Genomic DNA, 72,089 nt, shown 5'->3' on the forward strand with positions numbered 1-72,089 from the left:
GGTCTTCTGGTTAGGAAGTCAAGGATACAAATGCAGAGGGAGGTACAGAGGCCCAGGTTCTGCAAGTTCTGAATCAGGATTGTGGGAATGATGGTATTAAATGCTGAGCTATAGTCGATGAACAGCATCCTGATGTAGGTGTTTGTGTTGTCTAGGTGTTCTAAAGCCGTGTGAAGAGCCATGGAGATTGCATCTGCCATTGACTTATTGTGGCAATAGGCAAATTCCAGGACTTGCTGAGGCAGGAGTTCAGTCTAGTCATAACCAACTTCTCAAAACATTTCATCACTGTCGATGTGAGTGCTACCAGGCGATAGTCATTAAAGCAGTCCACATTATTCTTCTTAGGCACTGGTATAACTGTTGCCTTTTGGAAGCAAGTGGGAACTTCTGCCCATAGCAGTGAGAGGTTGAAAATGTCCTTGAATATTCCCGCTAGCTGGTCAGCACGGGTTTTCAAAGCCTTACCACGTACCCCATCGGGACTTTCTGCCTTGCGAGGGTTCACTCTTTTTAAAGACAGTCTAACATCAGCCACTGAGTCAGAGGTCAGAGGGTCATAGAAACATAGAAAATAGGTGCAGGAGTAGGCCATTCGGCCCTTCGAGCCTGCACGGCCATTCAGTATGATCATGTCTGATCATCCAACTCAGAACCCTGTACCAGCCTTCCCCCCATACCCCCTGATCCCTTTAGCCACAAGGGACATATCTAACTCCCTCTTAAGTATAGCCAATGAACTGGCCTCAACTGTTTCCTGTGGCAGAGAATTCCACAGATTCACCACTCTCTGTGTGAAGAAGTTTTTCCTAATCTCGGTCCTAAAAGGCTTCCCCTTTATCCTCAAACTGTGATCCCTCGTTCCGGACTTCCCCAACATCGAGAACAATCTTCCTGCATCTAGCCTGTCCAATCCCTTTAGGATTTTATACTTTTCAATAAGATCCCCCATCAATCTTCTAAATTCCAACAAATATAAGCCTAGTTGTTTCAGTCTTTCATCATATGAAAGTCCTGCCATCCCAGGAATCAATCTGGTGAACCTTCTTTGTACTCCCTCTATGGCAAGGATGTCTTTCCTCAGATTAGGGGACCAAAACTGCACACAATACTCCAGGCCTGGTCTCACCAAGGCCTTGTACAACTGCAGTAGTACCTGTCTGCTCCTGTACTCGAATCCTCTTGCTATGAATGCCAGCGTACCATTGGCCTTTTTCACCGCCTGCTGTACCTGCATGCCCACTTTCAATGACTGGTGTATAATGACAGTCAGGTCTCATTGCACCTCCCCTTTTCCTAATCGGCCACCATTCAGATAATAATCTGTTTTCCTGTTTTTGCTACCAAAGTGGATAATTTCACACTTATCCACATTAAATTGCATCTGCCATGAATTTGCCCACTCACCTAACCTATCCAAGTCACCCTGCATCCTCTTAGCATCCTCCTCACAGCTAACACTGCCGCCCAGCTTCGTGTCATCCGCAAACTTGGAGATGCTGCATTTAATTCCCTCATCCAAGTCATTAATATATATTGTAAACAACTGGGGTCCAAGCACTGAGCCTTGCGGTACCCCACTAGTCACTGCCTGCCATTCTGAAAAGGTCCCGTTTATTCCCACTCTTTGCTTCCTGTCTGCCAACCAATTCTCTATCCACATCAATACCTTACCCCCAATACCGTGTGATTTAAGTTTGCACACTAATCTCCTGTGTGGGACCTTGTCAAAAGCCTTTTGAAAATCCAAATATACCACATCCACTGGTTCTCCCCTATCCACTCTACTAGTTACATCCTCAAAAAATTCTATGAGATTCGTCAGACATGATTTTCCTTTCACAAATCCATGCTGACTTTGTCCGATCATTTCACCGCTTTCCAAATGTGCTGTTATCACATCTTTGATAACTGACTCTAGCAGTTTCCCCACCACCGATGTTAGGCTAACCGGTCTATAATTCCCCGGTTTCTCTCTCCCTCCTGTTTTAAAAAGTGGGGTTACATTAGCCACCCTCCAATCCTCAGGAACTAGTCCAGAATCTAACGAGTTTTGAAAAATTATCACTAATGCATCCACTATTTCTTGGGCTACTTCCTTAAGCACTCTGGGATGCAGACCATCTGGCCCTCGGGATTTATCTGCCTTTAATCCCTTCAATTTACCTAACACTGCTTCCCTACTAACATGTATTTCCCTCAGTTCCTCCATCTCACTGGACCCTCTGTCCCCTACTATTTCTGGAAGATTATTTATGTCCTCCTTAGTGAAGACAGAATCAAAGTAGTTATTCAATTGGTCTGCCATGTCCTTGCTTCCCATAATCTATTCACCTGTTTCTGTCTGTAGGGGACCTACATGTCTTATCCAATCTTTTTCTTTTCACATATCTATAAAAGCTTTTACAGTCTGTTTTTATGTTCCCTGCCAGTTTTCTCTCATAATCGTTTTTCCCCTTCCTAATTAAGCCCTTTGTCTTCCTCTGCTGGACTCTGAATTTCTCCCAGTCCTCAGGTGAGCCACTTTTTCTGGCTAATTTGTATGCTTCTTCTTTGGAATTGATACTATCCCTAATTTCCCTTGTCAGCCATGGGTGCACTACCTTCCTTGATTTATTCTTTTGCCAAACTGGGATGAACAATTGTTGTAGTTCATCCATGCGATCTTTAAATGCTTGCCATTGCACATCCACCGTCAACCCTTTAAGTGTCATTTACCAGTCTATTTTAGCTAATTCACATCTCATACCTTTAAAGTTACCCTTCTTTAAGTTCAGAACCTTTGTTTCTGAATTAACTATGTCACTCTCCATCTTAATGAAGAATTCCACCATATTATGGTCACTCTTACCCAAGGGGCCTCTCACAACAAGATCACTAATTAACCCTTCCTCATTGCTCAATACCCAGTCTAGAATAGCCTGCTCTCTAGTTGGTTCCTCGACATGTTGGTTCAAAAAACCATCCCGCATACATTCCAAGAAATCCTCTTCCTCAGCACCCTTACCAATTTGGTTCACCCAATCTACATGTAGATTGAAGTCACCCATTATAACTGCTGTTCCTTTATTGCATACATTTCTAATTTCCTGTTTAATACCATCCCCAACCTCACTACTACTGTTAGGTGGCCTGTACACAACTCCCACCAGCGTTTTCTGCCCCTTAGTGTTATGCAGCTCTACCCATATCGATTCCACATCCTCCCAGATCATCAGGTGCAGCAGGGATCTTCACAGCTGTAGTTGTGTTCTCCCTTTCAAAGCAGGTTTAGAAGGCGTTCAGTTCATCTGGTAGTGAAGCATCACTGCCTTTTATACTATTAGGTTTTGCTTTGTAGGAAATAATGTCTTGCAGACCCTGTCAGAGTTGCCATGCATCTGACATCGCCGCCAACCTTGTTCGAAATCGTCTCTTCACCCTTGAAATAGCCCGCCACAAATCATACCTGGTTTCCTGGTACAGGCCTGGGTTGCCAGACTTGAATGCCACAGATCCAGCCTTCAGCAGATGACGTACCTCCTGATCCATACACGGGTTTTGGTTTGGGAATGTACAGTAAGTCTTTGTAGGCACACACTCATTCACACAGGTTTTAATGAAGTCGGTAACAACTGTAGCATACTCATCCAGATTCAAAGATGAATCCCTGAATACAGTCCGGTCCACCGATTCAAAGCAGTCCTGTAGGTGCTCCCGTGCTTCACTTGTCCAAACCTTCTTGGTCCTCACTACTGGTGCTGCAGTCTTCAATCTCTGCCCGTACTCAGGGAGCAGAAGTACAGCCAGGTGATCAGACTTCCCGAAGTGAGGGTGCGGAATGCATTTCCCTGTATGTTTCGATGTAACTGTGATAAATAAATGAATCTGAATCTGATTCTTAATAAAGACTTCTAAATTACAGTGTTCTATATTCTTGTGCAGTTAACATTGCCTTAGTTTTTACGTCAAACCTCACAGCCAATTTACTAATTGCAAGAAAAGTCATCATTCTCCAAGGATTATGAAGTTCCATTTGTTAGTATTTGCCCCAACACTGAATTAATCCCACAACCTATGTATTCACTTCCAAGGACTTTTCATCTCATGTTCTCAATATTTATTGCTTTTTCCCCCCTCTTTTTTATTTTCACAGTTTGTTGTCTTTTGCACATTGATTGCTTGTCCACTGTTGGATGTGGTCTTTCATTGATCATATTACAATTCTTGGATTTATTGAGTACGCCACAAGAAAATAAATCTCAGGGTTGTATATGGTGACTCTGATAATAAGTTTACTTTGAAGTTTGAACTTTGAACTTTCAAATAATGAAAGGTAGCTGATTTCTTTTGCCATCCCTAGTGCTGGAGGCTTTATGAATTATTAGTTATGCAAGAAGAATCACTGTACAATGAAATAAAATTCAATGGTTTTCTAAACGGATAGTTTTCAGGCCATACAGGTATTAATTGTTTCCAAATAATTCTGAACTGCAAATAATAACTGACATTTCTATAAAGTTAAACATACCATATATTATGGAGATCAACTGCTGTATGCATACATTTAAAATATTATTCCTAATCGGAATTCACAATGTATTCAACAATGAGCATAAAATAAATATTAAGAGCATTTGCCTATTTTAGTACACTGATCTGGGCAGTACACTGAAACAGCATACATTGCTTCTATATCTCAGCTCCATCAACTTGTGCTCAGTTCTGATATTCAAGGCTATCTTTTTAAGAGAGAGTATTGTTTATGTAATATTTCAGTAACATTTAAGTAATATTGTAGACATATTGTTTGATTAAGCATTCTTTGTTGTTTATGTAATACGTTAGGTGTAAAAGTATGTGAATGACGCACGTCACCACACCACCACATCATATGTGAGTGCCTCACTACAGTAAAATACTGTATGCCATTACAGTATTTTACCTCACTACGGTAAAGTACTAAACATAAGCAGCATTCCCGCTCCTTGTTTATATATTGATTAGCTTTATGTTTTGGAGTTATGAAACATAACAGTGGTGATGAGGAAGTTTCAAATGAACCCAAGATGACTGCCTACTTGTCGAAGCGCAGCGAGGTGTTCGAGTTTTTAAAAAGCGCAACGAGACATGTAAGTTAAAAAAATTGTAACACTTTTATTTTCCTCACAAAAGGAGAAGACACTTGAGTTTAAAAAAGGCAGAAAATGGATTAAATTCATGGACTTACAAACAGTACGTACTGGATGATAATGAAATAAATTCAATGGTTTTCTAAACAGGTATTGAAAAAAGCAAAAATGGCTGGCTGATTGCACACGGAATAACTGGATATTGTACGCTGAGCAAACTGAGCAGTATTTTGAAGGAAATGAAATAGCCAAGTGCCAGTTTTGCTGAGTGCATTGGGTTTAAAAGCATACAGTTTGCTTCGACATTTAACTACTCTAACCAAACCAGCTGAAATAAGCTTTGCTGTACTAAAAAAGTAATGCAGAAACATTTAGAACCGAAACCTTTGTTGTTTGCAGAACACTTTGGGTTTTTTAAGCAGAATTAAAGGGAAGGGGAGTCTTTTCAGCGTATGTGGCTGAACTGAAGTTGTCTGAGCATTGTCAGTTCAGTAATGGACAGTGATACACTGAGTGATTGTTTAGTTTGTGGAACCTTATGAGAAAGCATTCAAAACCATCTTCTAATTGAAGCACAACTTACATTTTAAAAATAGTTGAATAGCTGGCTACATCAGAAAGATAGACATGTTCGATTATACCAAAGATAATTGGGTGATGTATACAGAACAAATTGAGCAGTATTTTGAAGCAAATGAAATAGCCAATCAGAAGTGAGTGCCAGTGTTATTGTGCAATAGGAGGGAAAGCAGACAGTTTGCTTAGAAGCTTGTCTGCTCCAGCTGAAATGAGCTTTGCTGATATCGTGAAAATGATGCAGGAACATTTAGAACCGAAACCATTGTTGATCGCAGAATGCTTTAGCTTTCATAAGTGGAGTCAAAAGGAAGGGTGTCCATTTCAGCATATGTGGCTGAATTGAAGAAATTGGCTGACCATTGCCAGTTCAGAAATGGTCTTAATGATGCAGTGAGAGATTGTCTCTTTGTAGAATCTTACAAGAAAGCAGTCAAAAATGCCTCCTAACAACTCAGATTTAAAGGAGCAGTTGAAATTGCTGTATTAATGGAAACAGCAGACAAAGGTGCAATTGATTTGCAGTGAGGAATGAAAATGAGCATGAACAAAGTTGCAATGTCTAAACAGAAATCAGCCTGGCCAATCGAATTGTGGCAGGGGCTCACATATATCAAACCAATGCAGGTTTAAAGGTGGAACTTGCAGAGAGTGTAACAAAGTCGGACACAAACAAAAGGCATCTCAGGCAGACAAAAATAGATAGACTACACAGGAAAGAGTTAGAGATAAAAAGTCAAGCTGCAAGTTGTATAGAAGTGACAAACCTGGGTGAGTTTATCAACCGCTGTGGGGTCTGTCAGTCCAGAGTAGAGCAGCTGTCATACAGGACTGAGATGCAGCCTGTCAGGATATTTTCTATAGCACATCTGATAAAGTTTGGGAGAATGTTCATGGGCAATGTAGTCCAAACTTGGAATGGGACTTTCAGATGATGGAGCTCGATTTTGTGTGCTTCCTTATTTTGTCCTTTTAGAGTTTGAAATATGCTGGTGAAGTGTCCCGAAAAAATTGCTGCCTTATATTTGTAGGTGATGCACACTTGATAATAATGCCTGGTAGTTGAGAAACTGAATGCTTAGTATGGGTGCTGAGTTCCGGTAATGTTTGCATCTTATATACAATTGTTTGTTTATGCCTTTTAAGACTAGATTAGCTTTATTTGTCACATGTACGTCGAAAGATACAGTGAAATGTGTTGTTTGCATCAATGACCAACACAGTCCGAGGATGTGCTGGGGGATGCCCACAAGTGTTGTCATGATTCCAGCACCAACATAGCACCCCCACAACTTACCAACCTCATGCCCTTGGAAAGTGGGAGGAAACTGGAGCACCCAGAGGAGAATGAAGTAGTAATGGGGAGAACGCATAAATTCCTCCTGGTGCTGCCAGGAGTTGCACCAACCGCTACACTACCTTCTTGCCCCACCAATATGCCACCCAAGTCTGCAGCAATCAAACAACTATTCTGGGTATGTATTACAACAATGATAAGGGAGAGGCTTCTGAAAGGCTCTCTGCATGTAGTCCCTGCATATAAGTGCATTTTCAGTGCACTTACTTTTTCCAAGCGCTCCCCACTATAGCACACCTACAAGGAGCATTGACGCAAGAAAGCAGCGTCCATCGTCAATGACCTCCACCATCCAGGTCATGTTCTCTTCTCACTGTCGTCATCAGAAAAGAGGTACAGGAGCCTTAGGTCCCACACCACCAGGTGCAGGAACAGTTATCACCCTACAACCATCAGGGTCCTGAACCAACATGGATAACTTCACTCATCTCAACACTGAACTGGTTCCACAACTTATGTACTCACTTTCAAGGACTCTACAACTCACGTTCTCAGTATTATTTATTTATTGATTCATTTATTATTATTATTAATTTTTTTTGTACTGTATTTTCAGAGATGATCTTCTTTGGCACATTGGTCATTTGTCAGTCTTTGTGGGTAGTTTTTCATCTGTTCTGTTGTATTTCTTTGTCCTACTGTGAATGCCTACAGGAAAATGAATCTCAGGGTATAATGTGCTGACATATGTTGATCATAAATTTACTCTGAACTTTGAAATCTTAAAGTTTTTTTTACGTGTGATAAAGGACCTTTAGATTAATTTACTGGCTACACTGCAGCACCTTGGAAAGTGGTGCTGATACATGGTGTCACAAATGCTGTTAACAAGATTACAACATTTAACTTTTATAGCTGAAAATTAAGGTAACAATATTTGTGCGCTGAGTGGTAAAGAATGATGTGAGCTATTACATAATGGTGTTTGAGGCATAAGATTTCCAGGAATGTACCCGAGCCAAAGAATGAAATCAACCCAAAGGAAGAGTTTACATTCTCCATTAGCTTTGCAAGATAAATCATTGAGGACAAGAATAAAGATGTTATTGCATCTCATCGACAACAAAGGCAGAGAACAGTACTGAACAATAAACACCTGCAAATGGGACCCTGGTGACTGTATTAGATGCATTATAAGCAGAGTATGAACCTCTTCTTGTAAACAACCGTACAGAAAATTTTATGACACTTTTTTAATGGACTAAAATCGTTAGCCAGTAACTGTAATTCCACAGAATGGAGGGACTTGCTGAATATAAATCAAATCATTTATGGAATCCAGGACTCCAGATTGACTCATAATGAAAGGAAGCAGGAAATAAAATGTAAGGTTTTGTAACCTTTGTCATGCTGTTAGGTCATTCGCTATAGGATTGGCTGACAACATAGCGTGATCCTTTGTCTACAAAATTATTCAACACACTGAAATGTCAATTAATCTGATGTGGATAAATTTGGGTATGTTCAAATTAGTTATTCACATATACATTCAATATCCACATTATTAGGAACTCTTATACACTGGTTCATTAATGCAAATACCTAATTAACCAATCACATGGCAGCAACTCAATGCATAAAAGCATGCAGACGTGGTCAAGAGGTCTAGTTGTTGTTCAGACCAAACGTCAAAATTGGGAAGAAATGTGATCTGAGTGACTTTGATCGTAGAATGATTGTTGGTGCCAGATGGGGTGGTTTGAGTGTCTCAGAAACTGCAGATCTCTTGGGATTTTCATCCACAATATTGTCTAGAGGTTTCAGAGAATGGTGCAAGAAAACCAAAAAAAAAAACTGGTGAGCGGCAGCTCTGTAGGCAAAAGATGCCTCGTTGATGAGAGAGGTCAGAAGAGAATGGCCAGACTGGTTTAAGCTGACAGGAATGCAACTGCAACTCAAAAAAATCATGTGTTACAACAGTAGTGTGCTGAAGAGCATCTCTGAATACACAGCACTTCAAACCTTGAAGTGGATTGGCTACAGCAGCAGAAGACCATGAACGTACACTCAGTGGCCACTTTATTTGGCACAGGAGGTACCTAATAAAGTGGCCACTGAGTGTAATTCTGTATAGCCTAGGTCACTTTGATATGTACTTTCCTTTATGAGCAGAGCAAAGCAGTGATATCATTGGTACCTCAGATAGTCTTGTTGTCAAGTAGTTGTCGGTGATTGCTGGGTGAAGAAAAGATATTTGTAGAGAAGTATTTAGAAAATCAAAGATTATGATAGCATTGTGATTATGTACTGGCCCAGCCTTGGACACCTGGCTATGAAACATGAGGAATGAGTTTTATTCTGAACACTGCAGCAGGGGTATTTAAGTTATTAAATCTAGGAAAAAAATAACAAGAGTCAATCCAGGTACAGTGTATAAAGAGAAGAAAAAAATCTCACAGCGTCTGTGGAGAGAGGAACAGTTGATAACCCTGAACCATTCCCATCTTCACATGTACCTCTCCGTGTGTCTTTTCACTGTTGTTGCTGTATTTGCCTCAGCTACTTCCTCTGGAAGTTCGTCCCATATATGCATCACCTTCTACATGAAGAAGCTGTCCCTCAGGTGTTTTAAAGCTTTCCCTTCTTACCTTAAACTTTTGCCCTCTAGGTTTTGTTTGCCTATCCCTGTGAAAAATACTGCATGCGTTTACCCTATCTATGTGCCTCATCATGGTACACATCACTGTAAGGTCACCCCTCATTCTAGGAATAAAGTCCTAACCTGCCCAGCCTATTTCTATAACTCAGTCCCTTGAGTTCTGGCAACATCCTTGTACATCTTTGCACTCTATCAAGCTTATTGATATTTTTTTCTATATCAGCGGTACCCAAAACTGTACATAATACATAAAACCAATGTCTGGTGCAACTGCAACATAACATCCTAATTCCTAAACTCAATACGCTGGCAGATAAGGGCCAGCATGCTAAATGCCTTCTTCACTGCTCTGTCTACCCGTGACACAAGTTGCAAGGAGTGATGTGCTCATTCTCCAGTCCACCTCTCTACTCTACTAAACTCCCCATAAGCCTACTACATTGGGTTGACTTCCCAACACCTCACCCCTTACCTGGATTAAACATCAATTAACATTCATCAGCTCCTTATCAAGCTGATCAAGATCTTCTTGTAATTTTGGTTATCTACTTCGCTGTTTGCAAAACCATCTATTTTAGGGTCATCTGCTTGTACATTCTCATCCAAATCAGTTATATAAATGATGAACAAGAACAGGCCCAGCACCAATCCTTGTGGTACATCACTAGTCACAGTCCAAAACATGTTTCAACCATCACCTTCTGCTTCCACCATCAAGCCAATTTTCTGTCCAATTAGAGGGATCTCCCTGGATTCCAGGCAACTTAAGTTTCCAGCATCAACTCCCATGTTAAATGTTGTCAAAGATTTTGCTAAAGTCCACTTAGGCAACATCCATCACAGTACCCTCATCAATCCTCTTGGTTATCTCTTCCAAAAAATCTAACAGATTTGTGAGACATGATTTCCTGTGTACAAAGCTATGGCGACTATTTCTAAACAGTCCTTCTAGAGACACAGGACACTGCAGATGTTTGAATCTGGAACAACACTATAAAAGATAGAGGAATCCACTGAGGTTGGTAGCATCTTTGGAGAGAAATGGACAGTTGATATTTCAGGTTAAGACTTTTCTAACCATTTCTCTTTACAGATACTCCCTGACCTGCTGAGTTCCTCTACTTTCTTGTGTTGCTCCAGATTCAAACATCACTATTTATGGTTCTATTACTATTTATTATTTATGGTGCAACTGTAACAAAAACCAATTTCCCCCGGGATCAATAAAGTATTACTATGACTATGACTATTTGTGGACTCTTGGGTCAGTTCCATATTTCCAGAAAAGATGGTGCCAAGCAGTGGTCTCAGTTAAGGTTCAAGGTAGAAGGCACAAGGGCCAGTGACCCCTAGCTATGTGAATTGGTGAGATCGAAGTTCAAGGCCTGGAGTTCAGTGTCCTCAGTAGTTGTCATCGGTGGGTCCAGGAATTAATATTGAAAAATGAAAACCAAAAGTTAATTGAAAATCCAGATGTTGAGACCCAGTGGCTGGAGCCCTGAGTCTGTGAATCTGCTGGGGAAGTCAAAGGCCAGTGTTGGTGAATCCAGGAGTCCACTGGAAGTTGGAGGCTCGAGATGATCTGTCCTAGAGTTGGTGCATGTGCATGGGTAGGAGGGAGGAAAGGGGCTTGTTGTTCTGTTGCTTGCTGTGTTCTGTGTTGTTCTGCCGAGCATTGTGGCCATGCTATATTAGTGTCAGAATGTGTGGTGATACTTGTGTACTGCCCCCACCACATCCTTAGGTTGTGGCAGTTGTTAACAATGCATTTCATTGTATGCTTCGATATGCATGTGATAGATAAAATGAATCTGAATCGGAATCTTTTTTCTGTATTGTTCTAATCAGTCCATGCCCATCCAATGCAAGTAGATCCTGTCCTTCAGAAACCCCTCCTTCACTGATGTCAGGTTCATTGGCCTGTAGGTTCCTGGTTTGCCATTACTGTCCTTCTTCAATAAAGATGTAATATTAGTCACCCTCTAGTCTTCTGAAACTTCACCAGAGGCTAAAGACGATGCTAATATCTCAGCAGGGGTCTACACAATTTCTTCCCTAGTGTCCCACAAAGTCTGAGGATGCACTTGGACAGGCCCTAGTTATGGTTTACCCATTTTAATTTGCTTTAGGACCACCAGTACATTGTCTTTAGCGATTTTTATTTATAGAGGTGATTAATTGGAAGCACAGGCATAGTGGGCAAAAGCCCTGTACCTATAGTGTATAACTCTGAAATTCATGACAGATGGAGGAGATGGATGTTTGTGGGGATTTTCCTGATTATTCACCATGACTGTAACACTTGATCTCTGGATATTCAGAAAAATAACTGTAAATGATGCAGCGATTGCACATCTAATGAGAAATTAATGTGGTTATTCAATAACATGTTGAGTGGAATTGTATGTTAGTTTGTGTGCATGGTTACACTGCGGAAGGATAATGATGTACTTTATGAGAGTTGTAGAGTCATACAGCACCACATCACAGAAACAGGACCTTTAGCCTATCTAGTCAGTGCCAAACATTTATTCTGCCTAGTCTCATGGACTTACACCTGGACCATAGCCCTCCGTACCCCTCCCATCTATGGACCTATCAACACTTCTCTTAAATACGGTTGATTTATGATGTGATGTAAATATAGTTGAAATAGTTGAGAGAAAATTTACAAGGATGTTGCTGGGACTGGAGCACATGAGTTATAAGGAAAGATTGAATAGGTTAGGACTTTATTCCTTGGAGTGTAGAAGACTGAAGGGAGATTTGATTGTGTTTTACTAAATTATGAGGGGTATAGATAGGATAAATGCAAGCAGGCTTTTTCCACTGAGGTTGGTTGGGATTACATCTATAGATCATGGGTTAAGAGTGAAAGGTGAACATGAGGAGAAATGTCTTCCTTCATGGGGTTGTGAGAATGTGGAATGACCTACCAGGTACAAATGATGCATGCGAGCTTGATTTCAACGTTTAAGAGAAGTTTAGATAGGTATGTGAATAGTACGGTTATGGAAGGCTGTGGTCGATGTGCGGGTCAATGGAAGCAGGCAATTTAAATGGTTTGCCATGGACTAAATGGGCTGAAGGGCCTGTTTTGGTGCTGCACTTTTCTATGATTCTATGACTCTAAATTTTGCAATTGAATCTGATAGGTGAGAATATCCAAAAATGCTGTATCTTTACATTTTTTTGTATTATACTATAGTGTACTGTAATATTCAACTTAAAAAGCATCTATACTCATCATGATGTTTTTTATTCGAACAGGCTCCCATAACATTTTCAAACATTCAGAGAATTTCTGATTATCTCAGTAATGTACAAAGTACTAGAATTTTGACACGCTTATTCATATTTTAGTTGTGTTAATCTTTTAACCAAGGACTGGGTTTCATTATTTATTTCTGGAAGGAATTAAATCCTATTAGGAGTGGAAACCTAAGCAATGGGTGATAAATAAATTGGACAAAAGGTGGATTTCAAGCTAAAGGAGCTAAGTGGTCATGGAAGGCTTTATTATTCAGAATGTTATTTCAATTCCATTTGAACTATGCCAACAGCTCTTACAGTCTGAGTTTGGGTGGTCTCCAACCCGATGGCACAAATATCGATTTTTCCTTACAGCTAAAAAAAAAATCCCTTCCCTTCTCCTCTTCCTTTATTCCTCTCTCTGGCCTCTTACCTCTTCTGACCTGCCTGTCCCCTCCTACTTCCTTTTCTCCTATGGCCCACTCCCCTCTCCTATCAGATTCCTTCCTCTTCAGCCCTTTGTCTTTCATACCCACCTGGATTCACCTATCACCTTTTTTTTTCTTTTTCAATATTTTTATTAATTTTCTACATATGAGAATACAGAGTTTAAGAAAAAAGAAATATATCAAACACATTATACTGAATCTCACATACAAACTCCTTGCTCCATATTCATACAAATTGATTAATTCATAACATTGAAATATAGTAAATTTATTATATGGAAAAAAAATCTAACCCACTACCAAGACCGAAGCTGATTAATAAAGAAGAAAAAAGAAGAAAAAAAGTATATTGTTAGCCATCATCTGTGTTTTAGTGGCAAATCAAAGGTTTTGAAAATAGTTCAAAAAAGGTCCCACAATCTTTGAAAGTCTTGATTAGATTCAGAAATAAATTGAACACCGAATCTTCTCTAAATTTAAACATGACATCACAACAGACAACCATTGAACGTGAGTGGGCGGGACCGCATCTTTCCATTTAAGCCCTCCTAGCCATAAGAGACATAAAAGCCAAAATGTGCAAATCAGATTTCTCCAAAATAATATCCTTTCCTCCAACAATACCAAATAAAGCGGTCAAAGGATTAGGCTTAAAATTTACTTTAAAAAGTACCAAGAAGGTTTGAAATACTTCTTTCCAATATTTTTCAATACTCAGGCATGTCCAAAACATATGAATGAGTGAAGCTATCACCTTCTAACTATCCTCCTTCCCTTCCCCCCACCTTTTTATTCTGTCTTCTTCCCCCTTGGTTTTTAGTCCTGAAGAAAGGTCTCAGCCCGAAAGGTCAACTGTTTATTATTTTCCACAGATAATGCCTGACCTGCTGAGCTCTTCCAGCATTTTATGCATAGTGCTTCGTGATGGATGCTAAGCCTTGGCTCTGTTGATGTTTTGACTGGTAGTTGCTGGTCAGTCCCGAGGATTAAGTGATACAATATCTACAGAGTGTTAATATATGTTTCAGAATTTGCATGGTTTCATTGTAGCAAGACAGCTTATCCATAAGCTTCAGGAAATGAGCCCCTTGCAATTTATTGTTCCTCTCCCAAAATAGTTAGGTCTTAACTTCATTTCGTTTCTGAAAAAAATACCTCTGCAAAACCGAACAAAGCATTGTTTTCTTATTTATATATCAATCCAAAAATAAAACTTGGTTCAACACAGTCCTATAAACAAAGCCAATGGTGAAACATCTCCCAAAGCACAAATTCTTACATAGTTCTTGCACACCATCAGAATAAATATCCTTTTTAACTCAGTAATCGGCATTTTCCAGCATGAAAGAACTTTCTCTAATATTGTAGAAAAAACTTTTCTCAACCCAGTGTAACTAAATTTAGTTCAAACAATTACTGAAATACTGTTCGCAACAACTGAATGAGCCTATTACCTATTATCATAATTACACTTGTATGATTTATCAGTTCATTCAAGCCACAGGTAGAACCAGTACCGCCAGAGGAGGAATTTAATCTTCTTAATTGTTGGAATTTACATTAACAATGTTGTGTTAAATTTTTTTTCATTCTGATATATTTTATGTAATTTGATATTATAAAATAAGTAATGCAAATGCATTTAGTGACCACTTTGTTAAGTAGACCTGGACACCTAGTCATCAATCCAAATATCAAATGGGCCAATCATGTGACAGCAACTCAATGCATTAAAGCATGCAGACATGGTCAAGAGTTTCAGTTGTTTTTCAGACCAAACATCAGAATGGGGATGAAATGTGACCTAAATGACTTTGACTGTGGAATGATTGTTGGTGCCAGATGAGATGGTTTGAGTATTTGAGAGATTGCTAATCTCTTGGAATTTTCATGCACACACATCTCTAAAGATTACTGAGCATAGTGCAAAAAATAAAACACAAAAAAAAATTCAGTGAGCAGCAGTCCATGGACAAAAATTCCTCATAAATGAGAGAAGTCAGAGGAGAATGGCAGATTGGTTCAAGCTGACAGGAAGGAGACAGCAACTCAGGTAACCACGCATTACAACAGTGGTGTGCAGAAGAGCATCTCTGTATGCATACCGTGCCAAATCTTGAAGAGGATGGGCTGCAGCAGCCCAAGCCATTAACATACTGTGTGCGTACAGGAGGTACCTAATAAAGTGGCCACTGAATGTAATTGTATATATAAAGGATATCAGTTGAAACCAAAGATAATTTTCTCTAATCATGGCACTATTGTATCTACTTCTTGTACACTGCATTCTCCTATGTGTCACTGTTATATTGTTAGGGTTTTAATCATATATCAGAATATGAAACATGAATTATTCATACATTTAATTGTTTCCATTTCAGGGTAGACTTGATTATAATTGCATAAGCAGAGCAGTGAGTTTGTGTTATTTCTTCACAGGCGTAGTATAATAATAGAATCTTTTTAAAGTGTGCTGTTTGATTGTGAAGCAGAAAATCATGATGTAATTGAAATTAGGAATACAATGAAAATTGCTTTGGATTAGATGAATTAGTTGAATCTCCCGAATCTGAGACGGTTCAGACATACTGAAGCTGCCAATTCATCTTTAAGGGTTTCTCTGGCAATATACAGTATATGTATCTCAGTTTTCATCACTCCTACTGTTTACTCGACAACACAGAAAGCAGGGAATTGTTTTTGAATTAACAATGAGCATTGCACTTATTATAGTCTCTGGTAGTCTTGTGAGCATTAGTTTAAGGAGTTGAAAGTAAAGAAGATGATGATGGTATCTGGGTCTTTTAAGAAAATATTTTAAAATATTTGATTCTGAATGGCAAGATGAGAGCTATTAAGCTTTGCAGAAATACATCATGATGACACATTGATAAAGGGAGTAATTTTGCACTGTAATAGATATGATTTTTTTTCAGCTGCCAGACAATTTAGCAGGCGGGGGGCAATAATACGGCAACATGAAAGGGATGCAAAATCCAATTAATGATGTATGAGGTAAATGGTGGCAAATCAAGTATTCCATTAGGCTCAGAGATTCCTGTTTATTGAATAGGGGAAGACAGGCTTTCATTCTGAATGAAGGGCCTCAGACAGGAATGAACTGTGAGATCTGGGAATAGATCAATATTCAGGAGTTTTTGCTTCAGTGACACTGTGAATCAGAACATTCCTCTGGAGATCAAGTAAATAGGGCCGAGTTCAAATTTGAGTAGGTATGGCATAAAGCCTGGAAAATGTGGGCTTTGTGCACAGAAAAAGCTTTGTTTTAATTCACACTTTTTAATGCCTGTGTGCCCGATCGGTTATACTTACTTTGTGTGAATATTACTACTGCTTTAAGGGAGAGCAGAAAAGCCGCAGCTTTTCTGGATGAGACCACATTGAACTGCACATCTTTCTCCTCTTCCTAAGCAGTCCTGCATGCTCCCACTACAAGTTTTATGGGAACTAACTAATCAGCTGCTGGGTCTGCAATCTCCATCACAGGTAGGGCTGGTGGAATTTTCCGGAATGAGTGGGTGAATTGTTTGGCACTGATTGTTGTTCATTCTTCCCACAGTTTATGTTTGGCCTCCTCATGCTCCCACTGGAGAGACTCAAAGTACTTGGTAGCATCCAAGGTTCTCCTCCAGCTTGAGGGGTTTTCAGCCAGACATTCCCATGAATTGGTAAGGATGTCAGAATTTTTCAAGGAAACTTTGAGTATTTCTGCAATCCCCTTGAAGAGTTTGGAACAATGTTTGTCTTGGGAGTTTACTGTTGAGCAAGCACACAATTGGACACAGCTGAAGGCTACCGACACTGGGAACGTTGGTCTGGCAGAGGACAGTGATATTGCTGCAATATCTGCTGTGTAGTTGCAGGATTTTATGGAGATGGTGGCACATCAAGAGGCACTCCTCCATTGCTCCGTGGAACTTGAGGTACCACGAGGGACGGCAAGGTAGCATAGTGATCAGCACAATACTTTACAGTGCCAACGACACAGGTTCAATTCCCGCTGCTGTCTGTAAGGAGTTTCTATGTTCTCCACCTGACCTCGTGGGTTTTCCCCAGGTGCTATGGTTTCCTCCCACAGTCCAAAGATGTACCATCTGGTAGGTTAATTGGACATTGTAAGTTGTCCCATCATTAGGCTAGGATTAAATAGGTGGAATGCTGGGTGGTGCAGTTCAAAGGGCCAGAAGGGCTTATTCTACACTGCATCTCAATAAATAAACAAATAAATAAATAGATGGATGATAGATAGATAGATAGATAGATAAATAAATAGTCTTACTGTAAGCATACAAGAGGGAAATACCTCTTGATAGATGGGTTTAAAGTCTTGAAACTTAAACCACTCTTTTCCTTAGTTAGATGAAGGCTAACCTGGTGCACTGGAAAGAATGATGTATTATGCTCTCACTGTGGTTCCTGTGATATGGAAAGGAAAACACACAGACCATGGTCTGACCATGGACCTTGATTGCTGAAGGTGCTGTTAAGTGATGGAGGATGGTTGATGAAGGGCATTTATCTTCTGTAAATTTCATAGAAGGTGCAAGTTTTAAGTAAGGAAGTCAAGAATGCTTTGAAACGAGTGTGCAAGTGTGCACATTTTCAAGAGCTGCTGCACACTGCTGCTTGATGAATGAAGAATCTGAAGGGATCAAACGTTTAAGGATTTCCTGCTCATCCAGTAGATTACCCCCGCTTAACCCAAGAGGTTGATGAAAATGAAGCATTGCAGCGAGGCAGATTGAGAAACATGGTAGTTTCTTTAACATGCATACTTTGACAAAAATTGAACCATTGAACCTTTAAAGATGAGCTTTATTTGTTACACGTACATTGAAACATACAGTGAAATGTGTCATTGGCGTCAAAACAAGTCAGCAATCGTTGTCCTGAGCAGCCTGTAAATGTTGCCATGCTTCCAGCACCAACTGAGCATGTCGACAACTCACGAACCCCAACTCATACGTACACCATTGGAATGTGGGATTGGGCCTATGAACCTTTGGCAGAGATGATGGTTTGCAGGATATTGAGGATATTGAGGATGATGTAATGTTAGGCTTGTGTAATTAATATTGAGCATATCCCCTTTAAGGACTGTACTTTCACAACTCCTCTCTATATATATTGCAACAAAGTTTTAAAAAACTGTCAAGAGTTTTCCATCTGTATGGTAGACGTTTGTTTGTATCTCTGTGGTTGACATATAGCAGAGCCGATCCCTTAAGCCTGCTGCATCATTTTGAAGGATTTTAGCCAATTTGATTCCAGATTCAACTCCGTTTTCTTGCCTCCGCATAGTAACCTTTCATCCTTTATTTACCAAAGACTCTGCTTACTTGGAGGAAGGAAGTTCCAAAGGCTTTCCAAAGAAAACAAAAAAAATGTCTCACAAACACGAGCAAATCTGCAGATGCTGGAAATTCAAGCAACACTAAAAAAACTCTCTCATCTCTGTCTTAAATGGGTGAATCGCTGATTCTACATTTATCCTGACTCATAGATGCTTCAACATCTCAGAGCCCTGAAGTAGCTCACCATTAAGATAATACATGTTTTTCTTTCTAAAATAAGCAATTTCACATTTTACCATATTATACTATATTTACTGGATCTTAGCATGCTCTCTTAAACTATCCAGATTGCTTTGTAACCTCCTTATGTCCTCCTTGCAGATTACTATTCTATCTTCGTCAGTGAAGTTAGCAAGTACACTTTTAGTTCCTTCATCTAAGTTTATCTTTATCGTCATCATTGTGCATTGTGTTGTATGATGTGGGCGATCATGGTCTTTCCACCATGATTGTTCTTGGCAAATTTTTCTACAGAAGTGGTTTGCCTTTTCCTCCTTCTGGGTAGTGTCTTTACAAGACAGTTGACCCCAACCATTACCAGTACTCTTCAGAGGTTGTCTGCCTGGCATCAGTGGTCACATAACCAGGACTTGTGATATGCACCAGTCGCTCAGACGACCATCCACCACCTGCTCCAGGAGTTTCACATGACCCTGATCGGAGGGCTAAGCAGATGCTATACCTTGCCCAAGGGTGACCTACAGGCTAGCGAAGGGAAGGAGTGCCCGACACCTCCTTTGGTAGAGTTGAATCTTCAGCCCACCACCACCTATCATCCAAGTTAACTATATACATTTCATAAATTGCAGAAAGTTGAAGCCCAGAAGAAATTGCTATTCCACACTACTTCTTACATCTTGTCAACTGAAAAGTCACTCTTTTATGCCATGTCAATGAATTACCTCTTAAACTGCGAGCTTTACTTTTCATGAAAACCTTGGAAGCAGTATTTTACCAAAGGCTCTCTGGAAATCTAAGTACAGCACATCCACCATTTCCCCTTTGTCCACAGCTAGAACTGGAATAACTTGGTCAAACATGATTTATGTTTCACAGAAGAATGTTAATTTTTTTCAATTTCCTTCAATATTTTGAAATACTTTGATCCAAAGTTTTCTTCTAATTGCTTTTACCATTGTCCCCCTACTGACCTGTCCCTCTTCTTTTTTGAATAAAGATGGTATGTTGGCTATTTCCTCATAGAACATAGGACAGTACATCTTAATAACAGGCCCTTTGGTCTGCAAAGTCTGTGCTGAACATGATACCTAATTAAACTGAACTGTACATGATCCATACACCCCCACTTCTTGTATCCTTCCTGTAATGTAGTTACTAGAATTACACAATAGTCCAAGTGTAGCCTGATGAATGTTTTATAGAGCTGAAAAATAACTTCCTTACTCTTATACTAAAGCCTCAGCCAATGAAGGCAAACATACTATAAATCTTCTTTACCATCCTGATATTTGCTTGACTGCTTTCAGTGGGGAAAAGATGGGAAAATTACTATCTATCCTGTAATAAGAAAGTCATGCTGATGTAGGTGTGCTGGGGAATGAAATTATGAAATTCAGATGAGATCAGATCAGATTTTGAATCATTTAAAACGTACAGTGAAATGTATTGTTCACGTTAACAACCAGCACAATCTCAGGATGTTCTGGGAGCAGCCCGCAAATGTCGCCACACATTCTGGTGCCAACATAGCGTGCCCGCAATTCTTGGCAGAACTTACAGAACACAACAAGCAACAAAACAACTACAGCAAAACAACCCCTATCTTCCCTCCCACCCAGCCACACACACATGGACAGCCCCCCAGTGTCCAGGCTTCAGTCATCGAGCTTTGACTTCCAGCCTTCCAACAGACCTTCAGGCGTTAATCTTCGGTATTGATCCCTGGACCAGCCAATAACAGGACCTTGAACTCCGGGCTTGCCATCTCACAATGCCTTGTGCCTCCTACTTGCACAGACGTCCAATGCCAACACTCACTGCCTTGGGACAGCCCGACATCTACAGATGTCCTTCATCCCACATCCACATTGCTGGCCTTTAGGCATTATACTGAAAATTAAGATAACACATACTGTAGGTGTGTATTAGGAGACAACAAGTGGTGAAATTTGAGTTAAATGCCATACCATGGAAGAAATAATGACACCCTAGCTGCTGGTCTTCCAGGCAAATAAATATTCTACAGAATGAAGATAGTGGAGTGAAGATGAGAGGAACGCAACAGATAGAGTAGTATCTGCAGAGGGAGTAAAATTGCCAACATTTTATGTCATAACCCAAGATCAGATTCCAGCATCTGCCACCTCCTGTGTTTCAATGTAATGATGTTATTGTATCTAATTAGGTACAAGAACAGAGAATTGTACCATACCATAGAGCTTTTATGTGAAATCCCAGAGATTAGATTTATGCATAACAAGTGCATTGCAGTTTACATACAAATTACCAATTTTTTTTTGACACAATCAGGGGCAGGGACAATCCTTTGATACTTTCTTAATAGAGTTAAGACTGCTCACAGATAATATCCATTTGCAAGTTGAGAGGATTTACTCACCAGAGTTCAAATTATTTATGGAATCCCGGGCTCTAGCCTTGGATAACTGCCTCTAGAAAAGTATGTCAACATAACCAAAGCCAGACAAGAAACATTAGATAGTCAACAAGAAAGGTCCTTTGTTGCAGCATGAGACAAGAGGCAGAATGGGACCAGCAGAGTTAAGGTGGCTTGCACTGAGAAAATAGTGATGAAGTTTTGGGGATAGAAAGATTTAGTATTGGTGATGGTATTGGTTTAATATTGTCACATGTACCAAGATACAGTGCAAAACATGTCTTGCATACTGTTCATAGAGATCAAATTATTACACAATGTTTTGAGTTAGAATAAGGTAAACCAATAACAATGCAAACAAAATGTAAAAGCTACTGGAAAATTGTGCAGTGCAGATAAATGATAAAGTGCAAGATCATAATGAGGTAGATTGTGAGGCCAAGAGTCCATCTGATCATGCAAGAGATCTGTTCTAAAACTTGATAGCAGTGTGGCATAAGCTATCCTTGAGTCTGGTGGAACATGTTCGAGGTTCGAAGGACAAAGTAAAATTTATTAAGAGAGTACATACATGTCATGACATACAACCCTGAGATTCTTTTTCTGCAGGTATACTTAGCAAATCTATAGAACAGTAACTATATACAGGATCTGTAAAATGTAAACATCAGGAATTGTGCAAATGCAGATAAAAAATAAATAGCAATAAATAATGAGCATGAAATAACAAGATAACTTAGTTCTTATATGAGTGTAGTTATCCCCTTTTGTTCAAGAGCCTGAAGATTGAGTGGCAGTAACTGTTCTTGAGCTTGGAGATGCGAGTCCTGAGGCTCTTGTACCTTCTACCTGATGGCAGCAGCGAGAAAAGAGCATGGTTTGGGTGGGAGAATCTTTGATGAAGGATGCTGCTTTTTTATGCCAACGTTTCATGTAGATGTGCTCAATGGTTGGGAGGGTTTTATCTGTGATACACTGGGCTAAATCTACTACCTTTTGAAGAATTTTCATTCAAAGGCATTGGTGTTCCCATACCAGGCCATCATGCAGCTAATCAGTACTCTTTCCACCATGCATTTATAGAAGTTTGCCAAGGTTTTTGATGACATACTGAATCTCCACAGACTCCTGAGGAATTAGAGACGTTGTCATGCTTTCTTGACAATTATATTTATATGGTGAGTCCAGGACAGGTCCTCTGAGATAGTGACACTGAGGAATTTAAAGTTGCTAATCCTCTCCACCTCTGATCCTCTGATGATTACTGGCTCATGGACCTCTGGTTTCTCTCTCCTGAAGCCTACAATCAGTTCCTTGGTCTTGTTGACATTGAGTGAGAGGTTGTTGTTATTACACCACTTAGCCAAGTTTTCAATCTCCCTCCTGTTTACTGATTCATCACTCACTTTGATACAGCCCTCAACAGTGGTGTCACAGCAAATGTATCTGGTGTTGGAGCTGTACTTAGCCACACAGTCATAGGTGCGAAGCAAGCAGAGCAGGGGGCTACACATCCCTGTGATGCCTCTTTGCTGATGGAGATTGTAGAGGAGATGTTTTTGCCAATCCAAAGTTAATATGTTTTCAGGCTTTTGTATCTTCTGCCTGATTGGGGGGGGGGGGGGAATAGAGAGTGTCTGGGTTGGTTGGAGTCTTTGATTATGCTGACTGTTTTATTGAGACAGCGAGAAGTATAAACAGAGTTCACAGAGGGGACGCCATTTCCTGTGATGTGCTCAGCTGTGTCCACAACTCTTAGCAGTTCCTTGCAGATTCAGATGACTTACTCATCACAGTTCAAAGTTTTTCTGAAATTCTGGACTCTAGCCTCAGTGAACTGCCTCTAGAAAAGTATGTCAGCACAACCAAAGCCAGGCAAGGAATGTCGGATAGCCAAAAGAAGGAGGTTCTGTTGTAGAAGCATGAGACAGAGGCAGACAGGAACAGCAGAGTTAAAGTGGCTTCCACTGAGAAAATAGTAATGAACTTTCGGAGATAAGAAGATTTGGTATTGATATTGATTTTGGTTTATTATTATCACATGAATCAAGATACAGTGCAAAGCTTGTCTTGCATACCGTTCACAGAGATCACAATATTACACAGTGCTTTGGAGTTAGAATAAGGTAAAACAATAACAATGCAGAATTAAGTGTAAAATCTACCAAAAATCGTGCAGTGCAGATAAACGATAAAGTATAAGATCATAAAGAGTCCATCTGAGCATTCAAGAGATCTGTTCGAGAGTTTGATAGCAATGGGATATAAGCTGTCCATGAGACTTGTGGTGTGTGCCTTCAGGCTTTTGTATCTTCTGCCCGATGAGATGGGGAATAGAGAACGGCCGGGGTGGGTGGGGCCTTTGATAAAGCTAACTGTTTTACTCAGGCAGCGAGAAGTATCGACAAAGTCCATGGAGGGGAGGCTGGTTCCTGTGATGTGCTGTGCCCACAACCCTCAGCAGTTTCTTGCAACCTCTGGCAGAGCAGTTGCCACACCAAGCTATAACGCGTCAAAACAGAATGTTTCTATGGTGCACGAATAAAAACAAGTAGGAATCGACAGGGATGTGCCAAATTTAGCTTCCTGAGATATTTGACCATCACAATCATCTTCCTTTATGGAATTAATGATTCCAAATTCATTAGTACTTTTCTTTTGACAGCCAGTGATTCCACCTTCTGCGAGTTGTCTAAATTCCAGATTCAGTGATATTCATCCTTAATGTCGAGGGCTGTCAACTCTCACTACTCCTCTGGAATCCATTTTGTTTGGCTGAGTGATCCTCTGCTTCCTAAACCATGCATATATTTCTCTTTACAGCCAGCAGGAGGGGGAAATGTTTTGACGTTGCCCTGACGGTGACAGCAAGGCTTTCTGCTCTGCAATGATGGACAACAGAGGTTATCTGCTGACACAGCACTCACACCCTCCGGAGCACACAAACCACACCCTTATAGGACCTGAATTTCCCCTTTACCGGTTGACATCATTTCCTGTTTCAGAATCAAGACCCCATGTAGGACAGAGTTCCACCTGAACCTACGTGACTTTTATTTTATTTGAGGCATGTACATCAAAATATCAAATTGTACAGTGGTGCTGAGATACATCCTCAGACGCGCCGGGACACATGTAACCTGGGGTCATCAGGTGTTTTGTGCCTTTGCCCAGGTGGCCCAGCTCAGGTAAGGATGCACTTGAATATAAGAAAGCCAAGTACCTCGAGCTGGTAGAGCAGTGCTAGATACAGGGGTGGAGGGCATGATGTGGGCCTATAGAGATGGGATGTGGAGGTTTTGCAGGCTGCTTGCTGGGTAGAAACTACTCCCTCCTTGGCATTCCGGGCACTGCAAAGTAAAGAGCCGTCAGGACCATCACAGAGGCTGCTGCGCGGCAGCCCAAGTACATCGTCTGTATCAACAACCAACATCGTCCCAGGATTTGCTGGGGGCAGTCCGCAAGTGTCGCCACTCTTCCAGCACCGACATAGTATGTCCACATTTCTAACCCTAACCTGTGCATCTTGAGAAAGTGGGAGGAAACTGGAGCACCCAGAGGAAACCTAAGCAGTCATGGGGAGAACGTACAAACTCCTTACAGACAGCAGTGGGAATTGAACCCCAATCACCAGGACTGTAAAGCATTTCACTAACCACTGTGCTACCATAAATCCTGTTCATGTTCTGTCCAGAAACAGCCCAATTAGTCTCTTTCGATAGGTAATAACATCTCTCTCGTTGCAGGGTGAATAATCACATTTTGGAAATCACCAGTTGTTCCATCTTTCAGGTAATTGCTTTGTTTTTACTATGTGATATAGCACATTTCACTTTTATCTTGAAATATTTCAGATCCGGATTAGATCACTTCCTTTATAGTCAGGAAGTATTAAGTAGGAAAACAACTGGCTGGCAGAATGCCAGAGGTTGATGTTAGGAGCTTAAAAAAAAGTTTCTATCTAAAGCTGTTCTGGGGTTTCCCCAGCAGAAGCATTGCTTGTAAGTTGATGTTATATTGCTCAGAAGTTAATCTAAAGTTATCAATAATATTTTGCTGAAAAAAAAATGTTTGAGTTTATTAGACACTAACGTAGATGCTAATGGTTTACGCATATTATTTTCCTGTAGTATTTACTTATCAGAATCTGCTAATATTTACCTGCAGGAAACATAATTAAGTTCTTACTTATACTTGTGTGAATAGGACAAAGTGGTAATTACACTGTAGTTTGTTGTTTTTCGGTTTCACTCCTTATTCACCACTTCATGTCATTATGTCTGCAATAAAACCGAGGAGCTAGGAGCTGGCTCTCATGTCATTTTTGAATGGAGTTTGGATGACTGTCTAGCTGAAGTTACAACAGTTCAGTGAGGACCGTACACTGATCGAAATGGTTTAATAAAATTTCCATAACCTCAGTAAACGACAGGTCAGTTACAGGTTGGTATAACCAAACTAGATGGCATTGTATAAAATATCAGACCCAACTTGCTCCAAAGGATAGCTTTTTTTTTGTTCTTGGTTTGTAAGTTTGATGATGTTCTCTATTTTCCAAGATGTGGAAATTATCTGTTTTCTTTGCATCGCAGCTGGAAAACCATAAAAGGCAGGTAGTTATAATGGTGCTCTTTGTGGGCGGAGTGAACGCCACTCATGTTCTAACACAGGTAACAAAAACTGTGGTGTACTCCAACATTGCTATCATCACGGTTTTTCATTGACAGTACATTGTTGCCTCTCTTGTTTGCGGTGCCATGTAATTCATTTGATCTAGGGGGCTATGGTAACATCTGTTATATGGACAGTTTCTTCATAACTCAAACATAATTGCAATGATCAACCACAGTCCTGAAGGTGATAGCAGCCATCAGTCTGAAAGTAACATTTATCCTTGTAGTGACTGTCACATCCCAATAATGTGTTGTTAATATGAATGAATGTCATTTATTCTTTTTAAGCAAAGAACTGGTCAGGCAGGGGAAGGAAAGTAATCAGTTATGTTCTCCAAGGATTATTGAACTCATACATTAAATTTTTCGGTCCCTGAGTTCATGCTATTTATATTTGCAATTGTGAAAATAATTTGTTTTATTTGACACAGCATCTGGAAAACCATTGAAAGACACGTAGCTATAATGATGCTCATTGCGGGGCAAAAAATTCATTTACACAGGAGTCTAATTGTTAAAAATACATATTAAAGTAAGAGGGAAATTAGCTAGCCAATGAGCAAAGAAAAGGTGGTTGGTCCATGAATGATTGTCATCACTGAAGCCATTAGGAACAAGGGTGCAGCAGTAAAGTATCTCACACATATATAGTACCGTACAAAATTCAATGTGGAGCAGACAGCGAGTTGTAAATCTGGCAGGAGCAAAGGAGGTTAGGAATGGCGAGTGTGGAGCATCGTGGGAGGGGTGTGGGATGGGCGGCAGCAGTTACAGAACATCCTGCGACACCAGGCAAGATCATTTGATTCCTAACAATTAGTTTATTGATCATTACAGAATGCCTAAGTTAGTGTTACATGGACCACAAGCCTTGAGCAGTGTTCAGTGTATCAGAGAAGCTTATGGCCTTTAATTTCCACATTCAGATATGAAATTTTATTGTACTAGGGTATAGTAATTGTATCTTATTTCCCATTATGTACTGCTGTCAGCAGGACAGAGGTAAAAACAAATTAGAATTCTATGAACAATCACGCACTTTACCTCTTGTGGAATCTCCCCCTGCTGTCTCTGTGAAACTAAACACGGCAAGAGCATGAAAGTGACAAAGAAATCTGAGAAAAGATGAATGCAGATCTTCTCAAGAAGGTGGAAGTACGGTTTTTTCTTTGTGCTTCATTATGAGTAAATAGGTCCACCTAAATTGCAATAATTTGATTGCCTAATTTGAAATATCAAAAAAACCAACAGGCACACTCTTCAACACTCAAAAGTTTCTCATCAAAGTGGTGTCTTAAGCATAGAACCCTACTTCAGAAATTAGTCTCTTCAAGGTTTAGGAAAACATTAAATTCTTAGCAAAGTAATCATACATATGTATGTTTAGTTTTTATTGTACTGAAGATTTGTTCAGTCAAAATGTTGGAGGATTTGACCATATCTTTAGTTATATGATTGTGTTTTGTGGAGTGGTGTGCAGGACATACAGTAATCATAAGGCTGTTTTTTTTAAAATGGTGATTGTGAATGTGGTTCCAGAGTCCGATAACTATGAGCACCAGCACAACATAGACACACATAGGGAACAGTTGTGGAATTGCTCTGAATCAAGTGTTTCAGTGCATTCAAATACTATATATCCTGCTCAATTCAGATTATTTGGTAATTCCAGTTTTTGCATAAATGAGAACTTTCCCTTGGATTGTATTAAATCATTCTGATCCAGGCACTCCCCTGCACATTTCAAAGTTCAAAGTAAATTTATTATCGAAGTACATATATGCCAATCCTGGGATGCATTTCCTTTTGGGCACACTTAATAAATCTATAGAATAATAACCACAACAGAATCAATGAAAAATCACCCCATGAGGGTGTTTAACCAGAGTGCAGAAGACAACAAATTGTGCAAATGCAAAAAGAAGCAACAGCAGTAAATTAGTATGAGATGAAGAGTCTTTGAAAGTGAGTCCACTGTTTGTGGGAACATTTCAATTATGGGCTAAGTGAAGCTGAATGAAGTTATCCCCTTTCGTTCAAGAACCTGATGGTTGAGGGTAGTAACTGTTCCCAAAACTAATGGTGTGAGTCCTGAGGCTCCTATATCTTCTTTCTGATGACAGCAGAGAGAAAAGAGCATGTCCTGGGTGGTGGGGGGGGGGGGGTGGGGGCACCTTAATGATGGATGCTGCTTTCCTACAACAGCATTTTATGTAGATGTGCTCAATAGTTAGGATGGTTTTACTGGGCCATATCCATTACTTTTGGTTGGATTTCCTGTTCAAGGACATTGGTGTTTCCATACCAGGTTGTGATGCAACCAGTCAATGTACTCTCCACTACATATCTGTCATAAGGGGGCATTGGTGGTGGACCCAAATGCTGAAGTACTCGTAACTGGACTAGTGTAGGGACAGGACTGGATGCAGACTAGAAGCTGGGACAAGAACACAGACTCAGGCTAGGACTTGACTAGGAAAGCGGGACCTGGACGAGGAACTAGGAACTTGGAACCTGGACAAGGACTCCAAACCAGAGACTGGACAAGGACCCGAAACCTGGGTCATGACTCGGGCTCAGAATCCGGAACTAGGCGAAGACATGCTGTGGTCGAGGGAGAGACAGGAACGCAGGGACTTGGAACACAGAGCCGGGACCCCTCCTTGGGAACAGGACATAGGGCCGGGACTCATACACAGAATGCTGAACACGACAAGACAATTCCCAACAGTAGGTAGCAGCAAACAGCCAGACCTACCTAGTGAAGGCATGGACACAGAGACAGTTCAAAACAACGATAGACAGTTCCTTATCTTGCTCCAGCAGTTGAACTTGACAGCAGTGCAGGCAAGGGTTACAGGCAAGGCAAGGCTTCAGATGAGGCAAGGCTAGGCTCCAGGCCAGACAAGGCTTCAGACACTGGTTGCAGGGCAAGACTTCAGGAAGAAGGGGCAGAGAAGGGATTCAGATAGAGGGTTTGGACAGGAACAATCCAGCAACCAAAGCTGAACCATGGAGCTATTTACATAGCCAGCCCAAAATCAGAATCATGTGCTTCAATTAAAGCACCCAACAGAGAAAGGGAAAATCAGAAAACCTGGAATAACGAACGATGGACTGGACCGTGAACTGGAATCTGGACTTCACGGACTGGACCATGACAATACCTATAGAAGTTTGTTGAACTTATAGATGTCATACCGAATCTCTGCAAACTCTGAAGGAAGTAGAGTCACTGCCATGTTTCTTTGTAATTGCACATCTCTTCCATTTCCTGGACATTTGCACTCACCCCAACTTTCTGCCATCTTAACAGGGATATAGTTCGTCTTGTCCTCACCTACCACCCCATGAGCCTCCACATCCAACACATCACTCTCCACAACTTCCGCCATCCTTGACAGAATCCTATCACCAAGCACATCTTTACCTCTCCTTCTCAACTCTCCACTTTGCACAGAGATCACGCCATCCATGATTCCCTTGTCCATTCATCCTTCCCCATTAATCTCCTTCCTGGCACATATCCTTGCAAGCGAGACAAATGCTACATCTGCCCATCTATCTCCTCTCTTACCTCCAATGGTCCTAAGCAATACCTCCAGGTGAGGCAACACTTCACCTGCAAATCTGTTGTGTCCGGTGCTCCTGATACAGCCTCCTCTGTATTGATGGGACCCGGTGTAAATTGGGAGACCGCTTTCTCTAGCACCTCCGTTCCACCTGCCAAGAGCCGAAATTCCTGGTGGCCTATCCCCATTCCCATTCTGACATGTCAGTCCATAGTCTTCTCTTTTGCCACAATGAAACCACTCTCAGGCTGGAGGAGCAATACTTCATACTCCATCTAGGTAGCCTCCAACCTAATTCATGAACATCGAGTTCTCCTTCCAGTATCTTTCCCTCCCCTTGCTCTCTTCTTCTATTCCCCATTCTGTCCTCTCACCTTTTCTCTTCACCTACTTATCACCTCCCCCTGGTGCCCCTCCTTCTTCCCTTTCTCCCATAAACCATTCTCCTCTCATATCAGATTCCTTCTTCTCCAGTCTTTCACCCAGCTTCACCTATCACCTTCCTCTCCCTCCGCCCACCTTCTTATTCCGGCATCTTCCGCCTTCCTTTCCCATCCTGAAGAAGGCCCTCCTTCTGAAACATGGACTGTTATTCATTTCCACAGATGCTGCCTGAACTACTGAGTTCCTCCAGCATTTTGTGTCTGTTACTCAAGATATTAGAGGTACTGTGTTTTGGAATACAGGGCGGCACACAGTTTTGAAGTGGCTATCAGAACATTATTACAGCACCAGTAACCGGGGTTCAATTCCGCAGCAGTGTGTAAGGAGTTTGTACATTCTCCCTGCGACTGTGTGGGTTTCCTCCAAGTGCTCCAGTTTCTTCCCACATTCCAAAGAGGTACGAGCCAGTAGGTTAAATGACAACATAGGTGTAATTGGGTGACTTGGGCTGATTGGGACAGAAGTGCCTGTTTCTGTGCTCTAGCTCTAAATAAGTAAAATATTTAAGTATATATACAGTACTGTAAGTATACACAGTAAGCACATGCTGGACCATAGTAGTATTTTTGGCTGAACAAAATCAAAGCAAGCTGGCTGTTCATATTTTCTCATACTGTTGGACTGCTGGTATTTCAGACTAGGCCTTAGGATAAAAGGACTCCTCATTTATGGCTGGGAAAATACCTTTTCTCAGAGGTTTGTAAATCTTTGAAATTTCCTTCAAAGTTCAAAGTACATTTATTATTGAAGGATGTATATTTTATATAACCTCGAGGTTCGTCTCCTTAAAGGCAGTCTTAAAACAAAGAAACCCAATAGAACCTATTAAACAAAAAGAGGACTGTCAAACAGCCAATGTGCAGAGAGATAAAAAACAAATCATGCAAACAATAAAAGTAAGCAAATAGCATTCAGGACTGAAGTTCACGAGAGTCCACAGCCAAGAAGCGGTTCACCGCTGCAGCTGATGCAGAAGTTGAGCCTCAGTTCAGCACAGAGATTAGTGATATTGCGAGCTGGAACGGCCTGTTCCTCACCTTCGCCCCCAACACCCTGACCTTTTCGTCCAGGCCCGGTGCTTAAATCGTCCAAAACCTCAGGTCGTTCCTCACTCTCAGACCTGGGCCCTACCACTTCGATACCCTCTCAGACCCTGCTTGAGCCCCGCCACCTCAGAGAGTTGGGCACGATTATTTTGATTTCAATGCTCAGTTAGAATGTTGGGCTACAGCAGGACTCAAAGTTGAGAAGATGAAACGAGGAAGTGGAGTTGAGGCTGACGATCATATCATCTGTGAGCTCACTGAATGGGTGATTGCGCTAAAGCAGATGTGGCCTTGTGTTACTCCTACCTATGTGCTTCTCATATAGAGTACGGAGCAAAGAAAGAGTTGAGCAATGTGGAAAATAGGTTCACGTTAGCCAAGGTATCGGGTCAAACAGCATCTATGGAGGGCAATGGACAGTGGATGTTTTGGGACAAGAACCTTCATTTGGATGTAGATGAGGAGCGTTGACCCAAAACATCAACTGTCCATTGATTCTGCCTTACCCGTTAAATTCCTCCAGTGTTTTATGTGCTGCTCCAGCTCTCCAAATCAGCAGTCCCTTGTGCCTGCATCATTAATATGACTAAGTCTGAACAAGAGCCACAAATTAATATTGGAAGAGCCTCTTACAGCATACGATGGCTTGTAATTCCTGCCTGTAAATATGAAAGCGAGGTTCCCGAATAGGAATTTTTCAGAATTTTTGAGATTAAAATAAAAGGTTGTTTTTTAGAGATGCTGCACAATTATAAGCCGCTCCAGCCTAATGAACCAGCACTACTCAATTATACCCATGTAACTAATCAACCCACCAATTCATACGTCTTTGGAATGTGGAAGGAAACTGGAGCTCCCAGAGGATGCACTCACAGTTAGTACATACAAACTCTATACAGATAGTAGCAGAATTGAACCCTGGTCACTAACACTATAATAGCTTTATGCCAACTGCTACACCAATGCACTGCTCCATGTTGGATTTTTATATTACAATGTTATTTAAGAGAAAATATAACTTTTTTACTTTCATTAATATATCTCCATTTTACTGAAACTAATCATCATTATACAGTCATCCATTGCTTTTCTTTTCTAGAACCAACTTGGGAAATACAATTTGTGTACATGCAACACAAACAAAATGCTGGAGGAACTTAGCAGGTCAGGCAGCATCTGTGGAGAGGAATAAAGAACCGATCTTTCAGGCCAAGACACTTCATCAGGCAACAGTTTTGTGACAAACTCGATGGTACCTTAATCAAACAAAAACACTCCACTTATTATGACCGATGAGGCAGAAGAATTTTACAAAATTATCACTCTTTATCAAAACTGGAATTACTTACAAATCTGGCTCGGGATATAAATTCATGAAGACCCAGCCATCAACATGTGATTGACATGGGAAAGTCTGGAAATGCTGGAAACCCAAAGCGAAAACACAAAATACTCAGCAGGTCAGGCAGTATCCATAGAAGTGAATCAACAGTCGACGTTTCAGGCTGAGACCCTTCTTCGGGAATGAATGATTTAACTTTTGATTCACCTAAGTTCTATATCAACTGAAGCTAGACAGGTTCAATAGATGAGTATTATAAAATGTAAATTGTGTATGCACTTATGATTTTATTAACTGGCCACCTGAGAGATTTTCTGAGTGGCTTAGGTCATTTTTATGCAGTGTTCCATTAGAATACTGAATAGATGTTTTGCATATTCAATTTTTGCTTGATTTTGTTACTTTAAATTTAAAAGGTTTTATCAATTGATATCCTAATCCAGTGAATTCCCCTGCTTCGTGGGGGTGTTTGGATGGTAATTTAATCATATCCATCTGATTAATCAGACTGTCCAGGAGGTGGGATCAGACTCCAATCAGTAGGCAGTCATACCAGTTATAATGACAGCCCCATGAGGTTAATAAGGCTGCCATCATTCTATTAAGATTTTAATATCATTAATATGTCTCTCTGTTTCATAAATTGCTGGAGGTAAACGACCAACATTAATAATTCTATGATCAGAAGCAATAAAGGTCTATTCTTAAGTGTTAATTTTATTACTATAGTGTTTTATATTCCAATTCTAATTCTGTCTATGTTGATTTCTTTATACTGTAGATGTGAGGTCCAAAGTTCAAAGAAAATTTATTATTGAAGTACATGTATGTCACCATATCCAACCCTGAGGTTCATTTTCCTGTGGGCATACTCAATAAATCCACAATAGAATAATAAACAAAACGGAATTAATGAAAGACTGCAGCAACTTGGACGTTCGACCAGTCTGCAAAAGACAACGAACTGTGCAGCCTACAAAAAGAAATAAATAATGATAATAAGTAAATTGCCAATAACTATCAAGAACAGGAGGTGATGAGTCTTTGAAAGTGAATCCATAGTTGTGGGAACAGTTTAGTGATGGGGAAATGAAGTTGTGTGAAGTGGTTTAAGAGCCTGATGACTGAGGTGTAATAACTGCTCCTGAACCTGTCGGTGTGAGTCCTGAGGTTTCTTTTCCTTCTTCTTGATGGCAGCAGTAAGAAGAGAGCATGATCTGGATGGAGAAGAGAAGATGGTGGCACGACGGCAGTGCGCTCGGCCTCTCCGGTGATGAATATCTGTTATCTGTCAAGTAGGGGACCGTGCACAATTCTGATTTGATGGGGATGGACGTGAGAGTACGGAGAAACATCTGGAAAACTTCTGAAATGTCCACCGCTGCCGCTGCTACTGTGTGGTAACCGGAATCTCTGGAGCAGAAGGCCCCGAAATCCTCGGCTTTGCGTGTTTCAGTGGCTGGGGCGAGGTCGAAGGCGCTCGGCAGAGGATGTATCGGAGAGGATGTATCGGAGAGGCTGGTCGGAGGCTCAAAGTTTTCGGACGGATGGACTCAGTGTCGGCTGTGGTTGGCTGCTTCCAAGGCATTGGCAAGTCGACGGTGCCTGGAGGTTTATGGCAGGGAGTTTCTTCCTTTTGCCGCTGCTATCGGGGACTTGGGAGTCGATCGACTCGGGGACTTTAGAGACTTTATTTTACCATGCCCATGGTTTGTTCTTCATCAAATTATGGTATTGCTTTGCACTGCTGTAACTATATGTTATAATTATGTGGTTCTGTCAGTGTTAGTCTCTGGTTTGTCCTGTTTTCTGTGATATCACGCCGAAGAAACATTGTATCATTTCTTAATGCATGTATGCATTTCTAAATGACAATAAAAGAGGACTGAGTGTTCTCATAATCTAAAGGTCCCTGATCACGGATACTGCTTTCTTGCAACTATGCTCCTCCGTATAGATGTATTGAATGATGGGGAGGGCTTTACCTGGGATGGACTGGGCCACATCCATTAATTTTTGTCAGATTTTCCATTCAAGGGCATTGGTCTTTTTATACCAGGCTGTGATTCAGCCAAACAATATACTCTCCACCTGACAAGTATAGAAGTTTGTCAATAAACTGTTAATAAAGACTAAAAATAAATCAGATTTTCAACCTGAAAGGATGTTCTACCTCTCTGGGCAGGAAGTGGCGTGAATCTAGTGCAGTACACTCCCTGGAAATTGCTAATTCAGGATTAATGTGACCAATTAACTTACCAACCTGTGCATATTTGGAATGTGGGAAGAAACCATGCTGGTCATGGAAAGATTGTACAACCACCTTCCAGACGGTGTTGGAATTGAACCAAAAATTGCTGATGTTTGCGTTGTATTAGCATTACATTAACCACTATGTTACCATGCCATGTGAGAGGCCTCGAGGCCAAGAAGCTTAGAGATGGGGTGCGAGCCCATGATCGACTCCAGTTTTTGTTGATCTCACCGATTAAAGAGCCGAGGAAGACTGAACCATTGAGGTAAGTGCAGAAGGCGAGCAAATGTTCAACGCTGCCTACCAGCCTCTCTTTCACTGCTGCCAAAGGAAGCCCCCTGTGACAAATGGCCTCTCTCTCTCAATGCTGTCGTAGGATGGTACCAAAGTTCTGGGAATGAAATTTATGGATTGGACTGTAGTTCGATTGGACTCTTTCAATCTTGTGCTTTCACTCATTCTTTCTTGTTGCTGTTTTCACTATTTGTTTATTTTTGGTGCTGTGATGTTGCTATTTGCACAATTTGTTTTTTTTTGTGTGTGGGCTGGGTTGATGTTTTTCTTTGAATGGCTCCTGGGTTTTCTTTGTTTCGTGGCTGTCTGGAGAAGACAAATCTCAGAGTTAAATACTGCAAACATACTTTGATAAATGTACATCGAAGTTTTTGATCTTTGAAGTTTAAGATGATGCAAAGCAATTCATTCTTTATTAAAGTGATTGAATAAAATATTGGTCTCCTCACTAAGTGGGAGATACTTAAACATTAGAAATGGGTAAGTGTCAAACAATTTAGACTTCTCCCAATATCAAGGGCAGAACAATCTGGACTAGTTCTTATGAATTTGGGTCTAAGAAACTCCTTGCTTCTTTCCCCTTCAAAGTGGTTGTGGGTTAACATTGTTTTTGAACATACGGCATAAAATGTTGGAGGAACTCAGTAGATTAGGCAGCATCTATGAAGGGGAATAAACAGAACACATTTCAGGCTAAGGTACGTCGTCAGTACTGGAATGTAAGGGAGAAGAAGACAGAATGAGAAGGTGTGTGAGGGGAAGGAGTACAAACTGACAGGTGATAGGTGAGACAGGTGAAGGGCTGAATGAGAAGGAACCTGATAGGAGAGGAGAATGGACCATGAGAGAAAGGGAACGAGGAAGGACATCAGAAGGAGGTGATGGGCAGGTGAGAAGAGAGGGGTAAAAGGGGAGCCAGAATGAGGAATGGAAAAAGAGAGAAGGGGAGGGGAAGAAATTACAGGAAGTTGCAGAAATCAATGTTCATGCTGTTAGATTGGAGGTTACCCAAACAGAATATAGGTTTTGCTCCTCCAACTCTCCTTAAACATTCATGTGTGCACCAAAACTAATGAAGATATCATGAGTACCCCTTGAATAATGCTCAAAATCACTACTTCTTTAAAGACAGATAGTTTATTAAATTTAACGTGCCCAACACTTTTCTCTTCAAGAAGAATATGGGATTGATCTAATAACCAAATTGGGAACATTTTTTTCAGGAGTGCTGCTGTATGGTAAAAATTAAGTGTCCTGTCTAGCCAAAGCAGTATATCCCACAGGAAGAATGATAAACAGTCTTGAAGGTGATGCTTCTTGCAGTGCCACATATTGAAAACTATTTGATAAAGCAGAATTCTCTTGACATGCCTTGGAAGAGGCATAAAAGATTCACACTGTGGCAGCCTTCTCTTTAATATAGACAACAATTTATTTCAAGAGTGAGCTATCAGCAGGGGAAGAAGGGGAAGAATATTTCAAGTCCTTTATGTAACAAAAGGGAGAGTTAACTGTAACAAAGGAGCGGGTTAGGAGAGTGAGGAAGTGGTAAGTCAAGACCCAGTCTTAATGTTTGCAAAGGGGAAAAAATGATATAGAAGTACCGTACTGTGCAAAATTCTTATTTTGTGTTGTGAGTTTTTATTATGGATTACAGTAATAATTTGTCATGTGGGTTGGGTTGCGTTAGAAGCAAATGAATACAGTCACATATTCACACTTTGTGCCATTAGTTTTAGTTAGAAAGAGACTTAGTAGGGACATGGATATTTTTTGTTGACTGCCAACTGCTTATTTCGCTTGTCTCATTTATTTCACTACCACTACGCCAGTTTCATTAGTTTTTTATCGCTATATAAGATTGTTTGTCTTTGATGGTTTCATAATAAAGGATCGAATGTACTGTTTTTCCAACTTGGAACTCAGTGATTGGGAAGCCTGCCATACAGTGAGTCCCTCGCTCAGTCTCTCAGCTGCTTTCGTTTGTTGTTCAAGTTAAATTTAAATTAAAGGCATCCGTTAGCCATGGATCTGCGCCTGGAAAGTCTTCACTCTGGGCAAGGTTGTATGGAAGACCAGCAGTTGCCTATGCTGCAAGTCTCCCCTCTCCACGACACCAATGTTGTCCAAGGGAAGGACATTAGGACCCACACAGCTTGGCACCAGTGTCGTCGTAGAGCAATGTGTGATTAAGTACCTTGCTCAAGGACACAACATGTTCTCTCGGCTGGGGCTCAAACTCACGACCTTCAGGTCGCTAGTCCAATGCCTTAACCACTTGGCCATGTGCCCACTGGTGTTCAAATAGCCACTATAAATAATACTGCAGAATGAAGTGCAAAAGCTGTAGAGAAAGAGCAGTGTTGGTAAATGATAAAGTGCAAGATAACAACGAGGTAGATTGTAGGCCAAGAGTCCTCTACTGGGCAGCAAATGAGGTGAAACTTCTATACTCTGGACAATGGAACAAATAAATCATCAGACAACAAGAAAAGCATTGTAATGGAGGGGGCCTGATTAGAACTAGTACAAGGACTGTTCCCCGTAAAAAGAGACAAGCAGAGTCCTGATTAAGAGTCTTGCCCGAAACATCGACTGTTCACTCTTTTCCATAGATGCTGCCTGGCCTGTTGCGTTCTTTCAGCATATTGTATGTGTGTGTTGAGGTAGCAGTTGGACCTACGTGAGATTGGTAATAAAGAAAGGGGCTGGCCAAAAATAGCTTGGCAATCCCTCATCACATCTAGGGATAGAAAGTTGAGCCTTACAACAAGGTTATGCCAGTTGGTTTCCAGAAACCTCTCACTTGTGTGAGCTTTTCATTTTCTGATAGCTTTAATTAAATCACCATAAAATTCCACACAATCTATATTGCATTATGGCATATAATTGTTAATTAATGTGCTAATATAAAGATATGAAATTAACACCAAAGGCAGCAAGTAATTAGGAAAGCCAATGATGTTTTAAACATTCATTTCAAGAAGAGTTGCAATGTAGAAGATCTTGATGTAATTATACAAGGTTCAGATGAAGCTGCACATGCAATCTTCTCTATAATTCTCGTTTTCTATTTAAGGAAAGAAATACAGTCTCTGAAATTTGAGCGGGTGATAAAATTTACTGGGGCTTGGAAGAATAGATATCTGTTCTGGCTTAAGAAGATCTAGAATTTTGGAAGTTCAAAATTCAGAGTTTAAAGTGAAGTTATAATCAAAGGACACATATGTCACTATGTACTACCGTGAGATTAATTTTCTTGTGGGCATTCACAGTAGAACAGAGGTATAATAGAATCAATGAAAAGCTACACACAAAGACTGACAAACAACCAATGTGCAAACAAAGACAAACTGTACAAACACAAAAAAACTAATAATAAATAGTAAATAAATAATACTAAAATAATAATAAAGGTTTTATTTTAAGTTTTGGTATCTCAATCAATGAAATTAGTAGCCATTTTACTTTTAAAATACTTGTAACATGTTTTAAAGTTATTTTGCCACATTGAAATGATGAAAGCATTGCATTTACTGGTTGTTTTAAGTTTAATAACCCCTGCATTATCATTTTTCTGCATATTACAGGCCAGGCTGTGAAGGTTCCCCTGGTGACTTCTATAGTGCAAGATATTTGATTCTCAAATTGTCAATACTATAATGGTTACTAAGTTCAGTGGTAATTGACTCTTCTGCACTTATACTGCCTGAAACTTCATTCTGTACACAGGTTTCTTATGCAAGTACTAAGTTCTAGAAGCTGCCCTGTGCTTAAATTCTTTAAAATTTCTTTATGTATTGTTTTAACAAAAGTATTCATCATCAACATTATGTGTCATGTTGTATGACGCAGGTGATCATAGACCCATGACCGTGCTTGCTCTTGGCGGGTCTTCTACAGAAGTGGTTTGCCCTTGTTTTCTTCAGGGCAGTGCCCTGACAAGATGGGTGACCCCAGCCATTATTAATACTCTTCAGAGATTGTCTGCCTGGTGTCAAAGGTCGTATAACCAGGGCTTGTGATATGCACCAGCTATTCATAAGACCATCCACCACCTGCTCCCTTGGCTTCATGTGACCCTGATGGTGGGGGGTGGGGGAGGGTTCTAAGCAAATGTTACACCTTGCCTAAGGGTGACCTGCAGACTAGGGCAGGAAAGGAGCACCTTACACCTACTTTGTATCTCCACCCCGCTACTCAAACAGAAGTATATATATAGGCATCCGTTAGTCTCATGAGACCATGGATTTGCATCTTGGAAGGTTTCCAGAGCGCAGGCCTGGGCAAGGTTTATGGAAGACCAGCAGTTGCCCATGATGCAAGTCTCCCCTCTCCACGCCACCGATGTTGTCCAAGGGAAGGGCATTAGGACCCATGCAGCTTGGCACCGGTGTCGTTGCAGAGCAATGTGTGATTAAGTGCCTTGCTCAAGGACACCCACGCTGCCTCAGCCAAGGCACGAACTACAGACCTTCAAATCACTAGACGAACGCCTTAACCACTTGGCCACGAGCCAACACACAAACAAAAGTATTAACTGTTTTTAAAATGGAATGTCTAATTTCTAAGCAAAATACATACGTATTTCTAATAGAAGTCAGCCTGCACATATTAATCCAGCAAGGCAATTGAAGACTGTGGATGCTTAAAACAAGAAAAATAATTAACTCATAGTAAAATTTAAAATGAAACTTAGTGTAAAGAGAAGGCTAGCCATGTTCACTATTTGTAGCACATAGTATAAGATTGGAAGAACAATTCTGATCTTTAAAAGAGAATGTCTTTTTCAGTTAGTATTCCCACATCTGGAAATACTAACCAAAAATTATTACAAGATAAATTGTAATTGCAGATGATACGAAGATTTGTGGAGGGGGAGGTAGTGTTCAGGAAACAGGTAGGATGCAGAAGGACTTATACAGATTAGGAGAATGGGCAAGAAAGTGGCAAATGAAATACAATGTTGGGTAATGCATGGTCATGCACTTTGGTAGTAAAATAAATGTGTGGACTATTTTCTAAATGGGGAGAAAATCCAGAAATCTGAGATGCAGAGGGACTTGGGAGTCCTTGTGCAGAACACACTGAAGGTTAACTTGCAGGTTGAGTCGGTGGTAAGGAAGGCAAATGCCATTTTAGCATTCATTTCAAGAGCTTTAGAATACAAGAGCAAGGATGTGATGCTGAGGCTTTATAAGGCACTGGTGAGGCCTCACCTTGAGTATTATGAACAGTTTTGGGCCCCTCATCTTAGAAAAGATGTACTGGCATTGGAGAAAGTTCAGAGGAAGATTCTGGGAATGAAAGGCTTATCATACGAGGAACATTTGATGGCTTTGGGTCTGTACTCACTGGAATTCAGGAAGATGAGAGGGGATCTCATTGAAACATTTTGAATGTTGAAAGGCTGAGACACAGTAGATGTGGAAAGGATGTTTCCCATGGCAGGAGAGTCTAGGACAAGAGGGCACAGCCTCAGGATAGAGGGACGCTCCTTCAAAATAGAGATGAAGAGAAATTTCTTTAGTGAGAGGGTGGTGAATTTGTGGAATTTGTTGCCACATGCAGCTGTGGAGGCCAGGTTGTTTGGTGTATTTAAGACAGAGATTGATAAGTTCTTGATTGAACATGGCATCATAGGTTACGGGGAGAAGACGGGAACTAGGGTATAGGAGGAGATTTAAAAAAAGGATCAGCCAAGATTGATTGGCAGAGCAGAATCGATGGGCCAGATGACCTAATTCTGCTCGTATGTCTTAGGGTCTTATGGTCTAAATTAAGGAAAATAAATTGAGGAAAAAGCTTACTAACTGAAGTTTTGACGTTGAATATTTTAATGTGCACCACACAGCAAGTACACACCGTACAGTTTTTTTTTAAAGGTTTGCAAAGAGCAAAGGATAGTGAACCATGGGAGAAGGGGAAGGAGGAAGTACACCAGGGCAAGGTGATAGGAGAGTGAGGAGAAGAGGAGAGGTGTGGGAAATGAAAGAAGAGAGAAAGGGGAGGGGGAAAAATTAACCCAAGTTAGAGAAATTGATGTTCATGCCATCAGGTTGGAAGCTAATTAGACGTAATATGAGGTATTACTCCTTCAGTCTGAGAGCTCCCTCATCGTGGCAGACAGGAGATTATGGACTGATATGTTGGAATGGGAATGGAGATTGGAAGTTAAATGGTTACCCACTGGGAAGACATACTTTTTTGTGGATGGAACAACGGTGTTCAACAAAGTGGTCCCCCATCTATGTCTGGTCTCACCAATGTAGTGGAGGCCCCATCGGGAACACTGGGTATGGTAAACAACACCAATAGATTCACAGGTGAAGTGTTTCCCCACCTGCAAGGACTGTTGGGGGCCTTGAATGGAGGTGAAGGTGGGGATGAATGGGCAGGCGTAGCACTTCTTCATCTTGTGGAGATAAGCGTCAGGAGGGAGATTAGTGGGGAGGGACAAGTGGAACAAGGGAATCACAGAGGGAGTTGCGCCTGTGGAAAGCGGTGAGTTCAGGCAGGGGTAGGAGATAAAGATGTGTTTGGTGGTAGGATCCCTTGAAGATGCCAGAGGTTACAGAGAATGATCTGCCGGATGTGGAGGCTCATGGGGTGGTAGGTGAGGACTAGAGGAACTGCATGTCTATTCAGGCGGTGGGAAGATAAGGTGAGGGCGGATGTCCAGGAAATGAAGGAGCTGCAGGTGAGGGCAGCATCAGTGGTGGTGTTTGCCAGGTGGGTAGTGTCTGCAATGATTTTTCCTGCCGACTTCTTTATCCAGGACACACACAAGTCCTGCAGTGATGGTAGACTGCAGCCAAATGTCCTGACAGTTCACTGTCGTGTGCGTATATTGTGAAAGGAGGCTTCACCAAACTAGACCATAATGGCTATGTGAGGATCAATACGAATGTAACATGCTGTAAGGTCTCACTGCTAATGTTAATAGCCTCTCTGTAATGTTCCACTGCTAAGGTAATGGTTTTTCTGTAGCAGCAATGTTTGGGTTATGACTGGAGATAACAGGGTTTTGGAATGTGTGCTATCCAATTTGAGAGGCATGTTGTTCTTTCTTGTGGGTCTGGGAGAAGGGATTTTGTGGTCTCTTGTCAGGGAGAAGACGTGAATAGAGAGAGTTGGTAGACCGTTGGATGGAGTGGACCTGGAGTGGGGGTCTCAGGGTCAGCTACGCTCAGAGGAGGTCGATGGGGAGCAAATGGATGGAACAGTGAGCTCCAACATTCCGCATTAGATTGTTTCAAGAGAATGGGCCCTTTTTCATTTTTGTTTCTTTACAAACCGTATAGTCAAATTAAGAATTATAAAGTTCAATCATTTCATTTCATTTTGTGTACTGTTTGTTATTTTGAGGTACTGATTTGCAACGGGGGAACACATCCACCCAAGTTTGGCCGAGCTAGGGGCTGTCTTCCGCTAGATTAAGCCGCTAGCCGAACTGTGGGTTACACGAAGTATCATTCATTCCATTCAAAATATCACAAATATAATGAAAAATAATGGAATCCAGTACATCCTCCCACCCTCGGTCCACCATTGAGACTAATACCACGAGCATATAACAATTCTTGGGGGAAGAAAAACAAGGTGGGTGGGTCTAAAACTTTAAGCACATTACGTAAGAAGCAAAATGTTGCTGTGTGGAGGCTGGGCAGTTGACAGAACATCAGATTCCAAAGCAGTCACAGCGTTCACTTTTCAATGAATCACAGCTGAACACCGTAGAATGGGGAAAACCGCAGAAAGAAACTGGTGAGTTGAATAGGAGTGATTTAGCATGTAATGGTTATGATCCACTGTAATGGAAAGCAGCCATGTGATGGAGGTGTAGAGACAATGCCTCAGAAATGCAAATTGCTTTGAGCAGAATTGCTTGCCAAAATCACCAGTGACAAATGATTCATGTACCGCCACTAGATTTCCCTTTGTCCTGAAGAATTCCAGATGACGTCACCCAAGGGCTGGAAGAGATTGTAGGAAAGGGGTAACGTCGTTTCATTCACCTTTGAAATTTTGCAGCTTAAGATATTTAAAAATATCTCTTTTTCCATTGATATATATTTCAGAAATGTCCTTTCCTGGTTTGTAAGTAATTTTGATGTGAGTACAATAATACACTAGATTTTTAAAGTGTAAAGAGAATCATATTTGAAACATAATTGCTAATTCTTCAAATACTGTATATAAATATTTCTATTCAGGTTAAATATACATGTACATCTTTTTACTTGGGCAAATATACACCTAAAGCTTAACAGGAATGGATGATGTTAAGGACGGGAGGGTTAATATTTCATATGGCACCGGAAAAATGAGAACAGTAGTTTTGACAAGGAAAGGTAAACTACTTAAGAAGAGGACACCAGCACCTGCTAATGGTAGCCCAAAGAAATGAGTTGGAAGACCAGAGGTTGAATAGAGATGATCAAAGAAGAAAGCAGATAACCTCATGGACGATACAATCTCAGATAAATCAGATGAAATAAAGGGCATCAAAACTGAAAAGAGCTATAATTTCATGGGCTATTTGAATATTCAAAGGCCCAGATAGAATGGACGTGGAGAGGAAATTTCGTATAGTGGGAGAGCCTAGTACCAGAGGGCACAGCCTCAGAATAAAAGGATTTCCCTTTGGAACACAGAGATGAGGAGGAATTTCTTTAGCCAGAGGGTGGTGAACCTGTGGAATTCGTTGCCACAGACGACTGCGGAGGCCAAGTCATTGGGTATATTTAAACAGAGGTTGACATGTTTTTAATCAGTAAGAGTTTCAAAGGTTGTGGGGGGGAAGGCAGGAGAATGGGGTTGTGAGTGATAGTAAATCAGCCATGATGGAACGGCAGAGCAGACCTGATGGGGCAAATGGCCTAATTCTGTTCCTGCGTCCTGTGGTCAGACTGGTTGAGAGACTGAGATAAAGCAGACGAGGAGAGAATAAGGAAGGGCATTGCACAAGCACAGATGACCTTAATCTGTTCCGTTCCTTACACTTGATGTCAACATGAGTGCAGAGGGAAATATAGAACTGGGGATGTGAAGGTTACAAACAGAAGAAGCACCACAAATACAAGTTAAGATTATTTCTGCGGCACCAGGAAATATCAGTCGTGTTTCTCTGAGATTAAAACAGAACATGCTGGAAATACTCAGCAAATGAGCAGAGATAAGCCGAATTAAAGTTTCCGATCAATGACCTTTCATTAGTCAGCTTCACCTCAACAACGTGGGCCTTCAAGGCTATGGGCTCTCACCTTTGTGTAATCAGCCTTGGAATTAATTTACTGTTGGTATCCACGCCAACAGATAGTGTGCCATCCCGGCAGTCAGAACACTGTGTGGAGTGCTTGTTTACCTCATGCAGCTGAACAGTGACATGAATAAGAGGCCCACGTTGGACAAGCCAGCTGATATTTGCAAGCTATTTCAACTACTTCACTGCTTATAGGTTTATCTGACACCAAACATGATGAGCCACGTTTTATTAAAGTCCGAAAACAAGCAAACCTTGCCCACATCTCAGCCTTGTCTTTATACCTCAATTCATTCAATCTCCTTGCTAGTCTCTCGGGTCGAACTAGACTGTAACCTAGAATGATTAGAAAGGTCAGATCGAAGTTCAAAGTAGATTTATTACCAAGGTAATATATGTCATGATATGCAACCCTACAATTCATTTTCTTGCAGGCATACTCAACAAGTCCAATAACCATAATAGAAGCGAATAAAGATTGCACCAACAGGATGGACAACCAATGTGCAAAAGACAGCAAACTATGCAAACACAAAAAGAATGGAAGAACAATAAGAGAAATAATAATAATAAGAAGAAGAAATGAATAAGCAATAAATATCGATAACATGAGATGAAGAGTCCTTGGAAGTGAGCCCATAGGTTGTGAGAATAGAGATGTGGCAAGTGAAGTTGAGTGAAGTTATCTCCTCTGGTTCAAGTGCTTAGTGGTTGAGGGGTAATAATCAGAAGTAACTTAGTATTTAATCCTGAGTTGATCTTCAAGCATTACAATAATTTCCCTAAAATTGTTCAATTTAATTTTTATATTTACATTAATTGCACTTGTCTCAGTTTCTCTAGTACCTGATATAGATAGAAACATAGAAACATAGAAAATAGGTGCAGGAGTAGGCCATTCGGCCCTTCGAGCCTGCACCACCATTTATTATGATCATGGCTGATCATCCAACTCAGAACCCCGCCCCAGCCTTCCCTCCATACCCCCTGACCCCCGTAGCCACAAGGGCCATATCTAACTCCTTCTTAAATATAGCCAATGAACAGGCCTCAACAGTTTCCTGTGGCAGAGAATTCCACAGATTCACTACTCTCTGTGTGAAGAAGTTTTTCCTAATCTCGGTCCTAAAAGGCTTCCCCTCTATCCTCAAACTGTGGCCCCTCGTTCTGGACTTCCCCAACATCGGGAACAATCTTCCTGCATCTAGCCTGTCCAATCCCTTTAGGATCTTATACGTTTCAATCAGATCCCCCCTCAATCTTCTAAATTCCAACGAGTACAAGCCCAGTTCATCCAGTCTTTCTTCATATGAAAGTCCTGCCATCCCAGGAATCAATCTGGTGAACCTTCTTTGTACTCCCTCTATAGCAAAGATGTCTTTCCTCAGATTAGGGGACCAAAACTGCACACAATACTCCAGGTGTGGTCTCACCAAGGCCTTGTACAACTGCAGTAGTACCTCCCTGCTCCTGTACTCGAATCCTCTCGCTATAAATGCCAGCATACCATTCGCCTTTTTCACCGCCTGCTGTACCTGCATGCCCACTTTCAATGACTGGTGTATAATGACACCCAGGTCTCGTTGCACCTCCCCTTTTCCTAATCAGCCACCATTCAGATAATAATCTGTTTTTCTATTTTTGCCACCAAAGTGGATAACTTCACATTTATCCACATTAAATTGCATCTGCCATGAATTTGCCCACTCACCCAACCTATCCAAGTCACCCTGCATCTTCTTAGCATCCTCCTCACTGCTAACACTGCCACCCAGCTTCGTGTCATCTGCAAACTTGGAGATGCTGCATTTAATTCCCTCATCCAAGTCATTAATATATATTGTAAACATCTGGGGTCCCAGCACTGAGCCTTGCGGTACCCCACTAGTCACCACCTGCCATTCTGAAAAGGTCTCCTTTATTTCCACTCTTTGCTTCCTGTCTGCTAACCAATTCTCCATCCACATCAATACCTTACCCCCAATACCATGTGCTTTAAGTTTGCACACTAATCTCCTGTGCGGGACCTTGTCAAAAGCCTTTTGAAAATCCAAATATACCACATCCACTGGTTCTCCCCTATCCACTCTACTAGTAACATCCTCAAAAAATTCTATGAGATTCGTCAGACATGATTTTCCTTTCACAAATCCATGCTGACTTTGTCCGATCATTTCGCCGCTTTCCAAATGTGCTGTTATCACATCCTTGATAACTGACTCCAGCAGTTTCCCCACCACCGACGTTAGGCTAACCGGTCTATAATTTCCTGGTTTCTCTCTCCCTCCTGTTTTAAAAAGTGGGGTTACATTAGCCACCCTCCAATCCTCAGGAACTAGTCCAGAATCTAACGAGTTTTGAAAAATTATCACTAATGCATCCACTATTTCTTGGGCTACTTCCTTAAGCACTCTAGGATGCAGACCATCTGGCCCTGGGGATTTATCTGCCTTCAATCCCTTCAATTTACCTAACACCACTTCCCTACTAACATGTATTTCGCTCAGTTCCTCCATCTCACTGGACCCTCTGTCCCTTACTATTTCTGGAAGATTATTTATGGAAGATATCCTCATATACAAATTATCACTCCCAGATTCAATTACTACAGCGTTGTTCTTGTTAGCATTTGCTTCATATGCTAAAAATTTCCAGCACCCATATGTTGCTTCACCCGATGCATTATTAGAATCATTATTGACCCACAATAATAAATGTTAAATCCTATATCTCTCCATGGTCATGTTTCTATGACCATGCCTCTCTTGTATCTCTGTACAGTAACCACTGCCAAATTAGCCACCCCACCAACACTGGTGTTGGAAACAGCTTGGGCATGATTCTGAGACCAATTCACCTCTCATTCTCCATCATGGGCGCAATGCCCCTGCCATCAAAGGCACCTTCAATAGGTGGTGCAAGGAAGACCACATCCACCATTAAGGACATGCACGATCCAGATTATGGCCTTTTCTCATTGATACTGTCAGCCAAAAGGTACAAGAACCTGAAGACCCACCCTCAACGATTTAGGAACAGTTTCTAACCCTCCACCATCAGATCTCTGAACGGTCCATGAACGCACAAGCATTTCCACATTGTTATTTATTTTTACACTATTTATTTATTTTACACTAATTTTATGTCTTTGCATTGTACAGCTGCTGCAAATCAACAGATTTCATAACCCGATTCTGATTCCGATTCTGACGTATCTCCTTGATCACAATTCTATGGATGTGTTAAATGTGTTTTAAAGATTTAATTTGCAGAGAAGACTGAAGACGACACCTGCCTAATAACTGATTAAGGGCCAAATTTACACAACCACTGTGATATGTAAATAGCACTTCTGGTGTTGTGTTACCCTTGTTGAACCCAAGATTTCCATAATAGGGATGACAGGACAACGGTCTACAGCACCAGCTGTGAGCTTGGAGTTTGGTTCCCGTAAAGGAGCTTCTATGTCCTCTGCATGACCACATAGGTTTCTCCCAGGTGCTCTGCTTTCCTCCCACAGTCCAAATAAGTATGAGTTAGAGTTAGTGAGTTGTAGGCATGTTATGTTGGCGCCGGAAGCGTGGCGACACATGAGTGTTGCCCAATGCAATCTTCACTGCTTTGATTTGACACAAACGATGCATTTCACTGAATGTTTTGATGTAGAGGTGACAAATAACGCAACCTAAACTAATGATCCATGCTGACTGCATTGCCCAGCAAGCTAGCTCTAAAAGGCGTGCCTAGTTTATTCTGCCCTGACTGCACCCATGATCGAATGCACGAGTGATGTCACACATTAGATTAATGACATAGTTCCTCCCTTTTAAAGAAGGGAGGAAACTAGATTACCAATATTTCTAAACTTACAAGTTTAACTGATTTATAGGTCTTCAAATTCTTTTCAACATTTATAATATATGCTGATAATGTTCATCTCAATCCTAGATTCATTGAAGATGTTCATCCTTGACTCTCTTTAGTCACGTTTTGTGTGTCAACCACTGCATCCATTGTAGCACTCACTTAGAGAATATATTAAACCTTATCTTCTGCTGAAATCAGCACGAATCTTCCTCTATCTCTCATTGACTTTAATGGGATAAGCCTTCAGACTGTATATCTTCAAACATCTCTTTGACATCCTATTTTCTCATCCCCAGCCTAATCAGAAAATTCACCACATGAACGTTATTGCATGAATCTTGCCTTTGTAGTTGATGTCATGATGTCTGCACTTGTCTCAGTCACCTCCTACCCACTTTCCAGATTAGGCAAAGGCAGACACAGACATGTTCTATATCTTCTACACATCGGCATTTCTGTGGGATGTGCCCTGTTGCAGAATGAGGTGTCAATCTACAGTGGAGAAGAAATCAATACTTTACAGTTATACTAAACCTGGTCTCCATGCCTTTTCTCCTTAGAGTCTCTTTCACTGTACTGCCAGGGTTTTCTATCCAGTGTCCATGGGGAATAGGGCATGTCAGAGAGACAGATATGCCAGTCAGTACCTTCTTCTTCTTCAGCCCATCTCCTTCACTGGGACATAGGCAGCCGACAGCAGCTCATCAGGTCCTCTGTCCTGCGCCAGTCCTTCAACTTGTCCCCAGGTGGAGCCCACCTTCGTGATATTCTTCCTCCTCCCCCAGGGATGGGGTCTTTGTAGCTTCTGTTGGTATTTCTGTAACTCCGGGTTTTTACAGGATGGGGCTGCTAGCCCCAGGTCCAGCCCTCCTCCTTTCGCACCCAGGCTTGGGACTGTCCATGACAGAGTTCCAGTTAGTATGTACTAGCATAATAATAGCACTAAAAAGTTAAAAAAGATCAAAAATATTATGTTTATTGCCTTGTGCACAGTACATGAATTTACAGGTGCAATGAAAAACTTGCAGCAGCACCATATAAGCAACATTCACAAGAAGAAACATAATTTAAAATTTAAACAAAATATACACAATATTTACAAGAAAGAACAAAAAGTCATCAACTCAAGAGATTCTGTAGCTGCTGCGGAAATCTTGAGGGACATGCACAAAATGCTGGAGGAACTCAGCATGTCAGGCAGCATTATGTAGGGGAATAAGCAGTTGACATTTTGGGTTGAAACCCTTCACCGGGACTGGAAAGGAAAGCGATTAAGCCAGAATAAGAAGGCAGGGTGAGGAGAAGGAGTACAAGCTGGCAGGTGATAAACCAGGTGAGGGGGAAGTGGGTGGATGCCAGAGGCAGGAATGAAGTAAGAAGCTGGAAGGTGATAGGTGGAAGAGGTAAAGGACTGAAGTAGGAGGAATCTGATAGGAGAGGACAGGACCATGGGAAGGAGGAGGGGAATGAGTGCAGGCTGACAGGTGATAGATGAAACCAGGTGAGGGGGAAGATGGGCTAGTGGGGAGGGTGAATAAATTCAGAAGCTGGGAGGTGATAGGTGAGAGAGGTAAAGGGCAGAAGAAGAAGGGGGTGATGAACAGGTGAGGAGAAACAAAGGGGTCAGAGAGTAACCAGAATGTGGAATGGAAAAAAAATGGGGGGAGTGAAGAAATTACCATAAATTGGAGAAATCGGTGTTCATGCCATCAGGTTGGAAGCTGCCTAGTCGGTCATAAGGTGGTGATCTTCCAGTCTGAGTTTGGCCTCATTGTGACATTAGAGGAGGCCATTGAATGCCTCATCAGAATGGGAATCGGAAATTAAATGGGAAGGATCCTGCCTCTGCAAACTTACTGCAGCACCCACGATCGGAGTGACATTGCACATCAATTCCCATGCCACAAAATACACAAGCTTCATGCCCTTCCCCGTGCACTCTTGGTATCTGTTCTCCAGCTGCACTTGAGCTATAGTTAGATTGTCAGTATGGGGTCAATCAGGTGGGAAAGCTTTAGACAGGTCCTGCCATTAAACTCCACGGGACCTGCAGGATTTACCTAGTGATTTTCTAACCAGCCAATTTTCCAGTCCAAGTGAATTCTCCTCCTGCTTTATCCTGGCCCCAAGTTATTATCGAGTCCATTGTGTGCAGATGTTATTGTGTGCCAGTAGATTAAACCACTTTAATCCCCATTAATCATGTCGACAAAATACATTTCTACATTTTTATGGAAAATTCAGTCTTTATCATGAAGTAGATTTATTGCTGGCTGAACCAATGTTTGATTTGTTGCTATCTGCTCTTGGGAAATCTCAGCCTACATTAAATAAACCAATCGTGTTTCAGACACTTTCATATTCCTAAAATTAATAAAATATGGACAAGAGAGATTATTTTTGTGATGTGATGGTAGTATGCTAGCTATTCTTTCATTTAAGCCAGGTTTGTCATTTCAGCGGACAAATCTGAAATGCCTCTCTGACATTTGCTTTTCCTCTGATTGATAAATACATTGTAAATTCAATTCATCATTCTGATTTGGAGGCACAAGATGTTTAGCACAAAGCACATCTGCACTATATTCTAATTTGACATTCTCTGTACATGCTACACCATTACGGATAATGTAATGAACCGGATTGCCAGATTTTGTATTTTACACCATTAAGATTTCTCAATTTCTTAAAGAACAATCCAATTTTGCTTTGATGTCAGATTACTGTTGACTGTCATGCTACATTCTCATGATTCCTGCTTTGCTTCATGATGTGAATGAGCTGCAAGAGCTGAAAAATTAATAGGTGGCGTATTTTAATCAGTGTCAATCAGTTCTTTCTCACAAGCATGTGCAGCTACATTTTCGAGGCTTCAAGTCATTTGCCACACCACTTACTTGCCATTTTCCTCTTTGAATTAATATCCTGGGTTTAAAAATTGGATCCATTTGTGGGCATTTAATAAGATGAATAAGAGCCATTTCCCAGACCATATATTGTGCCAGCAATCAGTTCCCGGTCATTTGGTGATCTGATCAGTTAGAAGATGGCCCAGGCACTTCGTGTACCTAGTAAAGTAGATCGCAGAGTTCAAGGTTCCTCCACTGTGGGCAGAAAATCATGTTTGTGAGGAGAAGTCAGCAGCATCTTTCACTGATTTGAGAAGTACATGGTGCAGGGCTCAGGAATGAGCTGACCACCAAGTCTTGCAGACAGCAACTCCCATCCTTACTTTTCAATATATATTTATTTTATTTAGAGATACAGCATGGTAAGAGGCCCTCTGGACCAACGAGCTCATGCTGCTCAATTACACCCATGTAACCAATCAGCTTACCGCCCTGTACGTCCGCGGAAGGTGGGAGGAAAGCTAAACACATGGAGGAAGCCCACATTGTCATGGAAGAACGTGCAAGCTCCTTGCAGACAGCAGTGAAACTGAAGCCAGGGCATTGGCATTAGAATAGCGATATGCTAACCACTATGCTACTGTTACGGTTATGTTAGGTAACCCATTGGAGCTCTCATCACTAATTTCACTCCTCTTCCTTTATTCTAAAAAGTCAGCACTATGATGTAACTTGTCTTCCCATTTGTCTGGATGACTTGTTAGAAAGGTCAGTATTTTCTGTTCATCCCTAATTGTCACAAGGTGGGGGTGAACCTGCTGTCTGAATGGCTGGTGAAGGCTCCCTCACAGTGTTACTTGGCTGGGTATTCCAGGGTTTAGAACCAATGCTGATGAAGAAGAGGTGATGAGTTTCAAGGATAGTACATAGCAGTCTCTGGTTGTTAACATAGCAGTCTCTGGTTGTTTGACCTTCTTGCTATTTACTGCGGCTTGACACTACCTAAAGCATAAGGGTTAAACAAAATGGTGGATCAAAACCGCTAAGAATAATAATAAGTACTTTATTGATTCTGAGTGGGAAGTTTTTTCATTACAGCAGCATATAAAGTCATAGAACACTACACCACAGAAACATGCCCTTCGGTCCATCTAGTCTGTGCCGAACTATTATTCTGCCGAGTCCCATCAACCTGCACCCGTACCATAGACTGCCATATCCCGTCCCATCACGTACTTACCCAAACTTCTCTTAAATGTTGCAACTGAACCCAAATGCACCACTTCTGCTGGCATCTCATTCCACACTCTTACCACCCTCTGAGTGAAGAAATTCTCCTTCAGCATTTCACCTTACACCCTTAACCCATGACCTCTAGTTCTAGTCTCACCCAACCTCAGTGGAAAAAGCCTCCTTGTATTTACCCTTCATAATTTTATACAACTCTTTCAAATCTCTCCACATTCTCCTATCTCCAGGGTATAGAACCTATTCAACCTTTCCCTATCTGTAAGAATCTTTTCCAACAGCTTTCCCACCACAGATGTAAGGCTCACTGGTCTATAATTACCCGGACTATCCCTACTACCTTTTTTGAACAAGGGAACAACATTCGCCTCCCTCCAATCCTCCGGTACCATTCCCGTGGACAACGAGGACATAAAGATCCTAGCCAGAGGCTCAGCAATCTCTAGGATCTATAGGCATTTAGAGAATCATGGTCTGATCAGGGACAGTCAGCATGGCTTTGTGAAGGGCAGATCGTGTCTAACAAGCCTGATAGAGTTCTTTGAGGAGGTGACCAGGCATATAGATGAGGGTAGTGCAGTGGATGTGATCTATATGGATTTTAGTAAGGCATTTGACAAGGTTCCACATGGTAGGCTTATTCAGAAAGCTAGAAGGCATGGGATCAAGGGAAGTTTGGCCAGGTGGATTCAGAATTGTCTTGCCTGCAGAAGGCAGAGGGTGGTGGTGGAGGGAGTACATTCAGATTGGAGGATTGTGACTAGTGGTGTCCCACAAGGATCTGTTCTGGGACCTCTACTTTTCGTGATTTTTATTAACGACCTGGATGTGGGGGTAGAAGGGTGGGTTGGCAATTTTGCAGACGACACAAAGGTTGGTGGTGTTGTAGATAGTGTAGAGGATTGTCAAAGATTGCAGAGAGACATTGATAGGATGCAGAAGTGGGCTGAGAAGTGGCAGATGGAGTTCAACCCGGAGAAGTGTGAGGTGGTACACTAGAAGGACAAACTCCAAGGCAGAGTACAAAGTAAATGGCAGGATACTTGGTAGTGTGGAGGAGCAGAGGGATCTCGGGGTACATGTCCACAGATCCCTGAAAGTTGCCTCACAGGTGGATAGGATAGTTAAGAAAGCTTATGGGGTGTTAGCTTTCATAAGTCGAGGGACAGAGTTTAAGAGTCGCGATGTAATGATGCAGCTCTATAAAACTCTGGTTAGGCCACACATGGAGTACTGTGTCCAGTTCTGGTCACCTCACTATACGAAGGATGTGGAAGCATTGGAAAGAGTACAGAGGAGATTTACCAGGATGCTGCCTGGTTTAGAAAGTATGCATTATGATCAGAGATTAAGGGAGCTAGGGCTTTACTCTTTGGAGAGAAGGAGGATGAGAGGAGACTTGATAGAGGTGTACAAGATAATAAGAGGAATAGATAGAGTGGATAGCCAGCGCCTCTTACCCAGGGCACCACTGCTCAATACAAGAGGACATGGCTTTAAGGTAAGGGGTGGGAAGTTCAAGGGGGATATTAGAGGAAGGTTTTTTACTCAGAGAGTGGTTGGTGCATGGAATGCACTGCCTGAGTCACTGGTGAAGGCAGATACACTAGTGAAGTTTAAGAGACTACTAGACAGGTATATGGAGGAATCTAAGGTGGGGGCTTATATGGGAGGCAGGATTTGAGAGTCGGCACAACATTGTGGGCCGAAGGGCCTGTACTGTGCTGTACTATTCTATGTTCTATGTTCTATGTCCCTCCAACCCAGGTTCTCAAGTCCTGGCAACATCCTTGTAAATGATTGCTGTACTCATTCAGTCTTATTGACATTGTTCCTGGAGGTAGGCGACCAGTACTGCACACAATAATCTACCAACCAAGTAAACAACCAACGTTTTATACAACTTCAGCATAGCATCCTAACTACTTACTGTGCAACCACATCTGCTGCTTGCACAAATATGGTGTAAGAAACGGTTCTTATGTGTGGTAAGCACATTTTAAATGTGCACAACAACATACATCAAAGTTGCTGGTGAACGCAGCAGGCCAAGCAGCATCTATAGGAAGAGGCGCAGTCGACGTTTCAGGCCGAGACCCTTCGTCAGGACTAACTGAAGGAAGAGTGAGTAAGGGATTTGAAAGCTGGAGGGGGAGGGATGGAGCCGAGAGCTGGACAGGTGATAGGCAAAAGGGGATACGAGAGGATCATGGGACAGGAGGCCTAGGGAGAAAGACGGGGGGGGGTGACCCAGAGGATGGGCAAGAGGTATATTCAGAGGGACAGAGGGAGAAAAAGGAGAGTGAGAGAAAGAATGTGTGCATAAAAATGAGTAACAGCTGGGGTACGAGGGGGAGGTGGGGCCTAGCGGAAGTTAGAGAAGTCGATGTTCATGCCATCAGGTTGGAGGCTACCCAGACGGAATATAAGGTGTTGTTCCTCCAACCTGAGTGTGGCTTCATCTTTACAGTAGAGGAGGCCGTGGATAGACATGTCAGAATGGGAATGGGATGTGGAATTAAAATGTGTGGCCACTGGGAGATCCTGCTTTCTCTGGCGGACAGAGCGTAGATGTTCAGCAAAGCGGTCTCCCAGTCTGCGTCGGGTCTCACCAATATATAAAAGGCCACATCGGGAGCACCGGACGCAGTATATCACCCCAGTCGACTCACAGGTGAAGTGATGCCTCACCTGGAAGGACTGTTTGGGGCCCTGAATGGTGGTAAGGGAGGAAGTGTAAGGGCATGTGTAGCACTTGTTCCGCTTACACGGATAAGTGCCAGGAGGGAGATCAGTGGGGAGGGATGGGGGGGACGAATGGACAAGGGAGTTGTGTAGGGAGCGATCCCTGCGGAATGCAGAGAGAGGGGGGAAGGGAAAGATGTGCTTAGTGGTGGGATCCCGTTGGAGGTGGCGGAAGTGACAGAGAATAATATGTTGGACCCGGAGGCTGGTGGGGTGGTAGGTGAGGACCAGGGGAACCCTATTCCTAGTGGGGTGGTGGGAGGATGGAGTGAGAGCAGATGTACGTGAAATGGAGGAGATGCGTTTAAGAGCAGAGTTGATAGTGGAGGAAGGGAAGCCCCTTTCTTTAAAAAATGAAGACATCTCCCTCGTCCTAGAATGAAAAGCCTCATCCTGAGAGCAAATGCGGCGGAGACGGAGGAATTGCGAGAAGGGGATGGCGTTTTTGCAAGAGACAGGGTGAGAAGAGGAATAGTCCAGATAGCTGTGAGAGTCAGTAGGCTTATAGTAGATATCAGTGGATAAGCTGTCTCCAGAGACAGAGACAGAAAGATCTGGAAAGGGGAGGGAGGTGTCGGAAATAGACCAGGTAAACTTGAGGGCAGGGTGAAAGTTGGAGGCAAAGTTAATAAAGTCAACGAGTTCTGCATGCGTGCAGGAAGCAGCACCAATGCAGTCGTCGATATAGCGAAGGAAAAGTGGGGGACAGATACCAGAATAGGCATGGAACATAGATTGTTCCACAAACCCAACAAAAAGGCAGGCATAGCTAGGACCCATTCGGGTGCCCATAGCTACACCTTTAGTTTGGAGGAAATGGGAGGAGCAAAAGGAGAAATTATTAAGAGTAAGGACTAATTCCGCTAGACGGAGCAGAGTGGTGGTAGAGGGGAACTGATTAGGTCTGGAATCCAAAAAGAAGCGTAGAGCTTTGAGACCTTCCTGATGGGGGATGGAAGTATATAAGGACTGGACATCCATGGTGAAAATAAAGCGGTGGGGGCCAGGGAACTTAAAATCATCGAAAAGTTTAAGAGCGTGAGAAGTGTCACGAACATAGGTCGGAAGGGATTGAACAAGGGGTGATAAAACAGTGTCGAGGTATGCAGAAACGAGTTCGGTGGGGCAGGAGCAAGCTGAGACAATAGGTCGGCCAGGACAGGCAGGTTTGTGGATCTTGGGTAGGAGGTAGAAACGGGAAGTGCGGGGTGTGGGAACTATAAGGTTGGTAGCAGTGGATGGGAGATCCCCTGAGCGGATAAAGTCGTTGATAGTGTGGGAGACAATGGCCTGGTGCTCCTTGGTGGGGTCACGATCGAGGGGTAAAAAAGAGGAGGTATCCGCGAGTTGTCGCTGTGCCTCGGCAAGGTGGAGGTCAGTACGCCAGACTACATCAGCACCCCCTTTATCAGCGGGTTTAATAATAAGGTTAGGATTAGTGCGGAGAGAGTGGAGAGCAGAGCGTTCCGAAGGAGTGAGGTTGGAATGGGGACAAGGTGCGGTGAAGTCGAGACGGTTGATGTCCCGTCGGCAGTTGGCAATAAAGAGATCCAGAGCAGGCAGAAGACCAGAGCGGGGTGTCCATGAAGAAGAGGAGGGTTGAAGACGGGAGAAGGGGTCATCGGTGGGGGTGGAAGAGTCCTTGCCGAAGAAGTAGGCTCGGAGACGGAGACGGCGGAAGAAAAGTTCCGCATCGTGGCGAACACGGAACTCGCTGAGGTGTGGGCGAAGGGGGACAAACGTGAGGCCCTTACTGAGAACCGAGCGTTCTGCCTCCGACAGTTGAAGGTCGGAGGGGATGGTAAAGACCCGGCACGGATGAGAGCTGGGATCAGAGGGGGGAGGGGGGAGGCTGGGGGTGTCAGTGGAGAGGGGAGGGTTGGGGTGAGAGGAAGATGGAGGCCTTTGAGGGCCCAGGAGTTGACGGTGGGATCTGAGGAAGACGGGGTTGCAGAGTGGTGGTGGGGGAAGGGGATGTGCACACATTCTTTTAGGCCAGGGATTTCAAGTTAAAGAGGAAATAATAAGCAAACAGTGCAGCTGGTGGCTTTAAGCTCCAAGATCTAGTTTTAGTTCAAGTTTGTTGTTATTTCAACCATACACATTTGTCATGCCAAATGAAACAATCTGATCAAGACTCAACACACTGTACACGTGGCTTACACACAGTACAGAAAGTCATATTACCACAAATAAATTAACAAGTAATAAGCTGCGTTTATAAAACAAGTCAAAAGGTAAACAGTACAATGTTATTTAAGGTCACTTAATGTTGTTATAGCCGGGGGTGGTAGTTGGCATAAGCTCCCACTGCCTATTATATGCTCCCAATGGCGTGCATCTCAAATAGCCTCAAACAACTAAGTCCAGTTCCTGGTGGTCTAGCTACTAATCCTGGTGGAATCATTTCTACTCACAGGAGAAGAGGCAAAAATGGGTTAAAACCCGTCGCTTTGGGCAGATGGGGCTCGTCAGCCATGCTTGGCAGCTCATTTAGGAGAAGGAAAACCGATCTGAACCTCTGCTGCCTGGCAGCTACACATACCCTCGCATGGGGAAGGCTTTGGGAGTAGACCCTGAGGGAAACTCTGGAGCTGGGGTCCCTAAAGCAATCCAACACTGAGATCAATGCTGACGAGCAACTCCTGTGATGTCACTGGTGCCGAATTGTATCGGGCTCTGTTGTTGCTTTGGTGCATGGGGTGGGGGGGGAGGTGGGGAGCTTGCTACATGGGCAACAGCTTGCTCTCCATATCATACTGCCCTGGCTAGTATATCACGTAGACAACTGGGGCGCAACAGCCACGGTTGAACCCGACCAATGGAGAGCCTCGATAATGCTATGTGGTGAGGCCTGGGTGGTGGCAGGGAGCTCAGTGGTCTCACGGCCTGGGGGAAGAAGCTGTTTCCCATCCTAACAGTCCTTGTCTTAATGCTATTGTACCTCCTGCCTGATGGTAGGGGGTTAAAGAGATCGTTGGGTGGAAGGGAGGGATTATTGGCAATGCAGTGTATGCAGCTGTTCTCAGATGGGTGAAAGAGAGACCCCCAATGCTCCTCTCAGCAGTCCTTGCAATCCTTTGTGGAGTCTTGCGGTCAGACACCTTGCAATTCCCTTACCAGGCGGTGACGTAGCCAATCAGGACACTTTCAGTTGTGCTCCTGTAAAAATTGGTTAGAATGGGGGGTGGAGACTCACTCACCTCTATCTCCTCAGGAAATGGAGATGCTACTGTGCTTTCCTGACTAAAGAGTTGAGAGTTACAAGTATCTGCGTAAAACAATTGTTTGGCATTACGCAGGTTTACCTTAATACAGAAACATTTTTTTCCTCACCTCCATGGCAACCATTCCTCCCCCTCCAATGTAGCTGCCTCAGAGAGAGAGAGCTCTTCAAACCCTGACTCACTTTTCACCAGGTGGTTTAGTAACAACAAGGCAGCTGCAGGCTCCTCAAGGAGCTGGAACAGCACAGCATTAATTTCAGCACATAATTCTACGTGCAAGACATCAACACAGGAATCATTTCAGTACATAAACTGGGGTGAAAAATATCAAAACACAATTTCTAACAGTTTTCAGTCAATTAAGCATTATTTTTTATCAGAGATCAAGGTGGCTGTTAACACCATGTGTTGTACATTTTTTAACCCAGACAAAGGGGGTGATCCCTGAACTTCTAAGCATTGTGAACTTAAAGGAAATGTAAAAAGGTTTTCCTCTGTCTTTTTATGTGCAGGGATACTGGCCCTAATAGAGAGACAGAGAGAGAAAGATGAGAGAGAGACAGAAAAAGAAAAGAAGACAAGACAGAGAGACAGATGAGAGAGACAGAGAGACAGAGACAGAGACAGAAAGAAAACAAGCAGGATAAACAAAGGAGAATCAGTGGATGTAATTTATTTGAATTTTTGGAAGACCTTTGACAAGGTACTGCACATGAGGCTGCTAAGAGCCTATGTAATTACAGGAAAGATGCCAGCATGGATAGAAGATTGGCCACTGGCAGGAGGCAAAGAGTGGAAGTAAAGGGGACCTTTTCTGGTTGACTGCCGGTGACAAGTGTAATTCTGCAGGAGTCAGTGTTGGGACGTCTTCTTTCCACATTATTGTCAATAATTTGAATGACAGAATTGGGAGCAGAATTCCCTAAAGATTAACTTGCAGGTTGAGTTGGTGGTAAGGATGGCAAATGGAATGTTAGCATTCATTTCAAGAAGACTAGTTCTGGGCCCCTTATCTAAGAAAAGATGTTCTGGCATTGGAGAGGATTCAGTTGTTCACAAGAATGATTCCAGGATTGAAAGGGTTAATGTATGAAGTGCGTTTGATGGCTCTGGGCCTGTACCCACTGTAGTTTAGAAGAATGAGGGGGCATTTCATTGAAACCCATCGAATATTGAAAGGCCAGGATAGAGTGGATGTGGAAAGGAAATTTCCCGTATGGGGGAGTCTTGGACCAAAGGACACAGCCTCAGAATAGAGGGACATCCATTTACAACAGAGATGAGGAGGAACTTTTTTAGCCAGAGGTTGGTGAATCTGTGGAATTCATTGCCACAGACGGCTGTGGAAGCCAAGTGATTGAGTCTATTTAAAGCAGAGGTTGATAGGTTCTTGATTAGTCAAAGCATCAAAGGCTATGAGGAGAAGGCAAGGAGAACGTGGTTGAGAGTAATAATAAATCAGCCAATGAGTGTTGTTCTGCCAAGATTTGTGGGTATGCTATGTTGGCACCAAAATGTGTAGCGACACTCCCAGCACTTCCTTAGATCGTATTGGTTGTTAATGTAAATTACTGTATGTTTCAATGAAGTGGGCGGTGCGGTACGGCAGCAGCGTCCTTTCGGATCTGGTGTTACTTTAATTTAATTTTTTACTTTAATTTTAAGGCACAATTTTTGATTAGGGCACATGGATAACAGAGCGACTATCTACCATCACCAGATACTGCTACAATATAGAGATCGCCCAAAAACAAACCCTCATGAAGGTCTGCTGGTTAAGTTACACGACCTCAGCTTGCTGAGGGGATCGGGCCTACAGACCTCGGAGTTGCCTGATGCCGGTGGCCGGAGGTAGAGACGTTGTAAGTGGTGCACGAGGAAGCGGAAGCGAGGCGAGCGGGCAGGAGTCCGTGCCAGGCAAAAAGCAAACCCTAGTCAGCCGGCTCTCCCGTCCATTCTGCTCTCCAATGTCCACTCCCTGGACAACAAATTGGACTACATCTGACTCCAACGAAATACTCGGCGGGAGTACAGAGGCTGCTGTGCGTATGTTTTCACGGAAACGTGGCTCTCCGATGGAATCCCGGACGCCGCCATTCAGCTGGATGGGCTCGTCTTGTTTCGAGCAGACAGAGTTACAGCCTTTCTGGTAAGACTCGTGGTGGTGGCTTATGTGTTTACATCAATACGGAATGGTGCAAAAACTCTGTGCTGGTTTCAAGATGCTGCTCATCGCTAGTGGGGTCTGTGACTGTTAGATGCAGACCATTTTATTTGCTACAGGAATTCACCACTGTCCTTATAGTCGGTGTGTACACTCCCCCCAGTGCTAATGCTAAGGAGGTGCTCTGTGAACTGTATGGGGTCTATTAGCGAACTGCTCAACGCACACCCTGATGGACTGTTTATTATCGCCAGAGATTTTAACCACATGAACCTCTAGTCAATGCTCCCCAGATTCCATCAGAACATGGACTTTGCAACAAGAGGGGAGAACGCGTTGGACCTTGTTTACACAAACATTCCCGACGCGTACCGGGCGGAGCTCTGCCCCCACCTCGGTTAGTCAGACCACATCTCAGTTATGCTAATCCCAGCATACAGACCACTCATCAGATGCTCCAGACCAGTTCAGAAGCAGGTGAAAGCCTGGCCAGCAGGAGCTATCTCTGCTCTTCAAGACTGCTTTGAGCACACTGACTGGCACATGTTCAGGGAGGCTGCAACCGATGGCGACTCTACCAGCTTAGAGGAGTACACGGCCTCAGTGACTAGTTACATCAGCAAGTGCATTGATGACGTCACTGTGGCCAAGACCATCACTACACACTCCAACCAGAAGCCATGGATGACCGCGGAGGTGCATGCACTGCTGAGAACCCGTGACTCCACCTTCAGAGCAGGTGACAAGGCAGCGCTAACAACAGCGAGGGCCAAACTGTCCCGGGCCATCAGAGAGGCAAAGCATGGACACGCCCAGCGAATCCACAGCCACTTCCAGGACAGCGGTGACACTCAGCACATGTGGAAGGGCATTCAGGACATCACCAACTACAAGACAACACCACCTGCCTGTGCTGGTGATGCCTCCCTCCCAGATTGAACAACTTCTACACTCGTTTTGAGGCAGAAAATGACGTGGCGGTGAGGAAAATCACCCCTCCTCCAAACGACCAGGTACTGTGTCTTACCATGGCTGATGTGAGGAGAACCCTTTGTAGGGTCAACCTGCGGGAAGGCTGCTGGACCAGACAATATTCCAGGCAGAGTGCTTAGAGGATGTGCAGACCAGCTAGCTGAGATTCTCACTGACAAATTCAACATCTCCCGGAGCAGCGCTGTCGTTCCTACATGCTTCAAGGCCGCCACCATCGTCCCCGTGCCAAAAAAGTCTTCAGTGTCCTGCCTCAACGACTATCATCCCGTCACACTCACATCCATCATCATGAAGTGTTTCGAGAGGCTCATCATGAGGCACATCAAGATCCTGCTGCCCCCCTCACTAGACCCCCTGAAGTTCACGTACTATCCCAACTGTTCAACAGACGACGCCATTGCCATCACCCTCCACCTGGCCCTAACCCACCTGGACAAAAAAGATGCATACATTTGAAAGCTGTTCATAGACTTCAGTCCAGCATTCAACACAATCATTCCTCAGAAACTGATTGGAAAGCTGAGCCTACTGGGCCTGAACACCTCCCTCTGCAACTGGATCTTAGACTTCCTGGATGGGAGACCTCAGTCAGTCCGGATTGGAAGCAGCATCTCCAACACTATCACACTGAGCACAGGGGCCCCCAGGGCTGTGTGCTCAGTCCACTGCTGTTCACTCTGCTGACCCACGACTGTGCTGCAACACACAGCTCGAACCACATCATCAAGTTCGCCGATGACACGACCACGGTGGGTCTCATCAGCAAGAAAGATGAATCAGCATACAGGGAGGAGGTGCAGTGGCTAACAGACTAGTGCAGAGCCAACAACCTGTCTCTGAATGTGAACAAAACAAAAGAGATGGTTGTTAACTTCAGGAGGATACAGAATGACCACTCTCCGCTGAACATCGACGACTCCTCTGTAGAGATTGTTAAGAGCACCAAATTTCTTGGTGTTCACCTGGCGGAGAATCTCACCTGGTCCCTCAACACCAGCTCCATAGCAAAGAATGCCCAGCAGAGTCTCTACTTTCTGCAAAGGCTGAGAAAAGTCCATCTCCCACCTCCATCCTCACCACATTCTACAGAGGTTGTATTGAGAGCATCCTGAGCAGCTGCATCACGGCCTGGTTCGGAATTGCACCATCTCGGATCGCAAGACCCTGCAGCGGATAGTGAGGTCAGCTGAGAAGATCGTCGGGGTCTCTCTTCCTGCCATTACAGACATCTACACCACACGCTGCATCCGCAAAGCAAACAGCATTATGAAGGACCCCACGCACGCCTCATACAAACTCTTCTCCCTCCTGCCATCTGGCAAAAGGTACCGAAGTGTTCGGGCTCTCACAACCAGACTATGTAACAGCTTCTTCCCCCAAACCATCAGACTCCTCAATACCCAGAGCCTGGACTGACAACAACCTACTGCCCTCTACTGTGCCTATTGTCTTGTTTATTATTTATTGTAATGCCTGCACTGTTTTGTGCACTTTATGCAGTCCTGGGTAGGTCTGTAGTCTAGTGTAGTTTTGTGTTGTTTTACGTAGTTCAGTGTAGTTTTTGTATTGTTCATGTACCACCATGGTCCTGAAAAACATCTCATTTTTACTGTGTACTGTACCAGCAGTTATGGTCGAAATTACAATAAAAAGTGACTTGACTTGACTACATGTGATAAATTAATGTGAGTCTGCTAATTCTACAAGGTATTCTCCTGGCTCTGGATGCTTAACACTGCTCTCACTCAGTCACAGGAATATACACTCAGTGTCCACCGTATTAGATACACCTGGCCACGTCTTTGTTAACGCAAATATCTGATCAGCCAGTCATGTGACAGCAACTCAATGCAGAAAAGCATGCAGACATGGTCAAGAGGTTCAGTTGTTATTCAGACCAAACATCAGAAATGGGGAAGAACCATGATTTAAGTGTCAGACGGGGTGGTATGACTGTCTCAGAAACTGCTGATCTCCTGAGAGTTTCACACACTACAGTCTCTAGAGTTTACAGAGAATGGTGCAAAAAACAAAAGAAAATCCAGTGAGTGGCAGTTTTGTGGGCACAAACACCTTGTTAATGAGAGAAGACAGAGGAGAATGGCCAGACTGGTTCGAGCTGACAGAAAAGCAACAGTAGCTCAAGTAATCACACTTTACAACAGTGGTGGGCAGAGGAGCATCAGTGAATGCATAACACATCACTGGTTTTCTGTACTGGTTGTACTTTTTAGCAACGCAAACACGAGGAATTCTGCAGATACTGGAAATTCAAGCAACACACATCAAAGTTGCTGGTGAACGCAGCAGGCCAGGCAGCATCTCTAGGAAGAAGTACAGTCGACGTTTCGGGCCGAGACCCTTCGTCAGGACTAACTGAAGGAAGAGCTAGTAAGAGATTTGAAAGTGGGAGGGGGAGGGGGAGATCCAAAATGATAGGAGAAGACAGGAGGGGGAGGGATAGAGCCGAGAGCTGGACAGGTGATTGGCAAAAGGGATATGAGAGGATCATGGGACAGGAGGCCCAGGGAGAAGGAAAAGGGGGAGGGGGGGAAAAACCCAGAGGATGGGCAAGGGGTATAGTCAGAAGGACAGAGGGAGAAAAAGGAGAGAGAGAGAAAGAATGTGTGTATATAAATAAATAACAGATGGGGTACGAGGGGGAGGTGGGGCATTAGCGGAAGTTAGAGAAGTCAATGTTCTTGCCATCAGGTTGGAGGCTACCCAGGCGGAATATAAGGTGTTGTTCCTCCATCTCCACAGCAGAGGAGGCCGTGGATAGACATATCAGAATGGGAATGGGATGTGGAATTAAAATGTATGGCCACTGGGAGATCCTGCTTTCTCTGGCGGACAGAGCGTAGGTGTTCAGCAAAACAATCTCCCAGTCTGCGTCGGGTCTCGCCAATATATAGAAGGCTGCATCGGGAGCACCGGACACAGTATATCACCCCAGCCGACTCACAAGTGAAGTGTCGCCTCACCTGGAAGGACTGTCTGGGGCCCTGAATGGTGGTAAGGGAGGAAGTGTAAGGGCATGTGTAGCACTTGTTCCGCTTACCAGGATAAGTGCCAGGAGGGAGATCAGTGGGGAGGGATGGGGGGACGAATGGACAAGGGAGTCGCGTAGGGAGCGATCCCTGCAGAAAGCAGAGAGAGGGGGGGAGGGAAAGATGTGCTTAGTGGTGGGATCCCGTTGGAGGTGGCGGAAGTTACGGAGAATTATATGTTGGACCCGGAGGCTGGTGGGGTGGTAGGTGAGGACCAGGGGAACCCTATTCCTAGTGGGGTGGTGGGAGGATGGAGTGAGAGTAGATGTGGGTGAAATGGGGGAGATGCTTTTTAGTAGCTCAGCAGTGGCTGAGACTGTGACTCAGCTGACTTCTGTTACAAGGGTAGACATTGCTTAAGAAACCTGATATAATATCCTTGTGAATGATGGTAACATTTCATATTCTCATTTCACAAAAAGAGTGCAGAAAGTTATAAAAAAAACGAGTGAATTAGAGGGTCAAGTACCAATTTAAGTGATATTACTCAAATCAGTACTTGATTGTGGATAACATCACTTAACATAACTCCCAACGAATTCCACAACCTATAGACTTACTTTTAAGGGCCCTATAACTCATATTCTCAGTATTAATTATTTATCTCTATCTCTATCTCTCGAGAGTATGGAACGAGCTGCCAGAGCAAGTGGTGCATGCAAGCTCGATTTCAACACTTAAGAAAAGTTCAGATAGGTACATGGATGGTAGGGGTATGGAGGGCTGTGGTCACAGTGCGGGTCAATGAGAGTAGGCAGTTTAAATGGCTTGGTATGAACTGGATAGGCCAAAGAGCCTGTTTCTGTGCTGTACTTTTCTGTGACTCTAATTCAGTTGCATGGCACAAAAACGGTCCTCTTCCTGCTTAAAATGAATAACCTGGAACTCTGCAAATCCCATCATTTGGCTTCTTTGTTTCAATGCGGGTGATATGTGAGACATTGCACCAGCCTCGAAAAGAAATGGGTTTTGCTGTCATACTGACAACACACTTGCAAATTACTGGATCCAAAATCAAATGACTGAGATCATGAGGCACAACTGGATGGCAATTTTTTAAAAGAAAATTCATATATAAAGGATGCTGCTTACTTATGGTGCATATCAACACCAACCGAGTTACCATCCTTTACAGAGAGGCAATTGTGCACATTCCCAGCAATACACACATTCAATTCTACCTCATTATAATTCAATTCTACCTCAATAAGATGTAAAGTCACGCACCATCAGATAGACATTTCCATTTCGCAGATGGTGCTTTACTGGAAGACAACAATGTTTTTCTACCTTCTCCTTTAATTTACTGAATCTTGTTCAGGTGCAGACTCTGAACGTCCCTGCCCACCACTGTCTCTCTGTTCCTTGTGTTTCAGACCTGACCAGAGATAAATCAATAAATTCCAGGCCATTTCCCTCATTAGTGTCAGGAGGAACATTTTTCTTTTCTGGTGCGGAGGAGAGATTTACTCAAGATGCTGCTTTGATTGGAGAATATGCTTTATGAGGTGAGCAGATGCAATTTAATGTGGATAAATATGAGGTTATCCACTTTGGTGGCAAGAACAGGAAAACAGATTATTATCTGAATGGTGGCCGATTAGGAAAAGGGGAGGTGCAACGAGACCTGGGTGTCATTATACACCAGTCATTGAAAGTGGGCATGCAGGTACAGCAGGCGGTGAAAACGGCGAATGGTATACTGGCATTCATAGCAAGAGGATTCGAGTACAGGAGCATGGAGGTACTACTGCAGTTGTACAAGGCCTTGGTGAGACCACACCTGGAGTATTGTGTGCAGTTTTGGTCCCCTAATCTGAGGAAAGACATTCTTGCCATAGAGGGAGTACAAAGAAGGTTCACCAGATTGATTCCTGGGATGGCAGGACTTTCATATGATGAAAGATTAGATCGACTAGGCTTAAACTCTCTGGAATTTAGAAGATTGAGGGGGGGATCTTATTGAAACATATAAAATTCTAAAGGGATTGGACAGGCTAGATGCAGGAAGATTGTCCCCGATGTTGGGGAAGTCCAGAACGACGGGTCACAGATTGAGGATAAAGGGGAAGCCTTTTAGGACCGAGATTAGGAAAAACTACATCACACAGAGAGCGGTGAATCTGTGGAATTCTCTGCCACAGGAAACATAGAAACATCGAAACATAGAAAATAGGTGCAGGAGTAGGCCATTCGGCCCTTCGAGCCTGCACCGCTATTTATTATGATCATGGCTGATCATCCAACTCAGAACCCCGCCCCAGCCTTCCCTCCATACCCCCTGACCCCCGTAGCCACAAGGGCCATATCTAACTCCCTCTTAAATATAGCCAATGAACTGGCCTCAACTGTTTCCTGTGGCAGAGAATTCCACAGATTCACCACTCTCTGTGTGAAGAAGTTTTTCCTAATCACGGTCCTAAAAGGCTTCCCCTCTATCCTCAAACAGTTGAGGCCAGTTCATTGGCTATATTTAAGAGGGAGTTAGATATGGCCCTTGTGGCTAAAGGGATCAGGGGGTATGGAGGGAAGGCTGGTACAGGGTTCTGAGTTGGATGATCAGCCATGATCATACTGAATGGTGGTGCAGGCTCGAAGGGCTGAATGGCCTACTCCTGCACCTATTTTTTCTCTACATGAGGCTGAGCAAGCTGGGGTTTTTCTCTTTGAGATGAAGGAGGTGGCTTGCTAGAGGAGTACAAGATTTTTTTTTGAGATACAGTGTGCCCTTCCGGCCCCTTGAGCCTCCCTCCTAGTAATCCCCCAACTTAATCCCGGGACAATTTACAATGACCCTACCAACCAGTACGTTTCCCTACCAACCGGTACATTTTTAAATTGTGGGAGGAAACCAGATTAGGCTAGGTTAAATCTCCCATTTTATTCCTAGCAATTTATAATGAACAATTAAACTACCAGTCTGTACATCTTTGGACTGTAGGAAGAAACTGGAGCACCCAGAGGAAACCCACACAGTCACGGGGAGAACGTACAAACTCCTTACAGACAGCAGTGGGAGTTGAGCCCACTGGCCACGAAGCCAATCACAGCTGATCCAAATGCACGTTGCAGGCCACAGCTTCAGTTCAACACAGGTATGAGCTAAAACACTGGCCCGTCCCTCTCCTCCACACCTGACACCCTGACCTTTTCAATCTGGCCTATTTCTTAAATAGACCAAAAAACAGACCCGGGCCCTGCTGCTTCTATACATTGTTGGGCCTAGGCTCTGTTACCTCAATTCTGCCTATACCCAACTTTTCCAATCAGGCCCAACATAGGCTTGTTCCTCGTTCTCAGACCTGGGCCCCAGCACTTCGACTCTCTGCTTCCCTTTCACTAGCCTCTCCTCAGTTCTGCCACTTTGAATTGCATCCAAGTCTGCTCCAGCAATGGCCAAAGATTGGCTTATTCCCTGCTCTCAGGCCTACGCCCCATCACCTCAATTCTGCCTATACCCAACCATTCTGCACCTCCAAGACTTCAGTTCACACTGCAATAATACCAGGGTTATTCAGGCATTTCAAACGCTCAACTCTGGAAGGGAAGTTTCAGGCTACTGATTGCGGTGATCATTTCCAAGAAAAAATGTTATTAATAAATTAGTTAGAAGTTTTGTTTGCTGCCAGAAAGTCATCACTGTGTTTTACCACCGTTATCTTAAACCACATCTTAGATAGGCACATGGGTGATAGAGATATAGAGGGCTGTGTGGGAGGGAAAGATTAGATTGATTCTAAAGTAGGCTGAAAGGTCATCACAATATCATGGTCTGAAGAGCCTGGACTGTGCTGTAGTGTTCTATGTTCTAAAAATGCCTTATGTTTTCCCTCCTCTCCAGCACACTTGACCAAATAGTGAAGTAGCAAATTCCTCCAGTGTTGAGACCAGATCAGCTGATTTGGCACTGTGTCTGATCCCAGGCCCCATCATCCGACAGGATCCTGACAGAATCTTTGTGGGAGCCCTCCTTTAGAGGCAGGTTATTGTGCCCTCCACTTTTTTGCTTCTTAAAAGCAATAACAAATGCAAAGGCAGGGTTCTGCTTTTCTATGATTATGTTCAACCAGACTGGATAATCTTTCTTCTGATCAAGCTAAAAGGAACCCAAGCCTCTACTAAATGTCTCGGTCATGCAGCTGAAGTTGTCCGAGAGGAGCCACAAAATACAGCAGAGCCTCGCTGGGCTCGATTCTGCACCATGGGGAAGAAGCTCATTAACTAAAGATGGAAATCTAAAACGTTGGAAATTCTCAGCTGCGAAGGCCGCATCAATGGGGGGGAAGAAAGTGTCCACAGTTTATTGGGAGACATTGGGAGCACAGCAGTGTAAAGTTATTAGAGCGCCTGTGATCACTGATTGGGTTCAATTCCCACCAATGTCTGTAAGGAGTTTGCACGTTCCCCCTGTGACCACCAGCATGTTCTCTGGGTGCTGTGGGTTCCTCCCACATTCTAAAGACAAACGATTAGAGCTAGTAAAATGTGGAAAGGCTACATTGGTGCCAGAAGTATAACAACAGTTGTGGGCTACCCAGCACAATCCTGTTGATTTCATTTGGCGCAAAAAAATTATGCATCTCACTGTATGTTTCGATGTTTCAATGTACGTGCGACGAATAAAGCTAATCTTAAATTAATATTTCAGTCCGAAGCCCCTTCATAAGAACTGCTTCTAGTCATGCTTGGCTCAACTGAATGGTGCTGTTGTTATAGGGTGAATCCTGTCTTTACTTTAAAATTTAATACAATGTCTGTGAATGTTCATCTTAGGAATTTTTAAATCAGCTGTTATTCTAAAAGCAGCTTTAAATTACTGTGAAAAACACAACTAAAATATTATTTTCAATTTTATTTTAGCAAATTAGATATAATGCCTGTGAAACTCAATCTCCTTCTAGACTAGAATATTGATTGGCTATTAATATTCCAGTCATAGATGTATGAAACAAGTTCCTAATACTGGAACAAGCAATTGTACAGCATCAGCCAAATGCCGTCTTTTCCCAGGCTGCAGAGTATTCCAAGGTAATGTCCCCAATATATCTGATGTTTTTGCTGACAGTAATAGGTGCTCATTTGCCTGTTCCCAGAGACTCATTTTGTACTATTTCCACCATGTTACTAACCACTCATGCTCGAGTTCTTGCAGATAGTGATGTAAACAGATGCTGTATTGTCCTGGCCTACTGCCAGTTCAGGAAATTACACTTGCTCTTCTGCATCAGCAGGAAAATGACAAGTGTTACAAAGGAGATTCAGGAGCAGTTTGTATTAGACTAACAGTGTAAGCTTTTGTCTTGTAAGCTTAGTCTGAGGGAATTCAAAAGTGGGAAACAATACTTAATAATTAAGCAATACCAGACTGTGGCTGCTAATGAAAAGGCATCATCTTTTAAGGTTTTCCCATTATTTCCTTTTCCGTGCCGTGATCACATGTGGGCACAACTTTCAACCCTCTCCCTCGGTGCAATCATGGTAAGGCAGGCTTGACATTATCAGAGTCAATTACATAAAGTAATTCACTTTATGTACTTACAGTCAGTCTCTGTATATAACAGTTATTTGTGTACTCTATGTGTTGACCTTCGAAATTCCTAAGAGCTTATATCCATAAAAGTGATGCCTGCCAGAATGGAGAAATTTACTCAATTACCCAATTAATTTGCTTTTGAATTGTTTCACCTGTAAAAGTAACACTTCAAGAAACTGAGAGGATAGAAGATTACATATTCCATATACATGAAAGATAATAATAGGTGCATTGAACTCTACTTCCTAACTGACGTGAGCCAGCATCAGTTATGTACAGTACATATAATCAGTCTATGTATATAACAGTGCACTGTGTTTTATAGGATTGCATTTATATTTCAATTTATTGTGGGCTTTTTTGTTTTATTTTTGTGTCATTTGTGTTTTTTATGCTTATTATGATTTTTTTATGCTGCATCAGATCCAGAGTGATCATTTTATTCTCTCTTACACTTGTGTACTGAGGTATGACAATAAACAATCTTGAATCTTGAACAACATAGACAACATTGGTGTGTATTTACTACCTTAGTTATTCTTGAAATGTGAGGACAGTCTAGAGTTATATTAATTACAGGTTTTGGAATCACAATCTATCAGCAGTTTTTTTTATCCTGAAAGGCATTACAGAATTAAATGGGCTTTTACAATAATGCAATCATTCTAAAACTGTTCCTGAGATTTGCTGTTTCTTTAATTTTCAGGTTTATTTAATTGAATTTAAATTCTCTGTCCACCATGCCTGGTTTTAAAAGTTACTACATTGAAACGTAATGCATATTATAAAGCAATAGACTCTAATCCATTTTGTTTAACTTTTTAAATAATCAATGTAACGGCCTTTGCCCAACTGACTCCCGTTGCCTAGGGTGAATAGCCGTCGACCCCACCAAACAGTGCAAATGTTTTGGTGCGGATACGGTGTGAGGCGCCCAATGATCAGCCATGACACAAATATCAAACAATATACCAAGTGTGAGTAAAGAATTGTACTTTATAGCAAATTTTGATGATGGATTAAAAAAGAAAAGGCACCACATAAGTAACTTATTGGTCTTGTGCACATAATATTTTAATATGTTGGAGCTCACGCCTCCGATTACATCCACAACGTCCTTCCAAGACTCTGGCAACCATCCGAACCCCTGAAGTCCGGTATCTGCCACCCTGGAACTGCTGTCCATTCCCCGCATGTCCGTCCTCTCCGCACGCCTCCCTAAAAAGCCCGCGCTCCTCAACTCATCACACATATACAAGATAACTTAACATGACTTCCACCGGCTAGCAAATGAATACAATTTCTATTATCACACAGTATAATCCAAACATTGCTGTTACAGAGAACCCCTTGCTCAGCAATTAACAGTATGAGAAGCCATTTTGGTAGTAAGCGATTAACAGTTAATAGTCCAGCTAGTATTACTGAGAACCCTACATTCTCCCGCCACGGAAATAAGTCATGCCCTCGTGACGTTCAGATAATTCGCCATCCCTTCCTGCAGAACACACAGCCCAATCCATGTGCAGAAAGCAGTGATCTGACTCCCCAAAACAATAGAGATCACACCTTGTTCCCCGGGTGCTACATAGACCAACCTCTCTGGGGGTTTCCGACTTCTCTGAGACCCACGTACCCCCTCGTCTAACTCTTCCACTTCGGACACTACAGGGGACCCTTTGAAACTACAAGGCGAACCCTCCCCTGAGCAATCACCCAAGCCCCTCTGCACCTCAGTACCCTCTATCTCTGGTTCAGGCCCTACATCCTCTCCTTCAGCGCCCTGTGGTACCATGGACTGCCCCTCACTAGCCCCATCTAACCCAGTGGGGGAAAGGCCAGGAGTCTCTTCCTCCATCACGGGAGCATCAGCAAACGGCAGAATGTACCAACCATCCCAGTCATCATCCTCCGAATCAGTATTCCTCAGAGGGGCTGGGCCCAGGCCCGTCTCTCCCGGGGTAGGCACGTCCTCCACCCTGTGGGGACGCAGAGTCCTGGTACTGGGTGCAGCCGCCTCGTCAGGCTCCTGCTCTACCTGTACGTCATGCCCCAGGGGCAACAGGTGATTCCGATGGAGAATCTTGACAGGCCCCTTTCCATCCTCTGGCCACACCCGGAAAACCGGTAGGTTTGGCATCTGACTGTCCACCACATAGGGTGTGGCTGCCCAGTGATCAGCCAGCTTGTGTTTTTCCGGTAAGCCCAGATTCCTGATGAGGACTCAGT

This window comes from Mobula hypostoma, chromosome 16 (assembly GCF_963921235.1).
Source record: "Mobula hypostoma chromosome 16, sMobHyp1.1, whole genome shotgun sequence".
Lineage (NCBI taxonomy): Eukaryota > Metazoa > Chordata > Chondrichthyes > Myliobatiformes > Myliobatidae > Mobula > Mobula hypostoma.